We start from the raw sequence: 71,877 nt of genomic DNA, 5'->3' as shown, positions 1-71,877 counted from the left end.
GCTCTTTGGTCTTGGCCATGGCGGAGTTTGGAGTCTGACTGTTTGAGGCTGTGGACAGGTGTCTTTTATACAGATGATGAGTTCAAACAGGTGCCATTCATACAGGTAACGAGTGGGGGACAGAAAAGCTTCTTACAGAAGACGTTACAGGTCTGTGAGAGCCAGAGATTTTCCTTGTTTGAGGTGACCAAATACTTATTTTCCACCCTAATTTACGAATAAATTCTTTACAAATCCTACCATGTGAATTCATGGATTTTTTTTTCACATTCTGTCTCTCACAGTTGAAGTGTACCTCTGGTGCAAATTACTGACCTCTGTCATCATTTTAAGTGGGGGAACTTGCACAATCGGTGGCTGACTGAATACTTTTTTGCCCCACTGTAAGCAACAGACAGCTGTGAAAGTAAGATATTCAAATTCACTGAGCCAAAGACGCAGCTACAGAACTCATGACTCAAGAGTTTGCAAAATATATCCTTTCAAGAAACAAAGTTAAAAATGAGCTTATTGTTCATTATGATAGCGAGCGATATTCCACAGGGCATTGACAGATCCAAACCACTTCACACTTCACACACTTTAGAATTAATCCTGAACAGCTCACCACAACATTGTTTTCTCCACGGGATCTGCACACAGGAAAATAAATAATGATGGGACATACTGAACATTTGTGGAGAAATCCAGTACGTTTTTTATGAAGCACGTATCAAGGCTTGCTTATTTAAGAGTGAGTAATGTCTCTGATAAGAAAATTATTAGAGTCTTGCTGTTTCAGAAAGTGGTTTGAGTGCTGGTGTGATTAATGACCATATACAGTGGTCCCTCGTTTATCGCAGGAGTCACTGATAGATGAAATCCATGAAGTAGCCAACTTTATTTTTTACAATTATTATAGATGTTTTAAGGCTGTAAAACCCCTCACTACACACTTTATACACTTTTCCCAGGCAGGCATGAACATTTTCACACTTTTCTCTCTTGTTTGAACACTCTCAAAGTCTTGTAGAAAAATAAGTCCAGTGTTATAGAAGGAAACCAAAGGCACCCGCCGGTGACGATGTTTTGTCGACATTGTTGTGTTTGTTGGGGAGAAAACTTACAAACATACAGTACAGCACGTCAGAGTCACACTGCTAGCGATCGAAGCTTTATGTAAATTTGACCAGCTGAACGCATTCTGTACTGTACAGGAGACACAACACGAGATTGATTGACAATGGTCTAATTGTCTACAGCCAGTCAGGACGCAGAATACAATGCACTTAAAAAAATAAATAAAAAATGCAACAAAAAAGAAAAAATCAGCGAAACAGTGAGGGACCACTGTATGTGCTATTGGATCCCTGCAAAATTCTTCTGCTCATGTTGGAGATTCACCTTTTTCACCTCTTTTTGTGTGTGTGCCAAGCAACTGGGGTACAACAACACCTAATCTATATAATCTAAGCAGAGGTGCATCTATCCAAATCTTTACAGGCTTTCTGTGGGATACCCTTAAACCCCTGCCTACTTAGTACCACGTGAAAGGGTTTTTCTCCAGAGATGGAGAGGTTATTACCAAAAAGAGAAACCGGCTGAGCCAAGGCACAGCGGAAAAAATATTATTTTTAATTAAACTTTATTTTTATAGAACCAAATCACAAATGTGCTTTATATTGTACGATAAAACCCTACAGTAATACAAGGACAACAGAAGACCCAACAATTATATGAACCCCTATGAGCAAGTAGGGTGACACACAAGCAGGTAGGGATGGCATTCTCAATATCACTTATCAATATGATTCTCTTATTGATTCTTATTGGGTTGTAACTGGCTCCACGTTGAGATCTACAACCATCTCTAAGCAGCATATTAAAGGCATTACATTCATGCAGATGAATTGCATGCTGTGGGTCAAATGTTTGTGCATGTTGGAGGCATCGCCCGTTCTTATAGAGTTCAATACTGGGGAAACATGAACCTAGTCAAAAAAGTAATGCATTACACAGAACAGTGTTCTTAAAAGTATTGCAATGCATTATTTACACATTACATCTGTCATTTTTTACAGTGTGGTATGTTGGAGCAGCAGTTTATCGGCAGCTGAGAGGAAGAGGTTGGATAAACTCATCAGGAAGGCCAGCTCTGTTCTGGGATGCACCCTGGACCCAGTGCAGGTGGTGGGAGACAGAAGGACTCTGGCCAAAATAACATCTCTGATGGACAGAGTCTCCCACCCCATGCATGTAGATGTTGCTGAACTGCAGAGCTGCTTCAGTGACATACTGCTGCATCCTAGATGCATGAAGGAGCGTTTCCGCAGGTCCTTCCTCCCTGCAGCTGTCAGACTGTACAATCAGAACTGCTCCCAACAAACATAGATGTTTACATCAATGCTGTAACTGCAATAAGTTAGTTAATTAACCAATTCGCACTACAACCTGGTTTGCCTCTTACCTGTAATTATTTTTATTTAATTTAATAACTGTACAGTACTCTCTGTTTATAGTAACCATTGTCCTTAATGTAAATATGTAAGAAAAATTGTGTATGTTTCTGTTCTGTGTCCTGTGTACTGTTTGTTTGTATATTTGTCTTTTTGGCTGCTGTTACAACCAAATTTCCCCTTGTGGGACAATTAAAGGATTATTCTATTTTATTCTACTTTTGTGTTACTCTGTAAAATAGCTGAAACACATTGTCACATTATAACCAGTAACAGTATAAACCTTAGGAAACAGTCCCACACACCAACACAAATCCCGGTCCTAATGAGGACACACATATGAACTTTCTCTTAGTATTTAGGTATGAACACAATGTAACAATGAAAGCCATGCAGCCTTTAAAGCGATCGCCACAGTGATTCTACTTTGGAAACACGAACAGGTAGAAATGGAGGCGTCAAGCCTGATCGTTCAACCTGATTGTTTGGCCTGCAAATATGCAAGAAAACTTTTTTTTTCGTAAAACAGTAGAAAAGCCAGCTATGAGTGACAAACTACATTTGCATGATGCTGTGGTCATGTTGCATTAAGTTTCTGAAACACAAACAGAGAAGTGGTACATTTTCTTAGAACTGGTGCACTGGTGATGTAGGTGATAATTTAAATGATTACATAAGGCGGTGCTGCTGAAATGTATAAAAATGAAAGTGACAAGAACCAAGTGTTCTTTGTTCCAGTTTGACTGACTTGAACGTAACAGCGTGTCTCAGCTACACTCTGCTCATCTCGAGTCTTCGCTCCTCATTTGGTAAGAATGTTTTGTTTGTACAATAAAAATATTTAATTCTCAACAGGCTCATGTTCTACACCTCCAAGGAAGTATAACAACCCTCGCTCCTGCCACACTTTACCTACTTTTACAATCCAGACACGGGCTTAAAAACATGCTGACATTATCTGGGTTCTGTGAGCACACAAATCCTGCATAAGCTACATGCATGTACAGTTTGAGACCAGTCTTTATGTTAGATAATCTTTCATTTTCATTCACACTGACTATCAGATGTTGCCTATTCAGTCATGTATTTGATTTATTGTAATCTTTCGCCAGCTTCAGAGCCTTTCACCTGCTGCTCCACACGACCCACTTGTGCCTGAACCGCTGCAGGTTAACCAACCAACCAACCAACCAACCAACAACCACTCATTCACTCATCAGTGAAGCAAAAATAAGGTAATCTCATGCTGGATGCCTTTTAGTGCAGCAAAGGTCGTGAGGTTCTTGAGTTGAGTTTTATTCGTTTTCAGATGTGCAGTGCAGATTTGTTATTACAGACCAAGCCACAATACACGAGGAGATGTGAGGAAAGCTTCCAGCGTTTACATTTATGATGATTTCATGTCAGAGTCGACGTTTAAGTTCTTGCAAATTGTTTCATTGTGTGATGTAAAGATTTCTGGCTGGCGATCAGTTTGTGAAAAGACAAAATCAAAATTCTAATGTGTCTCACTATAAGACATTTAGATTCAACAGCAATTTAAGACTCGGCCCCTTAGTTCCAGTAAAAGATACTCTTAATGCTTCTACACACCAAAACACTTATGATACGTTCATGCTCCATAGTCTGTGGGAACAGTTTGGGGATGGCCCCTTCCTGTTCCAACGTCACTGCACACCAGTGCACAAAACAAGATCCATAAAGACATGGATGAGCGAGTTTGGCCTGCACAGAGTCCTGATCTCAACCTGAAAGAACTGCTCATAAATAGAGCAGAGACTGCAAGTTAATGTGTGAGATCAGTGGCTGACCTCATAAATTCCCCATACACTCCTAAACGCTGTGGAAAGCATTTACAGGGAGGTCGACATCATATGGATTAAAAATAGGATGTAATTCAAGTTTATATGTGTGTGTGAAAGCAGAGGAACAGAATCTTTTGGCAACATAGTGTATGTAACAGTAGAATATGAATGAAGGGGAAGGAGTGTATGAGAAGTCCCTGAGCACCCAAAGACAAAAGCAAAGTAACTAAGCAATCATTCAGCAGCTGATCCGACGCTTCTTGCTGGGCTTGAAGCCAGAATAGGAGCAGGCTCAACAGGAGAGGGCTGGGTGATAGTTGAAGCCTCTGCTTCCTGTTAGATTTGTATTGTTGGATTGTCATTTATGCTTAGAAATATATATTTATATATGCTTAGAAGTATATATTCATTTGTAGATTGAAAGAATGTCTCATCCTAGGAGGTCTGTAACAACTCTGTGTAGCATGAAGAGGGGGGTGCGTTCACTCCTCTTCAGAGAGACACTTGGCTCCAGGCAGGTCTCCCTCATGCATGAGTAACACAAAGAACTTTGCCTACTTGTGTCTTGATTTTTGCTGTGTAGTAAACTGTGGTTTATGCTACAAACCTATCACTTCCCATTCTACTTTAGGAACCACAAGTTAGCATGTAGACTCAAATTTATTACATATTTGTTGCAATAATTTGTGCTTTTTCTGGATAAAATTCTCAATCAGAATATTGTTTCTGTTTTTTCTTCACCAGGTAATAATGAGGATCCTGTTTATCTGTTTGCTGCTCATTGCCACTGAGAGTTCAACGCTTGAAGAAACCCGCTATGGCCAGTTTAGAAGACAGCACATAAACGCCAAGATGACTGCAATGGATTGTGATACGGTTATAAGAAGGAAACAGATCTACAATGTTGACAACAGCTGTAAAGATACCAACACGTTCATCCTTGATAATCCAAGTGAGATCAAAAACATTTGTGTTGAGGGAAAATTTGATGAAACACTTCAAATGACAAAAAGTCACAAGATGTTCAACGTTGTTAAGTGTGAACTAAGGAATGAGGGAGCCAGAAAACCCAGATGCCAGTATACTGGTAATCTCCTCACTAACAGATATGTTGCAGTTGCTTGTGAAAATAATTTACCTGTACACTTTGCAAGAGACATTCTGGTCTTAGACGGCTAACAACTAGTGTTAAGTATGTTCAGGAAAGCCCCTAATATTATTTTTTCTTTTCTCTTTGGTGGAAGCAAAACTTAGCTGTGAAGACTGTTAACCTGTAGCTAAACACACAATGAATTTGAATCTCTCTAAAACTGCAAAGTAATCACAGAACATCGAACGATTCCTGAAGCTCGTGTTGCTTTGAGTTTGTGGTCCAAAGCATTAACATGTCGTAACAGTAACATGCTGCCACTTGTTCAGTGATTCTGTCATCAGCCATGGCTGGCTTGTGACGCAGTGCCAAAGGTGACTGTGTTTCTGTGATACTTTTACAGTCTGGACGATGTCAATGACTAGTCTCATGATCACACACATTTCACTGAACACACATGAGCTGTTTCTCTGTCAGTCACAGCAGGAGGAAGACTGTCACTTTTTTGTCTTTTTACCTTTGACTCTGTCATTTCTTTTGGAGCTTAGTAAACAACCTGAACACGCGTTAGCCACTTTTTAATTTCTTTCTTTGTTTTTAGCAGCATTCCAGGGCTGTGTGCTGCCCAGCAATTTTGTTTTTCAAAGCATGTTTCTTGTGTTTGAGCAATAAAAAAAGTTACTAAAAAAACCATCTGGTTACACGTCATTTTTCTTTACCTGAGCTGGTACATAATAAATACAACAATAAATACTGTACCTTCTACAACACGACTTGTGTAGATGAGTTAGTAATATCTCTCCCGAGCTTGCAGAATTAACTAAATTAAACCACATCCCACTTTTAAAGACAGTAGAAGGCGACCTGGCTAGATGGATTTCTCTACCCATATCACTCATGGGAAGGGTCGCCGCTATAAAAATGATGGTCTTGCCAAAAATAAACTATTTATTTTCAATGATCCTAAATAAGCCATCACAAGATTGGTTCAGATCTCTAGACTCGTATATTTCTAAATTCCTTTGGAAAGATAAATCCCCACGTATCAGCTTAAAAACACTACAAAGGACCAAGGATAAAGGAGGATTAGATCTGCCTAACTTTAATCACTACTTTTTAGCCAACAGGCTTCAGTTCATCTCTAGATGGTTTAAACACATCTTCTTAGATGAAACCTGGATAGATGTAGAACAGGCACTATGTAATAACCTAGAGATTTCAGACCTACCATTTATCAGCTCAAACATCAAACGACATGAATGCTTTAAAAGCATCAATATCAGCTCTTCTCTTACAGCATGGTGGGAGTTTCTAAAATTGACGGCGTCTTCATTAATCCCATGCAAACGTACACCTATCTGGAACTATCCGGACATATTACAAAACAATAACATGATAAACTTTCCAGTTTGGAGTTATAAAGGAATTAAAAACTTGGAACATATATTGGAAGGAACAGACTTTATTTTATTTGACAGACTAGTTACACAATATGGGATCAACAAGAAAATACTTTTGGAATATCAACAAATTAAATCCATAGTAAAAAAAAGAAATGTAATTCCAGTGAAGCTGAATTACAAACACCACCAAGTGTGGTACAATTTTTTAATCTAACCCCCCCCCCCCCCCCCCCCCCAAAATTATTGTCTAAAATATACAGCACACTTTCTAAAGTAGATGAATCAATATCCCTTCCGATTGCAAAATGGGAAGCAGATTTATCAATCAGCTTAGACCAAATCCTTTGGTCTCAGATATGCTTAAAAACCTTTCAATGGATCAGAAATCCCAGTTTGCCATTAATACAATACAAAATATTACACAGAGTGCACTATACTGGTCATAGGATGTTCAAGATCGGCTATACGTCTTCCAACAACTGCTCACACTGCACAGCAAATACACCGGACAATTATATCCACGCTCTTTGGTTCTGTCCACCAGTTCAGAAGTTTTGGCGCAAGATATGTGACGACTTATCAAAGTGTCTGAAATGTAACATTCCAGCCTCCCCTTTAGTATGCTTGCTGGGCAACTTGGATGAGGTCACTACAGAAATAAACACAGCCCACGTTGTTTTTACGGCCCTATGCATTGCCAAGAAAATGGTCCTCATTAACTGGAAAAATAAAAATAATCTTAATTCTAACCAATATAAAAACCATCTAATAGATCACATTAGTCTTGATACAGCCTCTGCCATCACATTTGATCAATCCCTCTGGACTACTTTGATTGGCTTCATCACCTAGTGGGGGTGGGGGGTCATGGTTTAGTTCTGCCTTCGCTATTGTGGTTGATATGGGGTCGGGACGGCCTTAGGGCATCTAGGGATTCCCTAGGGACGTTTTCCCTGTGGCCATGACCTGGTAAGGGGCTCTGGTGGCTCTTAGATGGTGTTTTCCTTGTGGCTGCTTACAGCGGAGATGGGGGAGGGTCTGTGCTGGTGGACGTTGGTTACTGGCCTGGTAGCCTGGCTGCCCCTGGGTGGGTCCGGGATGGGCGTGGAGGCTTGGGGGTCTGGGGGTGCTCCGCCCCCAGGCTGGGGCTCTGGCTGGGCCTTGGGGCCTTGGGTCCTGGTTGTTGTGTCGCCGGGGTGGTGCATGGGGGCTCAGCCCCGGAGCGGGGGACCTCTGGTGCATCGGCCTGAATGGAGGGCTCTCTAACTGGTGGGGAGGCTGTTACATCTTTGCAGGAGGTCTCCTCTCTACAGGAGCAGACTCTGCAGGTGGGGGAAAGATATTGGAGAGGTGGAGAATGACTCAACCTGGGTGTCTATTGTCTTGTGTAGTCTGGGAGAAGATTGGATGACGGGGTGGGTGCATTTTTCTCTGCAGTGGGGTCGGGTGGGCTGTCCCGGACTCTGTGGGGCCGGGTGGTGCTGCTGCTGTGGGTCCCGGTCCGGATGGGCCTGGGCCCTCTTGCCCCGGTGGGTTCCAGAGTGTGGGGGTGCCTACCGGGGTCAGCGGGGGAGCTTGGGTGTAAGACTCCACCTCTCTGGGGACATCTCGGGCTCTCCGAGGTGTGGAGACCTCTCCCCCCTCGGCACGCTCCCTGCCGGTGGCTGGTGTTGGTGTGTTGGTGGTTCTGGGGGCGACTGTGGCTCAGGGATTTGGGAAGCCTCGCTTCTGTCAGTCTGCCCCAGGGCAGCTGTGGCTACAACTGTAGCTTGCCTCCACCAGTCTTATGAATGTGAGAGTGAATGAATAGTGGAATTGTAAAGCGCTTTGGGTGCCTAGAAAAACTCTATATAAATGCAATCCATTATTGTTATTCGTTTTGGTGTCTGGGGCGGGGCGCTCATGTATGTACCGACTCACTCCTGGTGGCCGATTGGCGGGGCCTGGCACCTGTGGCCCAGCTAGGCCCCTTACGGGGGGTCGGGTGCCCTCAGGCCTCTCGGCCTGATACCCGGTCTTCTCTGGCACAGCTGGCTGCTGGCAGAGCCCGCGGGCACATCACTGCAACCCCCTCTGGCCTCTGCTCCGTGGCTGCTGGGTGACCTCTCGTTTGGGGCTCTCCTCAGCTCTTCCCAGGAGGGTGGCACGTTGGCCCCCTGGTGGTCCTCCTCGGGTCCTCGTACTCTGGGGCCTCTGGATGTCTGGGGCCTGGATCTCCTCCATACCTGCTTCATGCCCTGGGGGACGGGGCTATGGCTCCCCACACTCCCTAGCAGATCGTTACATGGAGAAACCTTTTGAATACAAGCGTGCTGATCCACACAGGTGTGTACACAGGTGTGCACACAGGTGTTCACAGACACAAACTACACCTTTCTTGGCTGCTGCCTGAAAGCACATTGTGCGCTGTCGATCTTGCGTGCTGTAACATAACATCTAATATTTGGTATCTACTGTTATCTACTGTTAGCTGTTTTATTGTGATGGTGCTATATTTATTATGTTGCTCTTTCTTGTTTGTTTTCTCTTCTGTTTTTTCTTATCTCCATACAGGTGATCCAGGTGTTTTGTTTGTTTTTCTTTTTTTCTTCCCCCCTTTCTCACCGTCTCTTCTCCCCTCTATTTTTTTTCTCCCCCTCTCTTTCTTTCATTCTTTCTCCCTGTCCTATCCCCCAGTCATGTCTGTCCCATCTGTAACAACCAAAAATCAAATCAAATAAATATATAATTATAATAAAGGTCAATCAAATGGCCCAAACGCAAGACCGTGATGATCCAATTGGTAAAGTAAAGCCGCTTGGCATCTTTCTTGGCCTTCAGACAACAATTCTGATGGCTAAAGATCCAAACGGGACAGGCAAAAAAAAAAAAAAAAAGATGAATCAGTGAAGCAAACTGATCAGCTGTCTTATTGTGTCTTTTGTGTGTTTGGTTTTGTGTATTCAATGAACCGAACGCCGTCTTTACTGCACGAGGGTGTGACCATCCACATCCTTTCATCTGTCCACTGTCAGCCAATAATTTTATAAAAATCTGGCCAAGTCTTCCAAGTGTGCGTGCTTTTCCTTCTGACCAGATGCAGATTTCTGTACCATCACTTTATTGCCCTTATACTGTTCAGCACACAGTGTATGTGCGCTAAAACAGAAACTGTTTCACTGCTTCTTTGTAGTGGCAGGTTACAAAACATCATAAGATGCTGAGTGGCCATACAAGATGGAATTTGGTTAGCAACAACTCTCTGAGGCCTTTACTGTGAAACACAACGCTGTCTTATCCGGTTAACTTCAAGATTTAATGTGGGATTTTTTTGTAATCCAAGACATAATGCCAGGTCAACTCATGCTTTGAACCTAATCTGCTCCAGAGCAAATCATGTTCCAAATGTGAGATCAACAGGTAGAAAATCACCACCTACTAACCAGTAAGACCGAAAAAGAACAAAATAAATAAAATCCCCGATCCTGGAAGATCCCTCAGACCACTGTGTGCAGAGAGTAGGAGGGTGTAATGTCTTTGTCTTTCCATGATGAGCAACAATAATGAACATAGATTCTCTACAACAACTTTATTGTTTTGGAAGTATTAATATATTATCCCAAAACTTCTACATTTAACCTTTTAATCAGACCAGCAAAAATCTAGTATTGAATTTTAGCAGCAGTCATAAAAAATTATTTGCTAAAAGCATTTTTGCAGCTGAATATTTTAAATTACAGTTAACTTTACTTTTTGGCTGTTTTACCTGTAAGACATTAAAATAACATGCTAAGGTTTAATAGTCTATATGGAATACACTCTGAGGCCTGGGCAGTGTTGTGCTAATAAGAGAAGGTTTGTGTGTGCAGTGAAACAGTAATTTTTTGTATTTCACAATTTATTGATATGTTTGATCCTTTCTGACCTGCGTTAATGAAGCAGTCATTAGAGCACCATGTCCGCTACAATAGTTCTGTAGTTTGATGCTTGAGTCGTTGCAGACTTGTTGAAACTCCCTCACCCGTCAAAGCAGCGTCTTTGTTATTCGAGTCCAGCAGATGGCAGTGTTTCACTGTCATATGACGGCTGTCTGAAGCTTCAATATGATTGTTCGTTTAAATTAGATCGTTTTATACAATAGTTTGTGTTTGCTAGGTTTGCTATGCAACAGTGGGGAGGAAAAACTCCGTTTTAACAGGAATATCTAGACATGAGTGATTACTGCAGTGGGGCACTATCTGTGCTATCTATAAGAAATGTTAGCAACAATAAAACTCTGAGGATCAGGGCTCCATTTCACTCCAGTGTTCAGTGGCATTTTAAAAGAGTGAATACCGACGCTGAATGTCTTTGTAAAGCAAAAGCACTTTGTTAGCCTTTACAGAGCAAAGCTATGGATCAATGTGCAGTGAAGAAAAATCGAGGTAGCCAGTCTGTCCTTTCCTAACCAATCACAGAGCTCCTTACATTGTTGCGCTGGAGAATAACTAAATATAATATAAAGATGATATTGAAAATAATCTTTTGTAGAGTCACTACTTAGTGGGCAGAGGACAGTTATCACTTTGCTGGATGCTTTAAAGTCGCATGTTCTGTATTTGCAGATTAACAGGATATTAACAGATTAACAGCTTTCATTAGACTTCATATGATAATCAACAGTGAAGTGTTTCTCTTTCAGTGTTTATTCTTGCTCATTGAATGGTCTCTGTTCAGATAATATGCTGCACTCATCTCATGTTTCTTTAAATACGGCATCACTTGTCCAGCTGTCAAACTCTGAAAGAGTTACAGTTTCACCACTGAGCACTTTGAATGGTTATTCTTTTATTTAAAAGCACTTATTCTAGCTGCATCATCAATACGACAAAAACTGTGACTTTAGCAAAAGTTTATCTAAAAATATTTAGGGGGAAATGTTCCTACACCCCTCATGTAAACGTTACACCTCCAAAAGGGAGAAATAATCAGAATAAGGCGTAATCATTGTCTTGATAATAATGACCATGAAAATGAAACTAGGCCTACCTTTAGTTCAGCACACTCAGTGTTGCATAAAGACATGCGAACATGCCATCATCCATTCTGGAGCCTACTTTTAAAAAGAGCGAGCTGTTTATTCTGGCTGAGTAGCAAACAGAACCAACCATGAAAACCTAAACTGGGAAAACACTCGGAAACCTTGAACACTGGGAATATGGAGACACAGGGGGTAGGTGAACAGACACTCTGACAAAGGACAGAGGAAAACAGAGACAATATATATAAGACAAGAAGTAACACAGACACCCTTTTCGGTGACAAAAAAGAGAAAATATCCAGTGAAAGGCAGTTCTCTTGGAAAAACTGCCTTATTGATGTCAACGGTCAGAGAAAAATGTCTGATAGGAAGGCAACCGTAGCTCATACAACCATTTGTTGCAACCAAAGAATGCAGAAGAGCGTTTTGGTCAGCTAAGAACAGGAAATTGAAGCTACAGTTCTCAGAATTTGACATGAGAAGATTGGATAAATGTTGCCTGGTCTGATGAGTCTTGATTTCTGCTCTGACATGCAGATGGTCGGGTCAGAATTTGGCATAAATAGCATGAAAGGATGGATCCATGCTGCCTTATGTCAGCTGTGCAGACTAGTGGTGGTGGTGTCACTGTGGGGGGGAGGGGCGGTATTTTTTTGCTGAAACGTTACATAGTGAGTGTGTGTGTGTGTGTGTGTGTGTGTGTGTGTGTGTGTGTGTGTGTGTGTGAGTGAGAGAGAGAGAGAGAGAGAGAGAACAACTTGAAACAAACTGCAGCAATAAGGGCAAACTAGTGCACAGTTATGTTTACGTGAGCGTTATTTTGTATGCATTTGTACAGTTCCATAACTGTGAGAATACATTGATAGCATTTAACTCTAGTAACAGGCATTTGTACCAGTAAGCATGAAAAAGTAGGGAAAAGAACTAGTATGTAAGCACTGACTAGTACTGTAAAGTATATGTGTATATAGGTCAATCGTGGCTCAAGAGTTCGCAGTTCATCCTGTAATTGGAAGGTTGCCAGATTGAGCCCCGCCTCCGACAGTCTCGGTCGTTGTGTCCCGGGGCAAGACACTTCACCCGTTGCCTACTGGTGGTGGTCAGAGGGCCCGGTGGCGCCAGTGTCCGGCAGCCTCGCCTCTGTCAGTGCGCCCCAGGGCAGCTGTGGCTACAATGTAGCTGCCATCACCAGTGTGTGAATGTGTGAATGACTGAATGTAGTGTAAAGCTCTTTGGGGTCCTTGGGGACTAAGTAAAGCACTGTACAAGTACAGGCCATTTACTGTGCATGTGTTTATGCTCAAGTGTATGAATAAATTATTCAGTTTTAAACAGTTGCAATTTAAACAGTAGAAGAGTGGCACTATATTTATATATTTATAAAGAATTTCAAACAACAATTAATTGATGCTCAAAGCAGGTTTATTTAATTAATATCCAGATTTCCAATTAGTTCCGAATTGATTCAGCAGCAAATCACATCACCAGTCACTTCAAGGCTGTATGTATTATTGTAAGGTAGACCCTACAATAATACATACAGAGAACCCAACAATCATATGACCCCCTATGAGCAAGCACTTTGGCGACAGTGGGAAGGAAAAACTCCCTTTTTACAGGAAGAAACCTCCGGCAGAACCAGGCTCAGGTCGGGGCGGCCATCTGCTGCGACCGGTTGGGGTGAGAGACTGAAGACGTTTGTTGTAGGTCTGATTGAAGGACTGATGTGATGGTAAGTTGTCTGCTGCTCCGCTTTGAATATTGAGAGATTAGTTGATGGATTTCAAGCCAAATTGTGCCCAAGTTTAAGACCACATTCATTGCTTTTTTTTGTTGATGTTATTGTTTTGGGCTTTTTTTCCACAAGAATTTCTAGCTCCCCTAGAATTCTGGCCACCCAAACGATGATTGCTGCTGAGAGAACACAAGGTTTTGTCCCCCTGTACTATTCATGTCAGTGCAGGGGGTTCTCCTTGAGAGGCCAGGGTGGAAAAAGGGATGCTTCAGAACCTCCGAGGGTGTTATGCGCTGATTTGCATCCAAGGCCAACATTTCTTTGATTAGCCTTACAAATAATGTTTGGCCATTTTCCGGTCCTCGCCTAACTTTCAGCAGTTTTTCGAGGTCATCGAGACACTTAAGTTTTATATATCGAGTTTCCTTTGATCGATAATGTGTCTCGTATTGAAATTGTTCTTGGGTCTTAAATGTCCAGCGCTGTTTGTTGTAGTTATCCTCGATGAAATAGCAGTCAGTGTACAGGCCAGACTCTAGGAGATGATCTGGTAGCTGACCCTGGGTTTCAATTATGAATTTTAAAACATCATAATCGTCTTCCCCAGGATAGAGAGGCACCCCTGTAGCAAGCTCCACAGCTACCAGCCCCAGAGACCACATGTCGATTGCTTCGTGGTATGGAATGCCAAGCATAAGCTCAGGTGCACAATAACCAATTGTCCCCACACGGTCACCAGGAATCACTGCAGAAGCAGGACATGCGAGGCCAAAGTCTATGAGTTTGACTTTGACGGGAGACTCACTGCGGTTCACAACCATGATGTTTCCAGGTTTGAGGTCAGCATGCACTATTCCCACAGAACCCAGGTGGAACAGAGCATTTGCGAGCTGATGCAAAATTGGCCTGAGTTCTCTCATTGGGAGACCTCGGTTATTCCGGTCCCCAATGTAGTCCCACAGGCTTTGGTCGAGCAATTCGAAATTCAAGCAAATGCGCTGTCCATCGAGGAAATAGCCGTTCCATTCCACAATGTTGCACCTGTCTGGATCCAAGCGTCGTAGCTGCTCCAGGATGAAAATTTCCAGTTTTGCCTGGAGCAGAATTTCAGGGTCGCTCTTGTTGACTTTAATAGCAACGGTTTTGTTGTTTTTTGTATCGCGACATCTGGTTACCAAACCAAAGCCTCCTTCTCCAAGGAAGGCCTCTACCACGTGGTGATCTCCTAAAATGGTCCCTTCCGTTATTTGAAGATCATCTTCAGAGGCAGATGGGTTGGCTGAGGTGTTGATGTCTCCTTTTTGAGGAAATTCAACTGAGTTTTGGAAACTGCAGCTGAATTTTTGCAATCCATGACTTTTGCAGCTTGAAGGCTGCTGAGAGAGCACAAGGAGTTCTCCCCCTGTACTATTCATGTCAGTGCAGGGGGTTCTCCTTGAGAGGCCAGGGTTGAAAAAGGGATGCTTCAGAACCTCCGAGGGTGTTATGCGCTGATTTGCATCCAAGGCCAACATTTCTTTGATTAGCCTTACAAATAATGTTTGGCCATTTTCCGATCCTCGCCTAACTTTCAGCAGTTGTTCGAGGTCATCGAGACACTTAAGTTTTATCGATCGAGTTTCCTTGGATCGATAATCTGTCTCGTATTGAAATTGTTCTGGGGTCTTAAATGTCCAGCGCTGTTCCTTGTGGTTATCCTCGATGAAATAGCTGTCAGTGTACAAGCCAGACTCTAGGAGATGATCTGGTAGCTGACCCTGGGTTTCAATTATGAATTTCAAAACGTCATAATCGTCTTCCCCAGGATAGAGAGGCACCCCTGTAGCAAGCTCCACAGCTACCAGCCCCAGAGACCACATGTCGATTGCTTCATCATATGGAGTGCCAAGCATAATCTCAGGTGCACAATAACCAATTGTCCCCACACAGTCACCAGGAATCACTGCAGAGGTGTTACATGCGATGCCAAAGTCTATAAGTTTGACTTTGACTTGAGACTCACTGCGGTTCACAACCATGATGTTGACAGGTTTGAGGTCAGCATGCACTATTCCCACAGAACCCAGGTGGAATAGAGCATTTGCGAGCTGATTCAAAATTGGCCTGATTTCTCTCATTGGGAGACCTCGGTTATTCCGGTCCCCTATGTAGTCTGACAGGCTTTGGTCGAGGAGTTCAAAATTCAGGCAAATGCGCTCTCCATCGAGGAAATAGCCGTTCCATTCGACGATGTTGCACCTGTCTGGATCCAAGCGTCGTAGCTGCTCCAGGATGAAAATTTCCAGTTTTGCCTGGAGCAGAATTTCAGGGTCGCTCTTGTTGACTTTAACAGCAACAGTTTTGTTGTTTTTTGTATCGCGACATCTGGTTACAACACCAAAGCTTCCTTCTCCAAGGAAAGCCTCCACCATGTGGTGATCTCCCAAAATGGTCCCTTTAGATATTCCAAGCTCATCTGAGCCGAAGGATGGGTTGGCTGACATGGTGTAAAGTTTGCGCTGTGAATTGGTGAGAAACAAAACTGAACTTGTTTTGGTTTCTCTCGTAAATTGCTCTCAAATCTTCTCAAAAGGGTTTTAGTTGCTGCAGGTCAACGTCCGTTAAGCATAAAGTAACAGGTGAGCGCTCCTATTTATAGGTTTTCGGATCAAAGCAAAGTTATGACGTCAGAAAGGATCAAAGCAAAGTTACCACGTCACAAGCGATCGAAGCGATTCTAATATGTGCGCATGCGCACATATGAGAAGCGATCGAAGGGATTCTAATATGTGCGCATGCGCACACGTGCTTGCTTGTGTAATATTGTTCACACTAAACTTGACCCTAATCAATTTAATATCAGTCAATCAAAGAAAATGTTAGTTTTGGAAAATTTTAAAATGACATAACTGACAGTTAAAACATTTTTTGTTCATGTATTTGTATTTGTATTGTCTTCGGGGTTTTTTTTGCATACCATGTCAAGCTTTTCTGTATATAGTCATGTCGTAGATTTCGGAGCAAACAAGAAATTGAATTGGATTTTAATATTGCAGTGCTTGGATTTCGGATTTGGTGCTTAAAACTTCTTGAAACTGTAACCGTATTTCATTCACCACAAAGAACTATCTGATTGAATAGTTTTCTTATCAGATAGAGAAATAAAACGAGTCGCAAAGTCTAAAAGCAACATTTGTCTGCCTGGGCTGTACCTCTGCACGTTAGTCTGTTTCGATGTGTGACCCCCCACCCCCTCCCTGATCAGTCGGGGGTGAGTGCGCTAATGTGCCTGGAGGCCGTTTTAATGAGTGTTTGCTGGAAAACGAAAAATACAAGAAGGATTTGTACGTTTTCACAACGGGGGAGTTGCGTAAGTACTAGTAAATAATTTTCTCGAGTGTGTACGTTACACATGTTATTTGTTTAAAATTGGTATTATTATTTTGCTAGCTAGCAAACTCGCGGGATAAAGGATTGAAGTGCACTCAGTGCGATACAATACGGTGGCGCTATTCTAACAGTTAGTTATTGCAGGGTAACTTGTAGAATATGCTGTGAATTGAACCAAGATTACACAGCAGTAGCAGTAATACGAGTTACTTCCCTCAAGTGAAAGCGTTAAACGTTAGCCCGATGCTTAACTAGCCAACGTCAGGCTTTCTGATTGAAGGCTAAAAGCGACGTTGTCACCAAGTAAACAGAATATTGATGATATTTTTGTGTATCGCTGCAGCCTTTTCAAGTATTAACCTGGTGTCTTTGGGAACAGCTTAGGGGGAAATGACGGTAATATGACTGAACCATATGGGAAGAAAGAATAGGCACTTTTTTGTGCTAGCGAAGTTTCCTCGCTTTCATTCAAAATCTGTTTATCATTAAACAATTGAAACATAATGGCTTCGAGCTGACATTGAGGCCTGTGGGGCACTATCAGCCACTGAGACAGTAGACAAGTGACTATTTCACACTTTAAGGCTGCCTGTTTATTTAAGGGAGATGAACAGTACATTCTAACTGTACATAATAATATCAATGATGATGATAGATTAAATAAATGGGTTTTTGAAAGACGCTTGTGCATTTTTAAAGTCTAAAGTGTTGAATTGATCTGAGTATGTCATGTGTTCAAAGCCTCTCCCAGTCAGTGCTGTTCTCTATGCCTGTCTTACTCTACATGATGTTATTAGCACAAACACTTTAAAGGTGATAATTAGGTCTACAACAATAACACAGACTGCAATGTAGTTAAGCGTCTTACAGTTAGTTTTGAATGAATGAACTTAAAAAACAACACAAGCAAAGATCTGTCTCCTCCTGTTTTTTGTGTCACATAAGAAAGAAGCATCAATATCTGATGAGAAGACTTATTCATTTGGCCTTTCACGTGGTCTTACTCAGGTGATGCGAAGTGAAATATGCATCCTTTTTATGGTAATGTGCTGGAAAATGTTGAAAATGGACATTAAACGTGCTTACAAAGTGCTTGAATTTGACCCTGAAAGGTGTATGAAGCCAGAAAAAGTCACACTTGGAGTAAAAACCTCTCATAGCAAGTTAATCATATTCAATTGATTTGATGCTTTCAGCACAAAATTTAGCCACACAGTCAGGACAGCGTCTGCTTTACCTTCATCGGTAAACGTGTTTATGCAGTACATAGTAACAGTGTGGCTGAGTCCTCTGGTTCAAATCAGTTCCAGTACATTTGGAGATGTAAGTCTTAACCTTTCACATGCATCGGGAAGGAAAAAACATTTAATCTGCACAGTACTGCCGAAGTGCAGCGATACATTGTGAAGTGCACATTTGCATTTGTCATACAGTACCGATCAAAAGTCTTGAACCACCCCCTTATTTTTTCGTGTTTTGCCAGGTCAGTCTGTGTTAACGGTGTTATTAACTGCATTCTTCAACTAAAGAAGTGAGAACAAATGATGTGGGGTTTTGTTTTTTTGCAATAGGCTGCAAGTAAATGTGTACAGATACAATTTAAAATTGGTTCTTTGTTAAGTTTTGTGGTCCTTTCCGTGACTTAGGTGTCTGTTTATGTTTGAATGTTTCAGAGATTAGTGTGAAGGGTCTTAACAGACAAAAAGTGGTCAAATACAAGCCCTGGATTAAAAATCAGAAACACTTTAAAAAGCCTGGAGAGCTATTCCTTAATACCACTTTAAAGATTACAGGGAAGTCCGGATCCCTGGAAGCAAATGAGGGATGGCTCAAGACTTTTGCACAGTGCTGTACATGTCATGTTCCCTGTTTTATAGCTCAGCTCAAACTGACACGTTCTCACTAACTGCTTCTCATTTTCTCCACAGTAAACTTTGACCACTTCCAGATACTGCGGGCCATCGGGAAAGGAAGCTTTGGAAAGGTAATGCAGCCTCCATTTTTCACGCCACTTGTATATTGTTTGCCCTTAATTACCCACCACGGTCGTCATCTCTAAAGAATCAGTGCAAGCGAAGCGAAATGTGCTGGGATTACACTTTAGTTCTCGTGTGCTGCTGTTATTTAATAACAGTTATAAATGCAGCTGATGTAATTATTTCTATAAAGTCAGTTAGAGGAGAGCCGATTTCTATTTCATCTCACTCAATCTAGGTGGGAATTTTGACCCCACGTCTCAATTTAATTACACAGCAGCAAAATTCTGCGGCTCTATTTGTCATCCCGCTCAACGGTTGGGCTGAAGGCAGGAGGAGAACTTAGTGTGTGTGTGATACACAATTGGGGCTGCAGAGATTGGAATAGTTTACCTTCATTTTAAATATCACTGCCCTGTGCACATTGTCGGCTTTAAAATTCAAACTTAAAGAGTTTGTAAGTAAACTGGCTGAGATGAGACAGACGATGCACCGGGTCCTCGTCTGAGTGCTGGCTTTCAGTTGTGCTGTTTCTCTTGCCCAGCCATGCACACACAGACACTGTGCTACACTTACACAGTGAGACAGATGCTCACAGAGACGTCCAGATACATTTTGTCCTTGCTGGAGGTCATCTTGTGTTTTTTGGCCCACTGTGGCCTCACACCGAGCTCCTGCTGTTTTTTGAACACTTTAACAGCACCAGTCTTTAGCTTCCTGTTGAACACACTTAAGTGGGGGAGGTGTTATTATTAGTGGTAAATGATTTGTGTATTTGTTGGACGCACCTCAGAGCAACAGGAAACATGACACGACACGCTCCAGTAACCTGCAGTCTTTACAGTGAGGACACACAAACATTAACCCTCTGCTCCTTACAGAAACTCTCTAAATCCTGTAAGTTTCTTGACTGCCACTTGGAAAGTTGAAACTTCAGCTCCCTCCACAGATTTTCTACAGTACTGATGTCTGGAGACTGACTAGACCACTCCGTGATCTTATAGCACTTCTCCATTAGTACATACTCAGATCAGCTTGCTGTGACTCATTTTCCATTACAATCAAGTACCACCTAATGTGCGTGGGGTCATTACAGCAAAGCGGCCCGATGTCCATGTTGTCATTTATGAGCAACACGAATGCCACAACAAAGGAAGACGTCGCAGCGATGATGTATCTGTGGCTTTTTGTCACACTTGGAAACCACGGTGTTGTGCAGCTATTTGCCTTGTTGCAGGGTTTTAAAAAAACTGCAGTTTTGATTTTCGTGAAAGACACCGTCTCATGACTCATTGAGTGCCGCGACTGACAAGCCAATCCGTGGCCTGCAGTCTGACGATGTCACATTTCCTGACTGCTTGGAACCCCGACTAAGTCGTCCTGTAGCTCACATCATAATGTTTCCATCTCTCTGCTTGACTGCAGGGATGCTATTTTTTGCATCACACTCCTATTTCAAAAGGTCAGTTAAAGCCACATAATTTCGTTTCATCTCCCCACAGCACTTTCTCCAAAGTCTTCCCTGAATCATTTAGATGTTCACTGGCACTTGAGATGGGCCTATACATGTTTCTCCTTGAACAGGTAGCTACCCTATGTTAGCCTAGCTTTCTATCACTGATGCTCTGTGTGTATGCTGCTGCCTCTCGTCTCGTGTTACTTAAAAAATTAACCCCACAGCTTCAATAACCGTATCTAAAAATCTCTCATTGAAAGTTACGGTTGAAGGTTTGGAAACATTTTGGGGTAGCCAGTGTTAAATAGAGACAGTGCCACATTCTTTATCTAGTCATTGTAATGAAAGAAGCACATTAAAAACTATATGAGAGTTTGCTTTTAACAAGCATGTAATGACTCTACTTAAAAACTGAAAGTAGCATTTTGTGGATGTTTTCCCTGCTGCCCGATCCCATCAGTCTCTTAAAGCATCATTTTTTATGCGCCCTGGTGTGACAGAGGTTTCATGGCGCTACAGGTTACCTGAGCACATCAGGTATATTACGGTTGAAAACAAGTGCCCGGCCTTCCAGTGGGTGGTCGACCCCTCGTGCACAGCTCAGGAGTCTAAACGACCCAGCAGTTATGGACATGTGTGTTTTTGGTGTGCTGTCCCTCCTTCTCCCTGCTTGCAGGTATATCTGTGTGTGTGTGTGTGTGTGTGTGTGTGTGTGTGTGGATGCCGGCGTTTCTGAGAGCACCTGTTTACAGGCACCTTCAGGCCTGGTGGGTGTGGCCCTGCCAGGTGGTTGGCCACACCTGAAGACCATCACACAGCTGATCAAGCCTTGTCGGAGGAGCTACTTAAGAATGCGGTGGCGCTCTCTCTGACGCTGGATCATTGCGTGACTTCACGTTAGTCTCTCGGCCAGTCAGTACGGATAGTCTGCCGCATTGTATGTGTCTTACGGCTGCCTGTTTGTTATCTCCCCAGGAGAAGCGTGGAGACGAGAGGGCAGCGAGCACGGGGTGCTCAGACACTGAGGAGCGGAGACAAGGAACACTAGCAGTGGGAAGAGGACATTTCACAGGAGTCGGGAACGCACTGCGGATTTATTGTTATTTTCCATTCACTGTAAATAAACGCACTGCTTGCATTCAGAGCTCCGTGCCTGGCTCCTCCTTCCTCACATCCCCACGGTTGACGCTGGACAACCGTGACAAATAGCTGTTCTTAGATTCATTATTAGTTCAACATTGACAAATAGTAGTTGACTAATATCAGGAGCCAAAAAGAAAACAAAAAACAAACTAAATCAATATTTCAGACGCTGAAAATAAATTATTACGGTCGTTTAAATTTGCTGTCAGCAAGTTAGGTCTAATACATGTAGTCAATCTAATGAATCAATATTACATGTAAAAAGTACAGAACTGAAAATGAAACTAAAATATAACGGTAAATGAACTGGTTCTTGTATAAAACCTTTCTACTCTCTACAACTTGCCTCATTCATGCACTCACTTTTTTCTATGCTTTTTCTCTGTAAGTGCTTTCTATCTAACATTAATACGCATTCATCCTCTCGATGGATGCATCGGAGAGCAACTTGGGGTTAGCATCTTGCCCAAGGATATTTGGCATGCAGGCTGGAGCAGAGGGGCATTGAACCAGCAACTTTCTGATTAGTAGGTTTCCTGCTCTACCTGAGCTACAGACACCCCAATTTGTGGTGTTCTGGAAACAACACGTTCTCATCCCAACAGGTAACGATGCTATGTGACAAATCATCAGTATGTGTAAATGTGTTTTTTATTCTGATCATGAATCGCTTTGTAAAACAAGACCTGATAGGGTCAAGGTTAAAGTTATGGTTAGAGTTAATGTTAGGGATAGGGCTGGAATGGACGGCTGGAGCCTCTCCTCCAAGTGTGTGTTACTGCCGCGATCAGCATTCTGTTGTATGCTTTTCTCTGTAAGCGCTTCGAGCCTGTACTTTTTTGCTTTAGCTGAGTAATGAAGTTGAATCAGTACTTTAACTTTCACTGGAACAATAGTATTTTTACTTCTACTTAAGAATGTCTGATCTTTTGCCAACTCTGGCTGTCTCTCAGTCTTGGAATACCCACTTGTTGTCCAGCGGTGTCCTGGGAATATGGGAACTAGACAGACTGGGGAAACAATGGGAGGAGACACAAAGATGGAATCACTTTTACCATCTTTTATGTATTTGCTGGTCGTCTTATTTCTTCTATTTTGCAAGCACAGTGTTGCAATCATTGTCTTTGTGGTACAATGACACAGGTAGAATGCAGGTGTTTTCATGTAACACGATGCCAGAAAGATGAGTAATGTGTTTTGAAGAGAAGATAAAACATCATGTTTGAACAAAGATAAGCAGCAGACACGTCTGTGTGTGAGTTATTCAGGTTCAGTAAGAAGGTAATATGTCTGCAGAATTTGTAATTCTTATGAAGATATTGCTTGTACAATAAATAAAATCCCTTTAACTTCTTCTGGAGAGTGTCTTTATATATTTAGTCATTTTGGGGCGATCCTTTATTTAGTACTAACTCTAGTCGGGGATATATATCAGAGTTTACTTTCAGATATGAGCATTGTGTTTCCTGTGGATGAATGAATGAATTATTTATTTATGTATTTTTTGAAAGACTGGCTCATGTAAAATCTCTGAAAGTATGACACAGCTCTCCTGTTACACTTTATGGACTCCTGAGCTTCACCATGAGGGCCTGTCTTTATTCACTGAAATCCACTTTTATAATGAATTCACAGTAATCACTGACACCTTCAGAGCATTACATTCATTAAAGACGTCTTCTACACCTACTCTTCCAGACGACCGACACATACTTCAACCACTGCAGGTTAACCAGCCACTCATCAGTAAAGCAAAAACTAAATGTAAATGTCCTCATGTGGAAAAGACTGAAACACAACTCCCATATATCACTAATGTAACAGATCCATTTAGGGAGAGTGAGAACACTAGGCTGGATGTGTTTTAATGCAGGAACATTCATCATGTCTTGAGTTCAACAAATCATTTACATTGAATATGTGAGCTGGATGGTTACACGATACAATGTGATTGTCAACAATAACTGCAATGAACGCTGGTTTGAGGGCGGAGTCAAGGAGGCCATTTACGTGAAAAGGGAAAGACCCTCTCTGAATCAAGGAGGGGGCCTAAGGGTACATCTGTCACCATCTTACAATGCTGTGATTGCAGCCGTTCTCCAACTCTCTGTGAATGGTACTCAAGACCATTGATCAGTGGTTGTTGATCAATGGTCATGAGAATTTGCATAATCATGATTAAGGAACTGACCTCCCAGCCCATTGTTCCTTCAGTCGGCTGGTTTCTCTGACTGAAAACGCTACGTCCAGAAGAACAGGATCAACTTTTGGAGATTTACTTCCCTGGATGATTGAGCACGCATCAAGACCTTTAATCAGGCCAACAAATATCTTGTACTCAATTTTAGCAGCAGCCATTGTGACACTGATGATAAAACTTGTGTAAAAGTGCGAAGCTGTAAAAAAGTAATTATAAAAAAGCATTTTTGTAGCTGAATGTTACTGGATAGCTGTTTCATCTGTAACACATCAAAATAACCTGCTAAGGTTTAATAGGCTATAAGGAACACACTCACTTCCTGAGCCCTGGGCAATAAGAGACGTTTTGTGTTTTATAATTTATTGATATGTTTGATCCTTTCTGACCTGCGTTAATGAAGCAGTCATTAGAGCACCATGTCCGCTATAATAGTTCTGTAGTTTGATGCTTGAGTCGTTGCAGACTTGTTGAAACTCCCTCACCCGTCAAAGCAGCGTCTTTGTTATTGGAGTCCAGCAGATGGCAGTGTTTCACTGTCTGACGGCTGTCTGAAGCTTCAGCTGGTTTATCCGTTTGCTATGTTTGCCATGTTACAGTGGGGAGGAAAAACTCCTTTTTGACAGGAATATCTAGACATGAGTGATTACTGCAGTGGGGCACTATCTGTGCTATCTATAAGAAATGTTAGCAACAATAAAACTCTGAGGATCAGGGCTCCATTTCACTCCAGTGTTCAGTGGCATTTTAAAAGAGTGAATACCGACGCTGAATGTCTTTGTAAAGCAAAAGCACTTTGTTAGCCTTTACAGAGCAAAGCTATGGATCAATGTGCAGTGAAGAAAAATCCAGGTGGCCAGTCTGTCCTTTCCTAACCAATCACAGAGCTCCTTACATTGTTGCGCTGGAGAATAACTAAATATAATATAAAGATGATATTGAAAATAATCTTTTGTAGAGTCACTACTTAGTGGGCAGAGGACAGTTATCACTTTGCTGGATGCTTTAAAGTCGCATGTTCTGTATTTGCAGATTAACAGGATATTAACAGATTAACAGCTTTCATTAGACTTCATATGATAATCAACAGTGAAGTGTTTCTCTTTCAGTGTTTATTCTTGCTCATTGAATGATCTCTGTTCAGATAATATGTTGCACTCATCTCATGTTTCTTTAAATATGGCATCACTTGTCCAGCTGTCAAACTCTGAAAGAGTTACAGTTTCACCACTGAGCACTTTGAATGGTTATTCTTTTATTTAAAAGCACTTATTCTAGCTGCATCATCAATACGACAAAAACTGTGACTTCAACAAAAATGTATCTAAAAATATTTAGGGGGAAATGTTCCTACACCCCTCATGTAAACGTTACACCTCCAAAAGGGAGAAATAATCAGAATAAGGCGTAATCATTGTCTTGATAATAATGACCATGAAAATGAAACTAGGCCTACCTTTAGTTCAGCACACTCAGTGTTGCATAAAGACATGCGAACATGCCATCATCCATTCTGGAGCCTACTTTTAAAAAGAGCGAGCTGTTTATTCTGGCTGAGTAGCAAACAGAACCAACCATGAAAACCTAAACTGGGAAAACACTCGGAAACCTTGAACACTGGGAATATGGAGACACAGGGGGTAGGTGAACAGACACTCTGACAAAGGACAGAGGAAAACAGAGACAGTATATACACTGAGGGGTGATCCGGGAGTGGACAAACATGGGAACACAGACTAGGATTATCAAAATAAGACAAGAAGTAGCACGAGCACAGAGACTGAGATAAGGACACATGAGCTTGACACTAAGATGGAAATAAACAAACATGGGAACACACGACGGACTGAGGAGACAAGGACAACACACAAAGAGAGGGACACTGGAAACAGGTAAAGGAGACAAAACCCAGAGACAGCACTAAGACACAAAGAGAGGGAGACACAAGACGGGCTGGGGACACTAAGGGGACGCCGAGGACAGAACACAGAGACGAACTCTATGACAGACATTACGTGACAACAAGACTGACATCCACAGGAGACACAGAAAAAACAATAATCAGAAAATTCACGAATGCAGGAAAAGTAAACTAGGAAACTTCAGTCAGTATAAGAACACAACAATAATGATGAAGCAACATTCAAAAGTCCACCAACACAAAACACTGGGACAAAGACCCAGAACCATGACACACAGACACTGACAGTGTTCTTGTTAATGCTCTGCCTCCTCTGGATCTTTAGTTAGCTAAAGTGGACTGCAGTCTTTCATTTATTGATATCATTAATAGTTTACCCATATTAGACTCTTTAGTCCACCTGAATCAAACATAACAACATGTTACAAGCTGTTTTGCTGCTTCCAGTGTCTCAGATCTCATGCAAACAAGTGGCTGGCTCAGTGAATGTTAATTTAGCACATGTTATATAGAATAGAATAGAACAGAATTCAACTTTATTGTCATTGCACATGCACAGGTACAGGGCAACGAAATGCAGTTTGCATCCATCCAGAAGTGCTTTAGTGATATAGATATATTACAATATATATTAGCAATAGTATAGATATGTAAGTATATTACAGAAATGGGTCTATTATGGTATGTTATAATGTACACGGTATGAAGTATGTTGTGAATATTCTATAACTATAAGTATGTACAGGCTGTAGTGAGTACAAGCTATGTACAGGCTATGAACAGGATATAAATATGAAAAACTATACAGAATATGAAATAAATAACTTTACAGAAATCTGAGATATACAGCTATACAGAAATGTGAACTATGCAAGTTGTAAACAGTTGTAGGGTTAAAGATTATCGAATGTACAGAATGATTATTTACACAGAGCTATACAGTAGTGCAGTTAAGATAAGTGAGGGTGTAGATAGTTTCTACAGAGGCTATATAAAGTGCTAGTGGTTGTGAGTGGTGGTTCAGTCCATGTTATTATTGTGTGTTTGAGGGTACAGTTGTCCATTGTGGGTGTGTGTGTATGTTCAGTCCATATGTTAACGTGGGTCAGATGTCAGGAGGCAGAGTTCAGGAGTCTGACAGCTGTGGGGAAGAAGCTGTTCCGGTACCTGGTGGTCTTAGTCCGGAGGCTCCTGTGGCGCCTCCCAGAGGGCAGGAGGGTGAAGAGTCCATGTGATGGGTGACTGGGGTCTTTGATGATTTTCCCAGCCCTTTTCAGACACCGCTTCCTGTAGATGTCTTTTATGGCAGGAAGTGGTGCTCCGGCGATGCGCTGGGCAGTTTTCACGACCCTCTGCAACGCCTTCCGGTCCGAGGCAGAGCAGTTCCCGTACCAGACTGTTATACAGTTGGTCAGGATGCTCTCGATGGTGCAGCGATAGAAGTTCACCAGGATGTCTGAGGACAGGTGGTTCTTCCTCAGAGTCCTCAAGAAGAAGAGGCGCTGATGAGCCTTCTTGACCAGCTTGGAGCAGTTGGTCGTCCAGGTGAGATCCTCGGAGATGTGGACTCCCAGGAACTTGAAGCTGCTCACACGCTCCACAGCCGTCCCCTTAATGTGGATGGGTGGATGTGGGTCAGCATTCCTCCTGTAGTCCACGATGAGCTCCTTGGTCTTCTCGGTGTTAAGCAGCAGGTTGTTTCTGTCGCACCACTCAGCCAGACGATCCACTTCCTCCCTGTAGGCGGCCTCATCGTTGTCACTGATGAGGCCAATCACCGTGGTGTCATCTGCAAACTTAATGATGGTGTTGGAACCATCAGCAGGTCTGCAGTCGTTGGTGAAGAGGGAGTAGAGGAAAGGGCTCATCACACAGCCTTGTGGTACACCGGTGTTCATTGTGATGGTAGATGAGCAGTGGTTATCCAGCCGGACGTGTTGGGGGCGGTTGGTCAGGAAGTCCAGTAACCATTTGCAGATGAGGGAACTGATACCCAGGTCTGTCAGTTTCCTGATGAGTTGTGAGGGGTGGATTGTATTGAATGCTGAACTGAAGTCTATAAACAGCATTCTGGCGTAGGTGTTGTTGTTGTCCAGGTGTGAGAGGACAGAGTGCAGTGCGATGGAGACTGCATCCTCTGTGCTCCTGTTCTGGCGGTATGCGAATTGGTGGGGGTCCAGGGTGGGGGGGAGACAGGATTTGAAGTGTGCTAGGACCAGCTGCTCTAAGCACTTAGTGATGATGGGGGTGAGTGCTACTGGGCGGTAGTCATTGAGGCTAGATGGGTTGGAGTTTTTGGGTATCGGGACGATGGAGGTGGATTTGAAGCAGGCCGGTACCACAGCGTGGGCCAAGGACAGATTGAATATGTCTGTGAGCACTCCTGCAAGCTCCCCAGAACACGCTCTGAGAACACGCCCGGGGATGCCATCGGGACCTGCAGCCTTGTGGACATTGATCCTGCTCAGCACCGCTCCTACATCGGTGGGGGAGAGAGTCAGAGGTTGGTGGTCTGGCGTCATGTCTGCTTTGGTTGTGGTTGTGGGGTTCCCTCGCTCAAAACGAGCATAAAAGTTGTTGAGCTCGTTGAGGAAGGAGACATCAGAGGATGCGGGGGAGGGTTTGGTGGTCCTGTAGTCTGTAATGGTCTGGAGTCCTTGCCACATGCGTCGGGGGTTGGAGTTGGAGAAGTGTCCTTCTTTTTATAATGGTGTTTGGCTTTTTTGATGCCCTTCTTTAGATTAGCCCTGGCTGTGCTGTAGGCGTGTGCATATCCTGACCTAAAGGCGGTGTTGCGGGCCTTCAGGAGGAGACGAACATCCCGGTTCATCCAAGGCTTCTGGTTGGGGTACATGGTGATCCGTTTCTGGGTGGTGACCAGAAACGGCTCCAGCCAGGTTGGAATACACATGGTCTAAAGTCTTGTCTCCTCTGGTGTGGCAGGAGACATGTTGGTGGAATCTGGGGAGGACTGTCTTTAAGTTGGTGTGGTTGAAGTCGCCAGCAACAATAAAAGCAGCCTCAGGGTGTTTATTCTGGTGTTTGTTAATGGCTGCAGAAAGTTCTTTCATGGTCCGATATATCTCTGTTCAGATATTATGTTGTACTCATTTTTTTCCTTTATTCAAATAACCCATATGGAAAAGATATATATAAATCTTATAAAGTTTGTATCTGTCTTGTGTGAAACTTGTATGAAAAGCATATAAGTGTGAAAACAGATATAAGATCCCTTGAAAAATTATATAATGAAACTTGTATGTTTTGGATACTTACTAAAACAATGTATGAAAGTAATGCGAAAGTGGCCACTTTCATGAGTAATCACATATAAGTTTTTACTATTTCTTTTCTGTATGGGAAGAGCAGTTATTGTTCATTTAATCAAACGCTGCTCAATCATCCATGTAACGAAAACTTTGATTCTCTTCATCTGGATGTAACGTTTTCAGAATCAACTTTTTTGGGAGCTGCAAAGCAGTTTCAGCTCAGAGCACCGTTCATGTTAACTTTTGCACCACTTATTGAAGCTGCATCATCATTTCCATCGAAGCTGTGTGTTGACACAGCTTCTTCTGTCATTGCATCCTCTTGTTTTTTTCTTGCTCTTTGTCTTTGAGCCAGAGAGATGGAGGTCCATGGCGTCATGTAAAACTACTTTGAAATTCTGACCATTTGATAATAAATTGTGAAAATGTATAATTTGAACATATTTGTTTTCACTCAGCACTACAAGCTGTATGTTCTTGCTTTTGAGCCCCGCACTCCCTCCTTTTTCCAATTCGTTTACTTCTCATTAGCACTCAGGGATCTGCACAGCTTAGGAGTCGCTGGCTGTCCCCTCTGTGACCTTCCCCAAACTGCAGCTTAAATTCATGCTCAAGCCATCTGCCATTATCTACTAAAAATGCTATCAAACCTAAAAAAAGGATGCGGTCTCAGCTGGTGAAATTGCATTATACACCGCTTTGAGGCAACTGTAGATAATTCATTTATCATTATTCAACATTGACAAATAGTAGTTGACTAATATCAGGAGCCAAAAGGAAACAAAAAAAACAACAACCCCAAACTAAACTAATATTTCAGATGCCGGAAAAAAATGATTACAGTTGTTCAAATTTGCTGTCACCGAGTTAGGTGTGATACATGTACATCAATCTTACATGTAAAAAGTAGAAAACTGAAAGTAAATCTGAAATATAAAAATGAACTGGTTCTTATATAAAACCTTTCTACTCTCTACAACTTGCCTCATTCACCCAATCACTTCTTTTTTCTCTCTGTAAGTGCTTTCTATCTAACATTAATACGCATTCATCCTCCCGATGGATGCATCGGAGAGCAACTTGGGGTTTGCATCTTGCCCAAGGATATTTGGCATGCAGGCTGGAGCAGAGGGGGATTGAACCAGTAACTTTCTGATTAGTAGGTTTCCTACCTGAGCTACAGACACCCCAATTTATGGTGCTTTGGAAACAACACGTTCTCATCCCAACAGGTAACGATGCTATGTGACAAGTCATCAGTATGCGTTTGGAGGCATGAGAGCCGTTTGGAATGAATCTATACATGTAAATGTGTTTTTTGTTCTAATCATGAATCGCTTTGAAAAACACTACCTGATAGGGTTAAGGTTAAAGTTATGGATAGAGTTAATGTTAGGAGCCTCTGCTCCAAGTGTGTGTTACTGCTGCGAGCAGCGTTCGGTTGTTTTCAAATGGGAATCTGGAGCATCTCATAAGGATGCGGAAAGATACCTTTCACGTTACTATGAGATGCCTCAGGCCATGACAAACTTTTGGTATGTTATAAGAACTGAGGGCAGCTGTATTTGGGCCTTTATTGGCTACAGAGATTCATTAGAGGTAAGGGTAAGGAAATGTGGCTTCCAGTAATTGTCCTGAACATACACCTGAGAAAACTTCAAAATCAGAAAAAAAAGCATCAAAGTAATCTTAAAATGTGTAATGTGCTTGTTACTCTGCTACAACTGGGATCATGTACCGCATAAAAAGACTAGATAGTCTATGTGATGTGGATGCTAGAGCGAAAGCCATGGTTGATATTTGACCTTGTAGTATTTTATAGTTTCCTTCCTGGAGCCAAATAGAGAAACAAATGAAGGCCCCAATTGCAAGAAGATGCTAGCATAAAACAAGCAATATAAAGACAACATATTCTGATCAAATAGCGCTGCAGTCATTGTCTTCATACTGGTAGTGATGATGCATTTCTGATAAATGCCTGTAAAAGAAAGACTAACCATATATGGTGCTCAGTGGTGAAACTGCTTTGTAAGTTCCTTACAAACCATTTTATACTGATTAAAAAACCAGAAATGAGAACGCTATATCTGAGCAGAGATAAGCAACAGACAGCTGTGAAAGTAAGATATTCAAATTCACTGAGCCAAAGACGCAGCTACAGAACTCATGACTCAAGAGTTTGCAAAATATATCCTTTCAAGAAACAAAGTTAAAAATGAGCTTATTGTTCATTATGATAGCGAGCGATATTCCACAGGGCATTGACAGATCCAAACCACTTCACACTTCACACACTTTAGAATTAATCCTGAACAGCTCACCACAACATTGTTTTCTCCACGGGATCTGCACACAGGAAAATAAATAATGATGGGACATACTGAACATTTGTGGAGAAATCCAGTACGTTTTTTATGAAGCACGTATCAAGGCTTGCTTATTTAAGAGTGAGTAATGTCTCTGATAAGAAAATTATTAGAGTCTTGCTGTTTCAGAAAGTGGTTTGAGTGCTGGTGTGATTAATGACCATATACAGTGGTCCCTGGTTTATCGCAGGAGTCACTGATAGATGAAATCCATGAAGTAGCCAACTTTATTTTTTACAATTATTATAGATGTTTTAAGGCTGTAAAACCCCTCACTACACACTTTATACACTTTTCCCAGGCAGGCATGAACATTTTCACACTTTTCTCTCTTGTTTGAACACTCTCAAAGTCTTGTAGAAAAATAAGTCCAGTGTTATAGAAGGAAACCAAAGGCACCCGCCGGTGACGATGTTTTGTCGACATTGTTGTGTTTGTTGGGGAGAAAACTTACAAACATACAGTACAGCACGTCAGAGTCACACTGCTAGCGATCGAAGCTTTATGTAAATTTGACCAGCTGAACGCATTCTGTACTGTACAGGAGACACAACACGAGATTGATTGACAATGGTCTAATTGTCTACAGCCAGTCAGGACGCAGAATACAATGCACTTAAAAAAATAAATAAAAAATGCAACAAAAAAGAAAAAATCAGCGAAACAGTGAGGGACCACTGTATGTGCTATTGGATCCCTGCAAAATTCTTCTGCTCATGTTGGAGATTCACCTTTTTCACCTCTTTTTTTGTGTTGTGCCAAACAACTGGGGTACAACAACACCTAATCTATATAATCTAAGCAGAGGTGCATCTATCCAAATCTTTACAGGCTTTCTGTGGGATACCCTTAAACCCCTGCCTTCTTAGTACCACGTGAAAGGGTTTTCTCCAGAGATGGAGAGGTTATTACTAGAGATGGACCGATCTGATATTGCGTATCGGTATCGGTCCAATACTGACGTAAATTACTGGATCGGATATCGGAGAGAAATAAAAAATGTAATCCGATCCATTAAGGCCAAAACAGAGAGAATGAAGAGGAGCTTCTTCCCCCAGGCTATTCGGGGCCTGAACCAGGTGTAGGACTGGACTCTCCCAAACACGTCACTATAAGACTGGACTCTCACACACGTCACCACACGCACCACCACACATTTCCTATAATCCTATAATTCCTATAATTTATAATCCTTATCTTTATAATCTCTTCTGCTATTTGCACATTCTTTACTGTAAATTCCTAAGTTAATTTGTAAATTTTTGTAGTAAATTGTAAATATTGTAGAACTTTTCTTCTGTCATTTAATGGTCGGGCATTGTACAGCTACAAGCATTTCACCCCCATGTCATACTGTGTATGGTTGTGTGTGTGTGACAAATAAAATTTGAATTTGAAATTTGAATTTAATTGTCAAAATCCACCATATTTGTATTTTACTTTTCTATTAATTCAGGAAAATGTCTCACTGACTCCTTACGATAACCTTTAAATGTGCGTGCAAAATGATTTTGAGACTTAAAGGAAACAGAGATGCATATAGGATTTTAAGAAATTAATTCGTTAATTTTTTTCCACAAACCGAAAATTATATTTAGTTACAAAATTTTCAATAATTTTTTAAGGTCTGGTGAAATGGGAGGAAACATTGTGACAGTCATATGAAAAGCTGGGATGTGATGCTGTTGTTTCATCAGCTAACAGAACAAGACCAGAGAGATCAGCGTTGTGACAAAGAGCAGACGGCCAACAGCTGTAGTGCCAGCAGTTGTACTACTGGGCTGTGATGTAGTTGTCATCCCAGCACTGTTGCAGAGGTCACCCTGGCAGCAGCTGGTTCCTGCTGGAGTGATTCCTGTGATCTGTGGAGATTGTGTGCTTGAGCAAATCAGCTTGGAGGCGCAGCCCTTTACAGTCACCTTTTGTCCTTCTGCAGTCACTGAGGAAATGAAAGGAAGGAATAACAGAACATTTGTCTGAGCAGAAAAGAACAAACATGCAGACACTGAATCCTGTCGGTATATTACTTGCTGATGAGATGCAGTGGTCCTCATTTCCGTTGCAGTTTAGAGTTTGTGTGCAATCGTTTCCAACACATTGGAAGCACTTTTTCCCATTTGGAGATGAGATGCTGCCCTCTGTTGAATACAGAAATATTTGTAATATTTGTTTCCCTGCTTATTTTAACTGTGTGCCAAAAACATCAGCTTGGAAAAAAACCCAACAGAAAACAATATGTTACTAATATGTTTGTTTGAGAATTTTCAATCAGGAAATTTTCACAGATTGATTATTTTGCCCTGATCTATTCAAGCAAATACGACGATTGACCCACTTTAAAATTTCTCAACATATTTGATAAAAAGATTTTTTATTTTTTAAGTTTCAAGAACAGGAAATTAGATTTCAAAATACCAAGAAGCATGATAGAAATTACCAGGGGCAGCTTGAGAGTTGCAAAGATCAGAGGTGCAACACTTGCTGGTAATTAGAGTTCGGGCGCCTCCAAAGTTGATTGAGGCCTGAACACACTCCTCAGCCGCAGCACAACTTTTACCTTTAATATCAACCAGTTTTGAACCACCTGCAACAAAAAGACGAACCATTGAAAACTGAACCAGTTTAAAAGAAGAATAAAATAAGAACTATACAAAATCAAACCTGCGTATGAAGCTATTCTGACTGATGCACACTGAGTGTTGGAAGGACATTCTTTTGTTGTCTGAGCGCAGCTTCCAGAGAGGTCCGGTATGCATTCGTAACATTTCAAAGCACAGGCTGATAAAACAAAGATAAAGACAAGTAAACTTTCTCTTGCTTCCAATGCATGGACATATTCTAAAACATTCACTAAAACAGTTTGAAAAATAGATGGCTAACAGTACAATAAATAGTGCAATCATTTGTAGAATTGACAAACCTTTACTAAGATGTAATGACACTTGTTGTAAAAGCATTAAAAAAGAAAACATTTCATTGAATATTACAGAACTTGCTGGTTTAAAAATGTTAAAGAACAGATAACTGAACAAAAACTTGCCTTTAGGGAGCAGCACAATCCCAAGGATCAGCACAAAGATCTGCATTGTGTGATGGTCAGATAGAAGTGAATTTCTGTTTAGTTTCTGTTCAGTTTATAAGTAATTCTTATTGGGGGGAAGTGGTCTTCTTGCTGTGACCACTCCTTAACTCCTCCTTTGACAATGAAAGAACCTGACTATCAAAAACAAGCCTTTGAAACAGCATATATGTATATATGAATAGACTTCATAGAACCTATATCTAGATAATTAAATTGGTATTAGTTAGAATTCTCCAAAGTTAAAATAGAATAACATAGAATACCTGAATCTCAACATATGTATGAGGAAGAATAATATCTATTAAAACTAGTTTAAAAACCTGTTTAGTTCCAGTTTGTTTATTTGTTTGAAGTTTTAGTGATAATAAAATGCCTTATTGATTTTTGTATCAGTGTATTGATGACAGGTGGCTATATATATGCTTCTATTCATAGCTGAAGTTTTAGTGTTATTAAATTGCTGATTTTTGTATCATATATTTGATGGAATATTCTTTAAAGTCGTTTCATTCTATTGCTAAAATATGTTTAGGCTGCATTTAGGCTGCAAATCATTTTCTTTTAGAACGGACGTGAATTGTTTTTTTTTTCTTTGATAACCAGTGACTGTTTCAGTTGTCAGCAGAGTATGTTTTAACCATGCAACCACTCTAGTGGCACTGAATGAAAAAAAAACTGACTGTGATGCATGCTACATGCATTCTACAATACAACATATATCTTTAAAAAACCAGGCCCACCAGTTCTCTCTTTCATTTTTACCATACTTTTTACAAAGGTAATAACAAGACAGAAATCTGTATTTTCACCTTATAAAACATGTTAAGTATCAGTGCATCAAAACTGAAACACAGTCAAGAATGACTTGAATTTAAAAACTATTCTCGCATTTTTATTAGACATGTGCTGAGAGAAGACACTTTCTTTTCCCGCTCACCACCTCTGCACAGGCTGTAACTTTATCTGTAACTATCAGAATTCCTGAGGACAGTCCCAGGACACTATAGAACAAGCAGGACTCAAAGTCTGAATAATTATATTTATTTTATGTCCCAGTGATGTTTTTTTTTTTTCAACATCCCATTCAGCTGCACTTCTTTTGTCTTTGTGTGATCTGATCAGTGAAATAAAACTGTACATAAGAGCAGTTAAACACGTGTCAGCAGAGCAGACGACTGTATTCAGAGAGGGCCGAGGACTTTTTCACACCATCCCAGATACGAGCTGCATAGTGAAACCTGTGAAAACAAAGAAAGTTAAGACAGGAAACAGAGGGATAAACTTAAACGAAATCCCAATAATGTCTCAAGATTTCACAAAATTACAGTGACATAGTACAAAGAAGAAAAAAATCAAAAATTTTATGCATTTCTGCACCAACCTTAATTATTAACACTTTTACTTTCTTTATATGGCATGGAAATATGTTTCTTTTCACTGTAGTATTTCATTTTCAATTGATATTGTTTTAAGCATGTTCAGAAAAAAATTAACCTGATATCCCACAGCAAGAAATATTTTTCACTACTCTGAAAGTTTTGTGCTTGTAGGTACATGCAGCAAGTTGCACCTCAGAAAACTATTTCACAACAAACCACCAGCGCTCATTTTCTGTTGTTTACAAAAAACAAAACAAAAAGACAGCAGGTTGTAGTCACTGAAAGTAAAGGGAAGCAGAGAGACCCCTCATCTCTAATAGATATTTTGCATTTCTTCCACAGGGATTAAAAACTGTTTCTATGAGAGTTCAAAAACAATGACATTTATGATGGCTTTGTTGAGCAAACCAGTTTAAAACATAAAACTGATTCTCACCCTGGGTGCAGGATGTATTTACTTGGTTGTCTCACTTTTTTTTACCATGGATTAGTCACCTACACTTTTTGAATAGTGGAATATGAATAAAATAATTATTCATTTATAAATAAATAGTACTGATATGATGTTTACCAGTTTTTCTCAGTGAGAATAGTGTGTGACAGCTGACAGCGGGGCATGGCCAGTATTTGGCTGCGGAGTTTTGAAACCATGGTGGAAAAGGCCGGGTGTCCTCTATAGCCGGGGAGCAGAGAGAACAGTGGGTACGTTCCTGACCCTAAACAACGTACAAAGATTCATTTATTTTTCACACAACACACGAGATGTCACTTGAGTTTTACCTTATGAGAAGAATAAATGTTTGTAACCTGCTTTGGTCAAATTATCCTCCCCGTCATTTTCCTGCACAGGAAGCAAAAACATATTGACCTCGGTTGTCAGATAGTCCTGCCCCAGGCCTGGGAAGACATTGCAGTCAAGCATGGATAATGTTCCTGAGAATAAAACACATGTTATAGTTGTGGCCAGCCTGTTAATCCACTTCAGAAGTGATGCTTTGTTTACAGGACTACAAAACCAAACACATTCACTAAAAACCTCAGACCTCTACATTGGAGAGACCAAACAGCCACTTCACAAGCGCATGGCACAACACAGAAGAGCCACCTCCACAGGACAAGACTCAGCTGTCCATCTGCATCTAAAGGACAAAGGTCACTCTTTCGAGGATGCCAATGTGCACATTTTGGACAGAGAGGACAGATGGTTTAAAAGAGGAGTGAACGAAGCCATCTATGTCCACTGTGAGCGACCATCTTTGAACAGAGGCGGGGCTTTACGACACCAACTCTCTGCCATCTATAATCCAGTTTTGAGATCCCTTCCCAGACGCCTTAACGCCCACTCACATCCTGGGCCATCTGACCTCAGGAATTCGCATGATAAGGTGGGGCCAGGTTTCACAATGAAGACACCCGAAACTGGCTGATTGGGACCCAGGCCCAGTTTCACACCTTGGCTCAGGCGATTAGAGGATCATCAGGGGGTCCTTTTGTCCCTCTGTGGGGGGTTACTCCCACTAGGTTTATATCTGGGACTCTCCACCATTTGACCTTAGAACTGAAGAAGCTTCTCGGATGAGAGGTGAAACGTCTTCAAGCAACTTAAAGAAGTCCAGACGCTTTTTTTTGCAAGCTCCTTTGACTACGATGACCTGGATGACTGAGAACCTTCACAGACCTAACATCTATGTTGTTTATGTTGACATGGCATATGAAAATTTCTTATCTATAATATTAACTATTTACAATTTGGAATTATTTTGATTGGGATATCAAAATAACTTACAAATACAAAATACAATGATCAGTGACATAAAACAAATTGATTATTATGAGGTGAGTAGATGAGCCAAGCAGGTAGTAATAAGACTAATAGTACTAATGTAAGATATCACAGCATAACAGTAACCGTAGTTAGTGTGTGAAACACTTGTACAGATGGCATTAGGTAAAGTACATGATTACAAAAATGCACACGATTGTTTAAAAATAATAAATTGCATAAATATAAGAAACCTTCCTCTCAGTGAGTGAGTTGTCTCATCGTGATTCGCGTATATGTATATACGTACATGCGATCGCATTTCTTAAATTTCTGTATTCTTTTTAACAGATGAGCTGGATGACACTGCACAGGTTTGGAATACACACTCCATCAGGCCATCAACAAACATCAATATCCCCAGTGGTCGACCTAATGTAATGTATACATTACCTGAGCTCTACGGGACAAGAGACTTCCTTTGCCCCACTGAAGAAGAACATGTTGAAATGTGTAAAACTGAGTGTGTTTTTCAACTGACCAAACCATGTGACCCCGATGTATATGAACTGTGCAATATCATCATGACTGAGTCCCATCTGACTCCACCAACAGACCCATATCAGGCTGTGAACTTGTACATGCATTTAAGAGAGAACATCATGGCATTAGTGTAAATTGCATACACTGCAGCAGAGAACATTTCTCAAAATTGACCTGTGCTATATGTGAGAAAGCTAACTTCTGGATGTTAAACAGACTGTAAACTGTAAGCTTTCTAGTACACAGTCATTTATGAGAATATCTTATATAGAAATATTTATTGTTGTGTTCCAGGAGGGTCAGTGAAGTAAAGTATAAAGAGGAGTCTCTGCCTGTTAATGATATTCTGAGTGTTCTTTAGCACAAAAACATTGTAATGTTCTGTCAAATGTTATCAAGTTCCATGTCTATGTGTATTACTTCGAATTACTTTAACTGTGTATTTGGCTTGATACATGGATCAAAACATAAGACACATCTTAATTTAATGTGTTAGGAGTTTTAATGTACAGTGTTTACTCAGATAATGGTGGTTTATGTTGAGTATTTTGTAATAATTGAGTTGAGTTTTTATTTACACCATCTCTATTTGTTAATGATGGGAATGTTTAGTTGTTGATGTTGGCTAGAATACTGTTTAAAATCGAAGAGATATGCTATTATGCCTTGTTGCTTTATATATATCATAACGCCAACTGTCACATTGGCAGGCTACATGAAATGGTATTAAGGGGCATCATAATCTGAGAGGGGACACCTTGGCATTTTTCTGAACTCAAGTTTCTCTGACTAAAAATATAATTATTTTATGTCATTTTTGCTTCTTTTTTTTTAACTATTTATTCTGATTCCAGAAGAGCTTTAGTTTTTTTAATGTTGGTTAAACAAAACTGAAAAAATAAAGAACTAAATTGAGACCTTTTGAACTCTTAGAATTTCTAATAGATATAAACATTCTTTTTTGGTCACTGAATTTATCTGAAGCTTATTTTATCAGCTGAATAACAAATTCTTTGCACCCACCTGTTCTGTTACATTCGAATGCTATTTTTGCAAAACTCACCACTTCTGAAAGGATGATATGTGTTGTTGAACTACCGGACAAATAAACTGAAATCTAATCAATTTCTAATTTTTTTTTGGACTATGTAGTACAGACAACTAAAAAATTGCAAATGACAAAAGCATATCGACAACATCTGCCTGCCTGTGTTCCCAGGCACTTTAATTTCAGAGAAGGGTAGTCAGAAGTGCATAATCTGTCAAAAATGTAGCAATATTTTATAATTAACAATATATACTATTTAATCTAATTAGAAATCCTGGCCTACAATCTTGTTTATCCTAGAAACTGTTAAATCTGATTATCATTGCTTGTTAATTTGTAATTATATAAGACGGTATAAAGAATTGTGAATCATCTGTATGTCACATTATGGCAAAGTCCTTTCAAAAAAAATAACTTGTGATGGCAATATGATTTTTAACAAAACAACTAGTAAACATTTTGGAAGCTAATCAAGGGAAAATAGGACTTATTGTTACAAGATGTTTATAGGCCACATCAGCTTTAAGAATTTGTAAACAGGATCTTATCATTAACTTTCAATAACTTCTTTCGCAACCATAGTGACATTCTTTACTAATATTAATGGACTTTTCACCCTAAAATCAAATTTACACATTTTTCTGTTCGCTAGCTGTAGTATTCCTTAATCCACATTGTTTTAGTGTGAGTTGCCCAATTTTAGAGATATTGACTGTACAAGCCTACCCTTCTCTTGTTTCACATGGTACTTAATGCTTAGTAGCAATGTCTTTATGTAGACCTTATGTAGCTTCATGTTGTTTTTCAACAAGGAAGAGATCTCTACAGCTAATATCTCCCAAAACTAGGCAACTCACAACAAAACATTCTAGATGGATAAACAGCAAGCCAATGTGTGTCACTGTGGGGTATGCAGGTGTGTTGACAGAACGTACCCAAAAGCAGACAAGGAGAGAGAGAGGATAATGAACTTAAAACAAAAGAGAGCCTTTATTCTGGCTGATGGCAGGAGTAAAAGAAAACAATGACAATGTGTACAGCAAATTTTGATGTGATATGTCTCTCTAACGCTAAACACAAACCTTGTTTTCAACAGAAGTTAAAGATGCGGTCATTTTCAAAGAATTTTAAACAATAAAGAGTCCTTGTGAAATCTGACCTAACATACAACTAAACCATCAGAAAATTAAATTTGTGACTGCTTGTTATACGGCTGAATATATCAAATGCTTCAATGACAAAAACAAGACAGAATTTATGAACTCAAGGATAATCATACAAATAACAATTACAGCTGTAACCATTAGTACACTCATCAAGTTCAAATGATGTCCATTTCAAAGTAATTGCTGGAAAGGACATTGTCGAACTCTGCTGCTGCTGCAGGATTGCTCTCCCCCCGCTTCAGGACACCTACACCAGGAGATGCCGGACTAGAGCAGCGCAGATACTGAAGGACCCGTCCCATCCTGGCAACAAACTGTTCCAACTTCTGCAATCTGGTAGAAGGTTCCGCATCTTCCGGGCAAGGACAGAGAGACTCAAGAGGAGCTTCTATCCCCAAGCCATCCGTGCCCTAAACACACACACCCGCCCGCTCACATCATCTATAATTGACTGAGACAGGACTCTTCCAGACACTAAACCAAGGCACAATGTACATTTCAATTCCTTTAATTTTAAATATGTTCATATTGTCTATCCTGTAAAATAGTCAGATGTCTATTCATATTAATGTACAGAATTCACCTGCTTGCTGCTACTACTGCACATTCACCCAATGTATATACTACATATATATATATATATATATATATATATATATATATATATATATATATATATATATATATATATAATGTTCTTCCTCTACACCCCCCCCCCAATTTTTTTGCACATGTCGAGGAGCGTGTCAGGCTACATTTCACTGTGTGTTATACTTGTATAACTATGCATGTGACAAATAAAGAACCTTGAACCTTGAACTCTGTGCGAAATTCAGGATAAGAACTGTAAGTGCATGGCACTTCAAGGGTAGCTCCACAGGTGTGAGCAACAGGCCTTCTGTTGAGCCCAGTTTCAGCATTAAAGCACACCAAAATTTTGTCAACACATATCACAGAAGATCCTGTGCAGAAGTGCAGGATTTTTTCAGCTTTGGTTTCATCAGCGTTTTTAACATAACGCTGAAGATGGTTAAATGTTATTTGTTCTCCGTGAGGCAGCATCAATTTTGTTGTTTGAAATAGCTGCACTAGTCTTTTGCCTGTGGCCTTCTTTGTCTCATACAGAGACAACACACTTTCCTTGTCTGCCAGTTTTAGCTGCAGATGTGCCATGGGTGTGGAGAAGCAATCCATTATATACTTTGGCTCTTGGAGAATGGCCTTATGAGCCATTGTTTCAATGGCAGGCTGCATGTTGTTCTTAGGTGGTAGGAAGTGGGAACCCATCCTTGTAAAGAGGTCAAGCAGGTCCTCTTCATCATTTTCATCCATTGTGCCTTGGAGCGCCTTCTCAACAGCTGATCTCTCAACAGGAGGGAGATAGTTGAGAAACAATGCAATCAGAATGTCTACATCAACTGAGTCCATTCCGTGGATGCAGGCTAAAATGAAAGCCCTTGACAGCCTCACTGGAAAGACACCATGGTCTAGTAAGCCTTTCACCCATATCTGCCCAACAGCTTGCCATTCAGCCTCACTAAAGTCTGGCCTCAGCCTTGGAACTCGTTCATTTTCACCTTCACACTGTTCCAAAAATTGCTCCCAAAATGCAGTGTAAACCTCCCTTGACACCCCAGCATCATCAACAGCATTTTCATTTACAAAGTTCATCTTTAAAGTCTCATTCAGAATGCGACTGTCCATAAATACAGCCAAAAGATCATCAACAACTTTTATCCTGTGAATTGATACATGTAGGGGGCTCTGTGGGTCTCCTGAATTTGATGGGGAAAGTTGGTTGCTTGAATCTAAAGGCAAACCTTGTGCGATGAAATTCAGTCCATGGTCCTGAGTAAAAGACAAAACATGCACATTCCATAAGAAATGCAAATGAATTGTACAGATTACACAATATCAATGTTCTGAAAAAGTTTGAAATTTATTTGTCTAATTTTAGTGGGCTGTATATTCCCAAACCATGGTTGCACTGACGATTTATCTATAACATTAATATTGTGGCCTGATGGATGTCCTTGTATGCCTCACAGAAAATTATACAAGTGTTCTTTACATGTATGAGAAGACTCACTTCTGTGCAAAATAGGTAGAGAACACAATAGTGACACCAAAACAATGTCTCACTGCTGTGTTATGTAAATAATTTGATTTCAAGACTAAATTTCCTGTTTAATCTTATCTTAATGTAAAACACTGGAATTGTCTCTCAACTGACAATATCCTTTTAATTCAAATGGACCCACAAACTGCCATATCCTCAGAAAATAGCATGAAATTTTGGCATCTCTACAGTATGTAAAGGTAGGTGTTTATGGTTGCCTGAATTGATCCATCTTACCTGTGCAATCTGGGGTGCTTCCTCCTGTATTGACTGCATATGGGGTGTGGGCAAGCCATTAGCTGAAGACAATGGTAGCAGGAAACCATCCATAGGTAATCCATTTGTGTCAGCATTCTGAGAAGGATGTATTGCATTAATTGACAACAGACACCTTAACCCTTCAAGATTAGAAGACTCTTCTTCAATCTTCTACCTTGGCTTATTCTAAATCATGAATGTTCTTAAAAAGTCTGCAAAATATGTCAATAGGTCTTAAGAAATAGAACAAAAATACACCTCTTTATTTTCAGCCTACATGTCTCACTTACAAGAGTAAAAAGACATATTACAGTGGAATTCCACAGGTTTTTATCAGATCTTGATGTACTTCTTACTACTTAAAATGTTGTATTATTGCTGCAAAAAAAAATCAAGTTTTAAACAAACAAGAGATGAATTCTGATTAATAGAAATCGAGCAATTGTTTCACAGTACTGTAAGTTATTTCTTTTAAAAGAATATTACAGAAAATAACACACATACTTAAATTTTGTCCAAGCAGGAATGCATGATCAGCTTTTTTTAAAATCAGAACTATGCAAGTTACTGAATTTGATTATTAATAAATTTCCATATTTTGTCACACTTAAACCATATCAACCACAACTGTCCATGGTCTTACCCAAGATAAGATAAGATAAGATAAGATAGAACTTTATTAATCCCTCGGGTGGGTTCCTCTGGGAAATTCGATTTCCAAAAAAGCACAGCACCGACAGAAGTTACAGAGTTATACACACACACATATATATAAATACAGAGACAATATAAATAAAATATACGAAGGGGATAAATAGAATAAATAGGAATAAAAATAAAAATACAAGTGAATTGCACATTTCAAGTATTGAGTCTATTGCACCGTTGACTATTTACAAAAGTATTGCACAAAAGGTATTGCACAGTGAGGTGAAGAGGCACTACAGCTTAGTTGTTCCCTCCTTTGTCCTCCTGTTTCCCCTCCCTCTCCCCTCCAGAGAGGAGTTAAACAGTTTGATGGCGTGTGGGACAAAGGAGTTTTTAAGTCTGTTAGTTCTTGTCTTTGGGAGAAGCAACCTGTCACTGAACAGACTCTTCTGGTTGTTAATGGCCGTGTGCAGAGGATGCCTGGCATTGTCCATAATGTCCATCAGTTTCTTTAATGTCCTTTTCTCTGCCACTGTCACCAGAGTGTCCAGCTTCATGCCGACCACAGAGCTAGCCCTCCTGATCAGTTTCTCCAGCCTGGATGAGTCCTTCTTTGCTGTGCTGCTCCCCCAGCACACCACAGCATAGAAAAGTACTCCAGCAACCACTGACTGGTAAAACATCCTCAGGAGCTTCCTGCAGATGTTAAAAGACCTCAGCCTCCTGAGGAAGTACAGTCGGCTTTGGGCTTTTTTATACAGGTACTCTGTGTTGCATGACCAGTCCAGTTTATTGTCCACCCACAGCCCGAGGTACTTGTACTTGTTGACCACCTCCACCTCCTCCCCCTCTATCTGAACCGGCAGTGGACCTGCTCTAGACCTCCCGAAGTCCACAACCAGTTCCTTAGTCTTTGAGGTGTTGAGTTGCAGGTCTGAGATCTGAGATCCTCACTGTTGACATAATTCAGGGTTATCACGACTGTGTCATCACCATCTGCTCTGACAAGATCCTCTTCAGGATTCCATACAACCGTATCCGCTTCGTCTATGTGTGGAAAACAAAATTCCAAATCTTCTGGAAGTTTGTCCCGGGACTCTAGTTTGAAGGATTTGTTAGGAACTATACTGGTCAGATCAATAATTTCAGAGCAGTGGTCAGGGAAATCATGATCACTTGAGTCAGTCTGCTGCCGCTGTCCCACGACAGTGTTTTTAATGTCTGTTGGGGTTGAATGCATATGATGGGATTTTCCTGGACTTTGTGTTGTCACTGCCTCACAGAGTGATTTCAGTTTTTTTGGATTGTGTTCCATCTGGAAATTGTGAATCTGTGAACCAGAAAACAAACACAAGACACAAACGAAAATAATTCAATTATTTTTTCAGCAGCCAGTCATTTTGTACATGTCAATGAATACAAAGCTGTAAGTCTTTCACAGATGTATTAAATGTACCTTACCACACAAGTCAACAACAAATTCCTGGAATAATTTCATCCTACAGAAGTGCAAATATTCGTAGATGTACATAAAGCACTTGAATAAGACAACTCTTTATTGCAGTTGCACAGTCATACCTAGTACAATAGTACAACAAAATTAGAAAATGTCGCATGTTACCACCGAGCACTACTAAACACGACAAAATACAGTAACTTTAAAGTGATCATTATTTGTAATAATAACTTTCTTATTTTAACAAACCTGTTTGCCAGTGTCACTGTCAGATGAATCCCCATGTTCAAGTAGATCTGGGACAAAATCATCTGTCTCACTGTCAAATCCAAGTAATGTCACCGGTGAATCTTCTTCAGTTATGCTGACAGAAAAATCCTCTTCAGATGAGGACTGAACTGTTAACAGTGTTTCATCTTTCTTGCATGTCTTGTTCCTCCACCATTTCTGGTTCTCACTTGACGGTATTCATTACTGCTTAAATGAAGCCATCCGATTTCAATTTTTCTGCAGGTCTTCTCTCCTGCAGTATTTTATTTCTCTGTCTTGCCATCCCTTCACTTTGCTTGTGGAACACACCTGATGAACCACACAGCATTCCTTTGGTTTTTGATCTTACTTTCCGTGTCGCAATTTTATCTCTTAGGTTCTGCAGAAGAGTCTCTTTATCTGTGCTGTACTTAGTTTGTTGACAGAAGGACTGGACAGCTACTCTGTCACCATATGTCCTTATGTATTTTGCCATTTGTCCATCAGTCATGACGAACAGCACTGCCTTATCCACCTGCAGACATAAAACAGAGAAATGCTATTAATATACTTTTACTCTAGGAAGCCACACTGGCACACATGGAATACTAACTGTATTAGAATAGAGTTCTTAATCACTGTTCATGATCATTATCAAAAGTTACTCTGTCAACTTCTGTCTTATTACTTTACTGTTGCTGTGTTAGTATTAGTATAGTAATAGTAGTAGATATTTATATACTACGTTACTAAAAAATATTTTGCTAGTAAGGTATAAGTAAGGTAAGTTCCACCAAGTATTTGGTGCCATGGTGTCCATGTTACCATGGTAATGGCACAGCCAGATAACAACATCCAAATTCATGGGCTGCAACCTCTTTTTTTTTTAACTTTATTTATCACATTGTCCAAATTCATGGGCTGCATCCTCCTGAGGACGCTTTTGTAGACCGATTATGTCACAGCGATGCGATCCAAATTCATAGACTCCTTTTTTTTTTAATTTGCACAGAAATGTACAACAATTATGGCAATCTCTACAAAGATTCTATTTTAAATTCGTAAACTCCTCCGAATGCAGCGGACAAATGCGTCCTCCTTTTCACCGATTTTTTTTTTTTTTAAATTATTGAACTTTATTAAGAAACAGTATACAGAACATGTATACAACCAGAACAAAATTAACATATGCCAGGGGGTGTAATACAAAGAATTACAAACATTCACTTTTCACCGAATTTGAAGGATGGGTCGGGTGTGTGCTTCGTGGCCCACCATATCCCAGAATTCAAAGTGCGGCCCAGCCAAACTCCAGTTTCCGGTAATGGCAGCCATTAATAAGTTTTAAAATGACCGTTATTAATCTTTCTGGGTCACAAAATAAACTTTTAACATATTTCAGGGGAGAACGTGGGTGTATAAACTTGAAATATCTGCTCGGTTTATCAAGATATCGCATATTTACAAAAGTGCTTCGACGTTTTCCTTGATGTCTGTTACCCACCAGCTCGATAGGTAGCCAAGAGCTCAAGGGTCACTAAAGCCGCCGAGAACGGCACAACTCCCGGCATATTATTTTCAGATCACCACGGACTTTTGCTACTCAGGCTAAACGTAATATATAAAACACTTAGACAACCTAAAAATGTTAATGTTTGGCTTTTTTCAGTGTTTCATTTGTTCGTGAGTAAATCGGTTTGGCTGAGATTAAAGTTATTAGATTAAATTCGATAAAATAAAACTTTATTAATCCCCCAGGTGGGTTCCACCTTGGTTTTACACCGCTTAATCAACGTCAAACAGAAAACTGATTAAACAGAAGTGTGAGATGGTCGAGAATTTACTCCAGTGTCGTCTTATATTTTAGATAGAAAGGAGCAGACGGACGAGCTTATTACACTCCACCGAGACAGCGGTGACGCTAATCAGAAGGCTAGACCGTCCAATTTCCCCAGCCATTTACTTCCGGCCTACCCGACCTTCTGAGGACCCAGCCCACGTAGACCACGAAGCCCGAGTCCTCGGGAGGATGCAGCCCATGAATTTGGACACGATTTGAAATTTCAAAACATATGTGCACTTAACGAGTTATGTTTAATGAACCTGAACATATTTACAAGAATTAACATTAAAGGCCTGCATATATGACCTCGGTTTTTCAACAAGTTACTCGCCTTTTGAACCGCGGTGTTTAATGCTTTGTTGTTTATACGTACTTTGTCTTGTTGCATGTGCATGATGTCGTCGTGTGGGACCTCTCTTGACCGCAAGAAATGTTCTAAATCCTCCTCCATGTCCACACCGTATGGAGCCCCGTACCGTAGCACCGCACCCTTCAACTGAAACGCTATCAAAAAGGAGCAGGATCTTTTGCGTGATCCCGAGTTTGTTTTGCGAGATCCCGAGTTTGTTTTGTACGGAGCCCCGCAGGGGACATGGGAGAAAAAAAAATTAGGGAGAAAAAAAAAATTAGGGAGAAAAAAAAAATTAAGACGGACTTTTGCGAGATCTCGCAAAAGTATTGCGAGAGCTCGCAAAAGTATCGCAAAAGTTTTAGCCGCATTCTTCGGAGGCCGCCAGCTCGAAGCCGACCGGGAGGTCGAGGCACGATGTGCCGGGAAAGCGGTGTTCTTCCCGGCTGTAGTAGGTCTCGACCGCCCGTTAGCTTCAAGCTAGTGGCCGCCAGCTCGAAGCCGACCGGGAGGTCGAGGCACGATGTGCCGGGAAAGCGGTGTTCCTCCGGGCTGTAGTAGGTCTCGACCTCCCGTTAGCTTCGAGCTAGTGGGTGTCAGATCTCCAAAAACGTTGGAGCACTTTTGCAAGTATGTGATGTCTTGTAAACCGAGCAGGTATCTGACGTTTACACAACTACATTCACGCCTCAAAATATCTTAAAAGTGTATTTTGTGACCCAGAAAGAGTAATATTACAACTAAGTAGCTGCCGCCATTGTTGGACTTTTGCGAGATCTCGCAAAACAAACTCGGGATCTCGCAATACTTTTGCGAGCTCTCGCAATACTTTTGCGAGATCTCGCAAAAGTCCGTCTTAATTTTTTTTTTTCTCCCTAATTTTTTTTTTCTCCCTAATTTTTTTTCTCCCATGTCCCCTGCGGGGCGCCGTAGTTTTGCGAGATCTCGCAAAAGTCCGTCTTAATTTTTTTTTCTCCCATGTCCCCTGCGGGGCTCCGTAGTTTTTGTCTGCTTCCATTTGCCTTTGCACTAGGATGATGTCGGTGTAAATGTGCAGTCATATTCATTGGATTCCCACTAGTGCTGTCAGCGTTAATCTCCTTAAAATGACATTAACGCCATAATGCGGCAAATCTGTTAACGAGTTACTGTGGATCGGTAGATTAGTTCAGCCATATTTTCTTTATGTCTTATTAATTTGATAACCCATAATATTGACTATCGCGTACACACAGTGTTGGGGAGTAACGGAATACATGTACCGCCGTTACGTATTTAAAATATAAAATATGAGTAACTGTATTCCGTTACAGTTACCGTTTAAAAAGGTGGTATTCAGAATACAGTTACTTTGTTGAAATAAATGGATTACACTGCGGTACTTTCCTGTTTCATTTTGTCGCGGGTCAGGACTGTTTGGGTTTTGTTTGACAGCTACGTTCTGTTGTTCCAGGCGGCAGCGTTACGGTTGCCATGGTTACAGGGCGACGCTCTCTCTCTCTCTCTGCGACTGTGTGTTTCCTGGGTGAGAGAGCGCCTTTTCGTTGTTGTTGTTGTTGTTGTGCTAAGCTAATAGGCAGAATGCTACAAGCATAGCTCTAAAGAATGTAGCATCATGGGCAGTGTAGTCCGTGCTGCAGGGAGAATGGACTGCCATACACGTTATGGGTCTGTGAGCGAGGAGGGAGAAAAAGGGGAGTGGAAAGGTACGAGTTGTCATCGAGGAAAAACGGGAGCTGGAAGCATGTAAATATAATAACAACCACTTCAGCCAAGAAGAGTGCCTGACGAGCCCAGTTGTAAGTAAACTATTAAGACTCGACTGTACACCGTGTTCGTGTTTTCCTCCGAAAACAATTGGAGCAGTCTTTCAACGCCTCTCTCTGTCTCTCGCAAGAAAAGTTGACCCACACAACAAAGTAAAGCTATTTTTCGGCTACGAGCCGACAGAGACCCCGCCGTATTAGTCAGAGGTCCCTTTACTACAGTTCGGAGACGCGGACCTTCAGTAATAGTAATAAATCACACAGCAATAGTACATTCACGTTGTTGTAAAAAGCATGATAATATATTAAGTAATCCAAAGTATTCAGAATACGTTACTGTCATTGAGTAATGTAACGGAATACGTTACAGAATACATTTTGGGGCATGTATTCTGTATTCTGTAATGGAATACATTTTAAAAGTAACCTTCCCAACACTGCGTACACATACATTTTAAGAATGTATTCATATGTGTGTTTATGCCAGAACATCAAACAAATCTTATATGAGTTTGTATTAGATTATTATATAATTATTATATAATCTAATATAATAAATTAGATTATAATATAATATATTATAATATAAATACTCTAAATAGATTATATTAGAGTAAATACAATCTGCAAAAAAAAAAATGCAAATCACCCAAACCTAGCTGGACCAATAATGCCCATGATCAGTGTATTTACACTTTTGACTCTACATCATCATCTGGTTGTGTGTTAGTCACACAAACTTGAAAGGCAGTTAGTAGGTGACAGTTCAAGAATAATGAGTACACTTTGCACTGTAAGCACTCCTTCACTAACTCTGTGCTATTCTGTTTACACATAATTCAGGAACAGGCATCAGGAACAGGCTACGGGCTCGCGCACACCGCGCACCCATGCCCAGTATCCTGCTAGCCAATGTTCAATCCATCGAGAACAAGCTTGATGACCTCAGAGCCAGAATCAAGTTCCAGAGAGACATTCGGGACTGCAACCTCCTCTGCTTCACCGAGACTTGGCTGAACCCAGCGATACCAGACCACGCCGTGCAGCCGACGGGGTTCTTTTCGGTTTACCGCATGGACAGGACAATGGAGTCGGGGAAGAAAAGAGGTGGTGGAGTGTGTTTGATGGTGAACAACAGATGGTGCGACAGCACAAACATCTCCCCACTCACACGCTCTTGCTCGCCCAATCTGGAGCTTTTGATCGTTAAGTGTCGCCCTTTCTATCTCCCTCGGGAATTCACTGCGGTCATTGCCTGCACTGTTTACATTCCGCCTCACGCGGACTCGGACACTGCCTTATGTGAGCTACATGAGGCTCTCACACATCAACAAACACTTCACTGAGATGCCGCACTCATTGTTATGGGAGATTTTAACAGAGTGAATCTCAAACGGACATTTCACAACCTTCACCAGCACATCAACTGCCCCACCCGGGGCACGAGGACATTAGACCACTGCTACACCCCGTTCAAGAACTGTTACAAGGCTCAACCCCTGCCAGCATTTGGAAAATCGGACCATTCCGCCATCTTCCTCATACCTGCTTACAAACAAAGGCTAAAGCAGCAACCACCAATCAGGAGGGAGGTCGCTCGCTGGACGGACCAATCGGTGGCCGCGCTGCAGGACGCACTGGATGACGCAGACTGGGACATGTTTCGGCGCAGCTCTGATGACATCAACATGTTTACGGAAGCGGTTGTGGGATTTATCGGGAAACTAGCGGACGACACAGCAGAAAGAACTATCATCCGAACGTTTCCCAACCAGAAGCCGTGGGTGGATAAAAACATCCGCGACGCTCTGAGATCACGCACCGCTGCCTACAATGAAGGGCTTGTCTCCGGTAATATGGACCTATACAAGGCTGCGTCCTACAACGTGCGCAGCGCGGTCCGAAAGGCAAAGCGGAGCTACGGGGAAAAACTAGAGTCACAGCTACGACAGTGCGACTCTAGGAGCCTGTGGAAAGGACTGCGGACTATAACGGACTATAAACGACCAGCTTCTTCAATGATGAATGCCGATGCTTCACTGGCTGATGAGCTGAACACGTTTTATGCTCGCTTCGACGCCGCAGCAATTAAAACAACAAACGGCTGCGCGCGCTCGGAGTGCACCAGTGAAGAAAATGCATTCGTCATCACAGAGCATGCCGTGAGGAACACCTTCAGGAGGGTGAACACCAGGAAGGCAGCAGGACCAGATGCAATCCCTGGCCGGGTCCTTAGAGCCTGCGCTGATCAACTAGCACCGGTGTTCACGGAGATCTTCAACCTCTCCCTGGCCCAAGCTGTGGTTCCCACGTGCTTCAAACGGTCCATTATTGTCCCTGTTCCAAAGAAACAACAGCCCGCTTGCCACAATGACTACCGTCCAGTAGCACTGACTTCAATTGTGATGAAGTGTTTTGAAAGACTGATGAGAGATCACATCACTTCTTCACTTCCTCCCACCATTGACTCACTTCAGTTTGCTTACCGGACTAATCGTTCCACAGACGATGCCATATCTCACCTGCTCCACACATCCCTGAGTCACCTGGACACTGGCAGAGGGAATTATGTTAGGATGCTGTTTGTGGACTACAGTTCAGCATTCAACACAATAATTCCCTCTAAGCTTTTCACCAAGTTGACGGATCTAGGACTCAGCTCATCACTGTGTCAGTGGATCCTCAACTTCCTCACAGACAGACCCCAATCAGTGAGGGTGGGAAAACAAGTCTCCCCCTCCATCTCACTCAGCACTGGAGTGCCTCAGGGCTGTGTTTTAAGCCCCCTGCTGTACTCACTGTACACTTATGACTGTGTAGCCACATCCGACACCACCTCCATTGTCAAGTTTGCTGACGACACTGCTGTTGTGGGCCTGATCTCCGACAACATCGAGACGGCCTACCTGGAGGAGATTAGGAACCTGGAGACCTGGTGCCAGGAGAATAACCTCCTCCTAAACATCAGCAAGACTAAGGAGCTGATCGTGGACTTCACTACAAAGCAGGCGAGGAATTACAAACCCCTCATCATCAGTGGCACGCCAGTGGAGAGAGTGGACAGTTTCCGATACCTGGGTGTCCACATCACTCAGGACCTGTCATGGTCCTGTCACATCAACACCCTGGTTAAGAAAGCCCGTCAGCGTCTCTTCTTCCTCAGAAGACTTAGAGACTTTCATCTGCCACTGAAGGTGCTCAAGAACTTCTACTCCTGCACCATCGAGAGCGTCCTGACGTCAAACATCTGCACCTGGTTTGGGAACAGCACCAAGCAGGATAGACGAGATCTGCAAAGGGTGGTGCGCTCGGCAGAACGCATCATTCAATCAGAGCTCCCTGACCTGCTGTCCATCTACACCAAGCGGTGCAAGTCCAAAGCTAGGAAGATTATGATGGGCCTCTCCCATCCCAACAATGGCCTCTTCTCACTGTTGAGGTCTGGGAAGCGCTTCCGCTCCCTTAAATATCAAAAAAGCACCTCACAGAACTTGCGACATGGCGTAACTCAGACCATAACCGTAGCACGTGGCAGCAGTACGTGTCACGTGATAGAGCGGCTGTGTGCATTTGTAGCCTCACTACCAAACCAGCATTTCATCTCCGAGGAAGTCATCCCAGAGAGAAGTAAAGCAAGTGTGTAAGTTCATCTAGGGTTGCCAACTCCCTGAAAAATAAATAAGGGACACCTCGTGGCCAGGGCCGGGCAACCCAGTTGTCTTCACCCTTCCCAGTGTGGTAGCTCTTTTTTTTGTGTGTGAAATTATTTTTTAACCATTTGACTTGAATTTGATTTAAGCAGATGCATATTCTTTGTGATATGACCATATGGGAAACAAATGATCATTTAGCCATTTATTTTTAACTCAAAATGACAACATTAACACAGTAAAACAGGTCTCTTTCTTAAACAGAAGCCTGTCATGCTTAGCTTTTGAGAATATAAGTAAGTCTTTCTTTAAAAGAACTCTGTCCTGCTTAACTTAAAATTATATAAATTAATAGAAAATAATAGAACGAAAAATATTCTTGTAACAGTGCACATATAGTGCATTTAGTACAATTGGCTTCAGTTGAGGTATTATTTCAGCTTTTCTAATGCTAATCAGCTGCTCCTGTTTGTAAACCCGCTTGTTCCCATGATTACGCATCTTAACTCATCATCATTATTCATCTATGTATTACTTTTATGTATTAGTCATCTATTTGTTGTAATCATCTATCCTTGCAGTTGTTTATTACACAAAATAAATTATATTATCACACTTCTGGCCACATAGCGCTGATATTCACTGCACATGCCCATATTAACCTTAACCAGAGGGTTTAAAAACAAACACACCAGTGTTTACATACCATATCTGCTTCTGCCGTGGCCTGGTGGACAAAAAATTGGTTAAGGGTTCCCCGAGCTTTCACGCCCCTCATGTTCTTCATGTGCCCACCACTAGGAGCATGCCTATGGAAAAAGTGTGCCGGCACACAGTGCAGTGCGCTTTATAGGTGTTATCGTGCACTTTCCCAGCCAGGTGTTTCCCTTTTCCCATTCCTTCCTGTACTTTTGCAGCCTTTTTTTTTCTTTCTCTGAGGGGAACAAACATTGCTGCTCTAATGCTGGGCTTACACTGTGCCATTTTTGGCCCATTTTGAGCCGAATTTTGAGTCGTGCGACCGAATTGGTGATCGGCCCGATTTTGGCCTTCATCGTGCATCGTTTAGTATACGTGGGGTAACGAGAAGCGATTAACACCTCGAGCAGCACCCGGTCATCAATCGCTCGTGAGGGTGTCGCCGCAGCCGCTCACACTGCTCACGCGCAAACACGTAAACGTCGGTGAAAAAGACGGAGCAGCACGGCTGTGCAGCGTGTGATCTGGACACAAGCGATGGAGGCACAACTTGTAGAACTTTGGAAAGCTCATCCGAGCCTTTTCGATGTGGCATCACAAAATTATCACGACCACAACAACTGTGAAAATAGTTGGATTAACATTGCTGCTCAATCACAGCTGCCTGATCAATGATTTTCATTAGCAATTTAGCAAAGTTGATGGTAGTGGTGTGTCTGTGTGAGTGAAAGACAGAGAGGGAGAGTGAGCGACAGAATTTCTGTTATAACCTTCCTTTTATGGAGGCACAGTGTGAGCACTCAGGTCGCATCAGAGCATCGGGTCGTATAGTGTGAGACCTGCATCGTGACCTACCAACTTCTAACCCCTGCGAGTCAATCGTGCAGTTTGAGCAGGAGCTGAATAACGTGACTGAAAAAATTGCACAGTGTTTGCCCAGCTTTAGGTGTACTGTCGTCCGAGACTTGCACCGCAGTGTCGGCGTTTGTTTCCCTGTTGGCCATGCTTCTTGTTGTGGTCATCCGTTGTCTTCCGGTATTTTCTCCGCAAGCGACCTTTCCTCGACCAATGAGATGAGCGGTAATCTGAATTCTCATACTCGACACGGGACACGGGACGATTCGGTTTTTTAAGGGACGGTTGGCAACCCTAAGTTCATCTCTTAATGTTTGTAAAGCATTCCCACGTTAAGCTTTACAACCGATATATGGAGCGACTGCCTCTCTCTCTCCCTTCCTCTCCTGCTGCTCAATCATGAAACTGATCAATGATCAGCTGATCGGCTTTTCTCTCGTTTATTTATCGCCCACTTTGCGCCAGAAAGAGGAAACCAGCGGATGTCGCGTTAAACAGCAGCAGCATGTTTAAGCTTGATCAGCTGTTGTTAGATTTATTTAATATTAATTTCTAGTATCAGCTGATGTTTGCTGGAGCCACAGCTGTAAAAGCTGCTGGTCATGATATGGTTTGTTTATCTGGTGAGAGGGAAACATGAAGATGAAACCAGGAGATGTCCTTACTGCAGTGGTTCCCAAACTTTTTTTGCTGGGCCCCCCTTTGTTTTACAAGAAAAATGTTCGCGCTCCCCCTCCCCCCTCGTGTGCGCACGTGCACACGCACGCAAGAACACATCCTCCAACCACACACACCCATATTTTGCACCATTGCGGTTAATTTCACACCTCAAACATTTAGTAAACAATTAAGCAAATACAAGTAATCTTCAATAAAGTACAGGTAGTAAGAAAATAAACTACTAACTCTTTTACGCTATGTCCAGCAGTGTTGCCAACTTAGCGACTTTGTTGCTATATTTAGCGAGTTTTCAGACCCCTAGGGCGACTTTTTTTCTAAAAAGCGACTAGCGACAAATCTGGCAACTTTTTCTGGTGTTATTGGCGACTTATTTATGATGACTTTTTGGCGTGAAAGCACGTATTGCTCTTACTCTCAGCAAGCAGCGGATGCTGCCGTGGGCACCTCGCTCGTGCCAAAGCGCTCACAGGCGGAGGATAGTCCTCCCCAGCTGCTATCGGTTCACACCCATGCATCCAAACTGCAAATGAATCGCGCACGAGCAAAGCCGCCGCTCCCGCACTGACTGTAACGCAGTCAATTCTTGTTTTACAGTGATGCTGTTTCGTGGATCACAAGGTTTAAAACTACTTACACACACACACACACACACACGTTTTAAAACTACTTACACACACACACACACACACACAAAGTAACTCCACCAGAGTGCCTATTTCGGGTCACTTTTGCCGGTCCAAGCCCGGGTAAAGGAGCAGGGTTGGAATTGTGACATTAAAAAACAATAATTGCTAAAAGAAATTTAATTTGTAGTTCTAAATAAATTCTAAATGCATTTAAGACGTGCTTTACTCACTTTATGTCTTGTTCCATGTTGTTATTTCTCTCTTCAACAACGTAGGTTACAATTACATTAGCATGACCAATTATGCAAATTAGGCGATGCCGTCATTTAGCGACTTCTAGTGACTTTTAGGACAACCAATAGCGATTTTCCTTACTGAGGAGTTGGCAACAGCACCCCCATACTCCGCGACCCGCCAGGGAAAGAGGGCCCAGGCCCATCCAGACCGGCGCCCAGTGCAGCAGCGCCTCCCGGCCCCACAGAGCCCGGGACAGTCCACCCAACCCCACCACAGAGAAAACTGCACCCACCCCACCATCCACTCATCTTCCAGACTACATAGACGCCCAGGCTGAGATCTTCCTCCACCTCTCCTGTATCTCCCCTTCCTGCAGAGAGAGTTCCTGAAGAGAGGAAAGCTCCTGCAAGATGTGACAATCTCCCCCACCAGTTGAAGAGCCCCCCAGGTGGCTCGACGCACCGGCGGTACCCTGCGCCAGGGCTGGGCCCCCATGCACCCACCCGCCCACAACCCCGGCAACACACCAACCAGGACCCAAGCCCCCGAGGCCCGGCCAGGGCCCCAGCCCAGAGACGGAGCGCCCCCAGAACCTCACGCCCATCCCGGACCCACCCAGGGCCAGCCAGGCTACTAGGTCAGTAACCCACGTCCGTCAGCACAGACCCTCCCCTAGCCCCGCTGCACGCAGCCACAAGGAAACAGTCACCTGAGAGCCAACAGAGCCCCTAACCGGACATGACCGCTACCCCGGGTTGAGCCCCCCAAGGAAGATGCCTCCGGGGAAACCCCCGATGCCCTAAGCCTGTCCCTACCCCCACACCAATCACAACAGTGAAGGCGGGACCAAACTATGACCCCCCCACCCCCACTAGGTGATGGAGCTGATCAAAGGAGCCCAGAGCAACTGATCTGATGTGGTGGCAGAGGCTGTATCAAGACTAATGTAATCTAATAGATAATTTCTGTATTGGTTAGAATTAAGATTATTTTTATTTTTCCAGTTCATGAGGACTGTTTTCTTGGCTATGCATAGGGCAGTGAAAACCATATGGGCTATATTCTTTTCTGAAGTGACATTATCTAAGCTGCCCAACAAACACACTAAGGGGGAAGTCGGAATGTTACATTTCAGACACTTTGATAAGTCTTCACATATCTCGCGCCAAAACTTCTGAACTGGTGGACAGAACCAAAGAGCGTGGATATAATTGTCCGGTGAATTGGTTTGGCAGTGTGAGCAGTTGTTGGTAGACGTAAAGCCCATCTTGAACATCCGATGACTGTATAGTGCACTCTATGTAATATTTTGTATTGAATTAATTGAAGACTGGGATTTCTAATTAGATGAAAGGTTTTTAAGCAAATCTGAGACCAGAAGTTTTGGTCTAAGTTAACTGATAAATCCGCTTCCCATTTTGCAATAGGAAGTGATATTGATTCATCTGTTTTAGAAAGCATTCTGTATATTTTGGATAGTAATTTGGGGGTTTTAAGAGTAAGAAATTGAACCACACTTGGTGGTGTTTGTAGTTCAACTTGACCCGGTTTAAATTTCTTTTTTACTATGAATTTAATTTGTTGATATTCTAAAAATCTTTTCTTGTTGATCCCATATTGTGTAACTAGTCCGTCAAATGAAATAAATTCTGTTCCTTCTAGTATATGTTCTAAATATTTGATTCCTTTACCACTCCAATCTGAAAAGTTTATCATATTATTGTTTTGTAATATGTCAGGGTTGTTCTAGTTAGGTGTACGTTTGCATGGGATTAATGAAGACGCCGTCAATTTTAGAAACTCCCACCATGCTGTCAGAGAAGAGCTGATGTTGATGCTTTTAAAGCATTCATGTCGTTGGATGTTTGAGCTGATAAATGGTAGGTCTGAGATCTCTAGATTATTGCAGAGTGCTTGTTCTACATCTAGCCAAGGTTCATCTAAGAGGGTGTGTTTTAGCCATCCTGAGATAAATTGAAGCCTGTTGGCTAAGAAGTAGTGCTGAAAGTTAGGCAGTTCTAGTCCTCCTTTATCCTTGGTCTCTTGTAGTGTTTTTAAGCTTATACGTGGGGGTTTATTTTTCCAAAGGAATTTGGACATACATGAATCTAGAGATCTGAACCAATCTTGTGGCGGTTTAGTTGGGATCATTGAGAATAAATAATTTATTTTTGGTAAGACCATCATTTTTATAGCGGCAACCCTTCCCATGAGTGATATGGGTAGACATTTCCACCTAGCCAGATCATCTTCTACCTTCTTTAAAAGTGGGATATGGTTTAATTTAGTTAGATCTGCAAGCTTGGGAGAAACATTAATACCTAAATATTTTATATTTCCCGATTGCAGTGGTGTAGAAGAGGAATTATGGAGTTCAATGACCCCAGAGAAATTGGTTTGTGAATTTTGGAGAAAGAGTAACACATCATCCGCATAAAGGCTGATTTTATGTTCCACGTTCTTGCATTTTATGCCCTTTAATTACTGAATTCTGTCTAATTGCTGCTGCTAGTGGTTCAATAAAAATTGCAAACAGTGAAGGGGAGAGTGGGCATCCCTGCCTGGTGCCCCTCAAGAGACAGAAGCTGGAGGATGTCTGGTCATTTGTTCTGACACAAGCTGTTGGGGAATTATATAATATTTTTAACCAGTTTATGAAAGAGGATCCAAAACCAAATTTGTGTAAAGTTGCAAATAGAAATTTCCAGTTAACTCTGTCAAATGCTTTTTCTGCATCTAAAGAGAATATTGTAGTTTCTAGGTTTTTACTGTATGAGTAGTCTATCAAATTAAGTAATCTACGTGTATTTGTTGATGAGTGCCTACCTTTTATGAAACCAGTTTGGTCAGGATGAATTAACAGGGGGGTTATTTTCTCCAGTCTCTTTGAGAGAGCTTTGCAGATTATTTTAAGGTCTACATTTATAAGGGATATTGGACGATAGCTTGAGGGATATACAGGGTCTTTGCCTGGTTTTAGCAGGAGATTAATGTTTGCAGAATTCATATTTGATGGAAGTCTGCCCTTTTCTTTGATTTCCAACAACGTTCTGTAGAAAACTGGTGCTAGAATCGACCAGAATTCTTTGTAGAATTCTGCAGGAAAGCCGTCTGGACCTGGAGCCTTAAAATTCAATTTCAAATTAGACTAATTCAAATTCAGTTTTCAAAAGCATTTATTCAAGTTACAATTCAGATTCAATCTGAGCAATTCAAATTCAAATTGAACTTATTCAAATTCAGTTTCTGATGGCACAGATTTCTGCCCATAGAAAACTTTTTTAAAATTATTGATGGCTCTGTCTAGCACAGACCCACCGCTGTAACGAGACAATTATACTACAACAGCAGAAAGCATTGAACACCAACCAGAGCTCTTTGTTTGATCTCGTGCACGAGGGAGAGAACTGTGACGAGCGCTGTTCCTGACGCTCGAACCCCAGCCACTCTCGTCTGCTCCCCCGTAACACTGCTCTTTATTGCGGTTATATGACTATGCATAAGAATCATTAACATATGACGTCTTACATAGGTGTATACATGTAAACAAAGAGTACCTTGTTTGTGTGTCGTGTAGTTATGTGTGCGTGTGTGTGTGTGTGTGGTCAAGATGTGATCCTGTGAAGACTCCTTAAAGCTGGTGCCAGGCGTCCAGCGGTCCTTCTAAACAAAGGGCTCTTATACTTAAACAGATACAGAGTAGGTGTCCTCCTATACCACAAATCAGTAAGAGAAGGCACGACCTCTCTCATGACCTTAAGATGTGTGTGTATGCCAGAGTGCTCTGGGAGGCACACAGAGTCTTTGCAGACTGCTAAGGATCAGACATACTATCAATATGCAATCGATTATAAGATTCTAAGCATATATGAGTGCATATTTCTAAGCATAAATGACAATCAACAATATAAACCTAACAATTATTATTCAAAAAAATGATTTAATATGAAGGCAATAGGCAAAGTGTTACAGGTATAGCCCTAAAGAATGTAGCCTCAGCTTTTCAACGCCTCTCTCTGTCTCTCGCTAGCAAACTTGACCCAGACAACAAAGCAAAGCTAGTTTTCAGCTACGAGCCCGACACAGAAACCGACGTATTAGTCAGAGGTCCCTTTACTACTGTTTGGAGCCGCGGACCTGTTTTATATATACGCGCGGAATAGTTTTCTATACGAGATCGCTGCAAAAAGTGCAGCTTTACCTAATGTCCACCTACTGTTACTCAATTTTTATTAAGATTTAAAAATCTAGTTGGTATTGGTATGGAGAGTAACCTTCAGTAATAGTAATAAGTCACACAGCAATAGTACATTCATGTAGTTGTAAAAAGCATGATAATATATTAAGTAATCCAAAGTATTCAGAATACGTTACTCTCATTGAGTAACGTATTTGGAATATGTTACAAAATACATTTTGGGGCATGTATTCTGTAATCTGTAGTGGAATACATTTTAAAAGTAACCTTCCCAACACTGTCTATTAGGTTCTCTTTGTGTCTTCATCATCTGTGTACCTCGCTGCCTCTCTGTGTTTGTCATGTCTAATTTTTCTTTTTACATATTCCCCTCCTTGTGTTTCATTCCATGTCCCCTCTGTCTGTCGTGTGCATTCATGTATGTTCCCCAGTCCGTCTTGCCTCTTTCTCTTCCCTCTCTTCCACCTTCATGTCTCTTGCTCTCTCTGTCTGTCCCTCTGTCTCTTGTTCCTTCTCTCTCGCTCTCTGCCTCCATGTCTCGTGTCCCTTAACTGTTTCCATCTTTGTGTCTCCTCCCATTGTTTCCCCAGTCTGTCTAGTTCCCATATTCCCAGGACACCGCTGGACAACAAGTGAGTATTCCAAGACTGAGAGACAGCCAGAGTTGGCAAAAGATCAGACATTCTGTACTTAAGTAGAAGAACAAATACTACTGTTAAAAAATACTCCAGTGAAAGTTAAAGTACTGATTCAACTTCATTACTCAGTTAAAGCAAAAAAGTACAGGCTCGAAGCGCTTACAGAGAAAAGCATAGAGAAAAGTACTTGGGTGAATGAGGCAAGTTGTAGAGAGTAGAAAAGTTTTATATGAGAACCAGTTCATTTACCATTACATGTTCATTTTATTTTCAGTTCTGTACTTTTTATATTTAATATTGATTCATTAGATTGACTACATGTATCAGACCTAACTCACTGACTGTAATTGTTTATTTGTACATTATTGAACATTTAAAGGTGTGAAGTCTTGCACTTTAATAGAACAGAACAGTCTGGTTTCTAAAGCTACAATGGGAAATGATTGCGTCGAGGCTGCTTCCTGTCTGCACAAAGGTACATTTTTATTTTAATCAGCACACACGCAAGTAATGGAACTAAAGCTGATCGAGCTCTTTCTGCACAATGACAACCATATTAGGACACATAGAAGAAATGGTTGTATATATCTTAGCACAAATGACAATCTTAAATTATTAATTCTGACAGAGACCACATCCTCATTTTAGGTTTGACAGCATTTCTTGTAGATAATGGCAGATGGCTGGAGCATGAATTTAGGCTGCAATTTTGGGAAGGCCTCAGAGGGGACTGTCAGCGACTCCTGAGCTCACAGTCCGTTACAGTTTTTAAACTGTAACTGTAACGGAATACAGTTACTCATATTTTGTATTTTAAATACGTAACTCTGGTATATGTATTCTGTTACTCCCCAACACTGATAGCAGACAAGAAACTAAACAGGGATCACTTTTACCATCTTTTATGCTGGTCGTCTTATTTCTTCTATTTTGCAAGCACAGTGTTGCAATCATTGTCTTTGTGGTACAATGACACAGGCATAATACAGACTTTTTCATGTAAGATAAAGCATGTTTGTTCTTCAGTGGTCAAACTGATGCCCTAAAGATGCCTAATGTGATTTGAAGAGAAGATAAAACATCATGTTTGAACAAAGATAAGCAGTAGACACGTCTGCGTGAGAGTTATTCAGGTTCAGTAAGAAGGTAATATGTCTGCAGAATTTGTAATTCCTGTGCAGATATTGGTTGTACAATAAATAAAATCTTTTTAACTTCTTCTTCTGGAAAGTGCCTTTATATATTTAGTCATTTTGGGGCGATCCTGTCACGGTCCTGGGTTGGTGACCCAGTGTTTTCAGTTTTGTATCATTATTGAATTTTTGTCATCACTTATCTTTTCTAGTCTTTTTTATTTCTGTTCTGTGTTCTATGGTTGCTGTATCCCTAAATTATGTCGGCGTCTGTTTTGTTTCCTGTTTTACTTTGAAAGTCGTTGTCTTATGTCAGTGTATTGAGTTTTGCTTCCCTTGCTCTCGTCATGTCAGATTACTCCCAGCTGTGCTCCCCTTCTGTGTCTCATGCCCTCGTTATCCCAGTGTGTATTTAAGCCCTGTGTTTTCCCTGCTCTGTGTTGGGTTGTTGATGTTCATGTCCTCCTGGTGCTGTGTTTGGCAGTTGTTCATGCTCTTAGTCCTGTTCCTAAACATACATACAAACAAACAACCTAAACATAGAGAACCCATGGGTTCTCTATGTTTAGGTTCCAGTGTCCAGTCTAGTTTCATGTTCATGATTTTGGTTGTGTTTCAGTAATGTTTATTTCTCTGATGAGTCATCCCAGTAAATAAACTGCACTTTAAGTTAACCTCTTGGTTACGAGTCCTGTGTGTGGGTCCTCCATCCTGCCTGCTCCACAGCACACTACGACTGCTCCGTGACAGATCCTTCATTTAGTAGTAACCTTAGTTGAGGATATATGTGGGACTCATGTAATGGGATGGCACAGATGGAAGTATTGTAATAGATATTGCCCCCCCCCCCCCCTCTCCATAATTTCATGCATTCTTATCATTGTTATGTTATGCGTTCAGTTCTTTATTACTATTTCTGACACATACTGTGATAACTGGCAATCCAGCTAGGATATTCTGATCAATGATGATTCCCACGGGTGGCGCTCACGCAGGCACTGAATCGGGCAGCTTTGGGGTCCTGTGTGTTCTACTGCACAGATAGCCTGCAGAGTGCAGCTACGCTGAACTGAAGTGCTTGTGTTTTGTATTTGCAGGTGAGCACAAGTTATGTGTTGATAAACAGAATGATGTTGACGTATGAGAAATGTATTAGAGTAAGGTACTGTCATTAATGGAACACAACGCTAATGTCGGAGTTTGTGATTTACATGATGTACCTGAACTGGTGTTAAACGGGATGTCACATCGCAAATGATTAATAAGGGGATCGAGAGGGTAGTCTCCATGCGCAACAATACTAGTTGGAGGAGCATACGAGTGTGCAGAATATTGTAATATGAACATTGGTAGGAAAATACTGAGTAAATGAGTACTTTGTTAACACGTGTTCAGTAGTTATGTGTAAAAGGGGTCCTGTGTGTTCTACTGCACAGATAGCCTGCAGAGTGCAGCTACGCTGAACTGAAGTGCTTGTGTTTTGTATTTGCAGTTGCAAATGAGCAAGTAAAGAGAACGATTCTGAACTCATGCACGCCTGGAAGTGTCATTTGTCCAAGTGTGCAACAAATATTGGAGGCACCGCTGGGATTATTAATGCCGTGTCCAGCGTGATGAAAATAAGGAAGGGGCGTGGCTACAGCAACCACGATGGACCTCGAGGAGCTGGCAGAGACTGTGTCCCAGACACTCTGGAACCTACAACTCGACCAACTCAAAGGGGTATGTGCTGAAGCTAAAATCCCTAGTGGAAATGTCACAACAAGACGAGTGTTAATAAAATTAATTACAGAATCTATGGACAAGGTTATTAATGATGAAGAGCAGGATGTTGCACTCTGCTATCTAAAGAAAATGTTAGAAAGTGTCGACCCAGCGATAGGGAGCTCCAGAAACACAGAAAGTGGATCAAATACAACGAGCTCGCCACAGGGAACTCAGGAAACAAGGGAAGAAGTTGATTTAGCAGAGAGATACGCACAGCTCCAGAGAAACAGCGAAGCACTGCAGGAAGAAATTAGGAGGCTGAGTGAAAGGGTGGAGAGGACACCACCAAGTCAGCCAACCACCCCACAAAATGTGTTTCCTGTTGCAGCCAACCGCCTTTCGGAAGTGACGATAAGGAGGGAATTCAAGATCTGTGGTCAAATTGGGGAGAAGGGCCAAAAGGACAGACTCTCATACACCAACCTGATGCATCAGATTGACAGAGGTCTGAACAAAGGACACAGTGAAGCGGAGGTTATAGAGGCTGTGGTGAAGTCTGTCAGCCCAGGTTTGAGTCTTAGAGACATGCTTGAGATAAAACGTGACCTCACCCTCCCCCAATTGAAGGCCATATTAAAGGGGCATTTTAAAGAAGATAGCACCACAGATTTGTATCACAGGCTAGTGAACGTCACACAAGACAGCCGTGAGTCTCCCCAAAACTTCCTCTTCAGAGCAATTGAGTTAAAAGAGAGGCTGCTGCTCGCATCGGAAGACACGGGGTCCGATGAACAATACAGCCCTGAGCTCATCCAGAAGAAATTCTTGAGGTCGGTTAGTACTGGGCTACTGAGTGACCCTATCAAGTTTCAGCTCAAGCCCTATCTGGATGACCCTCGGGTGACAGATAAGATAAGATAAGATAAGATAAGATAACCTTTATTAGTCCCACACGTGGGAAATTTGTTTTGTCACAGCAGGAAGTGGACAGTGCAAAAGTTATGAGGCAAAAATTAGAATACAATAAGAATAAATACAGTACACAACTGTACAGAATAGAATAAAATAAAATACTATATACAGTAGAATAAAATAAAATAAATATACAATAAGATAAAAATAGAATACAAATACAAATACTATATACAACTGAGTAAAAATACAACGATGACAGAAAGGATTATTGCACTTAGTATTATTGCACATGTATGGATGTGTGTGCTTGATCAGTTAAAGTCTTTATTATGGAGTCTGACAGCAGTGGGGAGGAAAGACCTGCGAAATCTCTCCGTCCCACACCGTGGGTGCCGCAGTCTCCCATAAAAGATAGCAGAAGCCACAACAGAGTCATAGAATTTCTTCAGGAGTGGGCCCTCCACTCCAAATGACCTGAGTCTCCGCAGCAGGTACAGCCTGCTCTGCCCTTTCCTGTAGAGGGCGTCTGAGTTATGAGTCCAGTCCAGTCTATTGTTCAGATGAACACCAAGGTACCTGTAGCTGTCCACAGCCTCAATGTCCATACCTTGGATGTTCAGTGGTTGCAGTGGAGAATGCTTGTGCCTGCGGAAGTCTACCACCAGTTCCTTGGTTTTACTGGCGTTGATCTGGAGGTAGTTCAGCTGGCACCAGTCCACAAAGTCTTGGGTCAGACCTCTGTACTCCTTGTCGTCCCCATCAGTGATGAGGCCGACTATTGCAGAGTCATCAGAGAACTTCTGCAGGAAGCACTGGGTGGAATTGTGGGAGAAGTCTGCAGTGTAGATGGTGAAGAGGAACGGAGCCAGAACCGTTCCCTGTGGGGCCCCCGTACTGCAGACGACCCTGTCCGACACACAGCCCTGAGTCCTCACATACTGTGGTCGGTCGGTGAGGTAGTCCAGGATCCAGGTAGTGAGGTGATGGTCCACTCCAGAGTTCACCAGCTTGTCCTTTAGAACCGAGGGAAGAATAGTGTTGAAGGCACTGGAGAAATCAAAGAACATGATTCTCACAGTGCTTCCAGCGGTCTCCAGGTGAGCGAGGGAACGATGTAGGAGGTGAATGACGGCATCATCCGCTCCAATGCCGGGCTGGTAGGCAAACTGAAGTGGGTCCAGTGATGAGCTTATTAGGCGCCGAAGCTGAGCCAGGACCAACCGCTCCAGGGTCTTCATCAGGTGGGATGTCAGAGCCACCGGCCTGTAGCTGTTGAGGTCCTTGGGGCGTGAAGTCTTTGGCACTGGTACAACACAGGAGGTTTTCCAGAGCTGTGGGACTCTTCCCAACCTCAGGCTCAGGTTGAAGAGGTGCTCCATCACCCCACACAGTTGGTCCGCGCAGGACCTGACGACCCTCGAGCTGATGCCATCTGGACCCGCTGCCTTCTTGCCATTAATCCTCCTCAGTTCCCTCCTAACCTGGGTGGTTGAGAGAGACAGGCTGGAGCCTTGTGTTGAGTGTGTATTGGATGCTGTTGTTGGGGGTGGGGGGGAGTGAGCAGGGTGAATAGAGGTGGTGTGAAGTGTCTGAGGTGGAACAGCAGCAGTGGGGGTGGGTGAGTCTGCAGCCGATGTTGCAGACTGCCTCATGGCTGAGTCAAATCTGTTGAAGAAATGATTCAGTTCATTTGCCCATCTCACATCCCTCCCAGGCAGAGAGTTCTGCTGTTTGTGGCCCGAGATGGTTCTGAGGCCTCTCCAGACTTCACCAACGTTGTTTTGTTGAAGCTGGTTCTCCATCTTCTGCCTGTAGCTCTCCTTCCCATTCCTTATCAGTCCTTATCAGATGAAACCCTCATTGATAAGATGAATGAAGCAGCTAGTGTTGAATCAGAAAGGCAATTGAAGCAAAAGAAAACTACAGGCAGCAAATCTGTAAAAGTAAATGAACTCCAGACGGAAAGGCCAACCAGTCAATTGGGTCTGGGTGTAGGCGAAACTAGGACTCAAGAGCAATCAGCTGAAGTGGTGAAACCCAAGAACCGCAGAACACCTGTTGTAGCTGCTTCCCGAGAGTCAGAGCTGCATGAAGCGGTCAGGCTGCTGAGAGAGGAGATGGCTGAATTAAGGAGGAGCATCACCACCCCTCATGGCCCCACTCGCCCACTAAGAACCAGTGGGAGGAGGGGATGTAAGGCATGCCAGGAGCAGGGAACCAATGATGGGTGTGAACACTGCTTCAACTGTGGCCAGCCTCCAGAGGCTGTAGAGGGCGAAGGGGGCAACAGAAAGATCGGAGGGCACTCAAGTGGGAATCCAGACCATTGCCCCTCCCAAATCATTAATTCCCATCCATGCTGAAGCAGACGACAAGTTGCATGAACTGCTTTGGAATCGAATAAGACAGCTGGAGGCAGAATTAGAGCAGAGTGGCAAGGCTAAAGAGACTGTGGGTGCCACGTATGCCAGTCATCTCTCACTACGCTGTCAGGCTAAGCTGAGAGCCCTGATCGGGAAGAAGTGTATGGTGGATTGTTTCTTTGAAGGTGTAGAAACACAAGCATTGTGGGATACAGGTTCACAGGTGACTATCATTAATGAGAACTGGAGGAAGTCCTGCTTTCCACATATCCAACTGAGAAGCACAAGTGAACTCCTAGGTGAGGATGAGGCTCTGGTGGGCAAAGCAGCGAACCAAACACCCATACCCTTCGCAGGTTGGGTTGAGCTAAAATTTAGACTGGGGTCAACTAGAGATCCACAGCCAGAGTTAGTTGTCCCTGTGCTTGTTTCAAAAGAACCAGGAGTAGCAGAGCCACCTATCATTGGCTATAATGTGATTGAACATTTTGTAAAGGATGGAATGGAGCAGCATCCAGACGTTACACCTGCGGTGGTAAAGGAAGCCTTCTCAATTGATTGTAAGAAAGCGGAAGTGCTAATTAACATCGTGCAGCGCTGCTACAAAAATGACGAGGAGGGTGTGGTGAAAGTCGGGAGACAAAAGATAGTGATTCCAGCTGGACAAAGCAGGGAGGTTAAGTGCAGTGTGAGGACAGGTCCCCTCCCCCTGACACAGGAGGTTCTTTTCAAACCAGAGGACATTTCAAAACTACCAGAGGGGGTTAACCTGAATGAAACTGTCATTGGCCTGCAGAGGGGAACCCGGTCCAGGGTGGTTATTCCAGTCACGAATGGTGGCAGCCAGGACATCACCCTCCTCCCTCATGTAGTGTTGGGACAACTATAGCAAGTGAAGGCTATTTACCCAGTAGACGTAAGACCAGTAAGTGCTGAAAACATGGGCAAGTTGACGTGTGCTAGTGAAAACACAGGGAGCACCGTCAGCGCCCCAGAACAGCACAAAGGGGAGTATGAAGAGGTGGGCAGTTGCAGCCAAGATTTATGGGACCCACCTGTGTCAGTTGATCACCTGACCCCAGATCAGCAGGAGCAGGTGAGAAAAGTCCTGTGTGAAGAGTGTGCTGCATTTTCAAAAGATGAGAGCGATGTGGGATGCATCCCCTCCCTGAAGTTAAAGATCAGATTAAATGACACAACCCCAGTAAGATGCACATACATCTCAGTCCCCAAGCCACTGCACAAGGAGGTGAAGGAGTATTTGGAGGACCTGTTGAATAGAGGATGGATTCAGAAATCCCGATCCCCCTACTCATCACCCATCGTCTGCGTGCGCAAGAAGGATGGAAGTCTGCGTCTCTGCGTGGATTACCGTGAGTTAAACCGGAAATCCATTCCTGACGGTCACCCCATCCCTCGTGTTCAAAACATGTTAAACAGCCTGACTGGGAGTGCATGGTTCTCAGTGTTGGACCAGGGCAAGGCGTACCACCAGGGTTTCCTGGAGGAGAGTAGCAGACCCCTCACAGCCTTTATCACATCTTGGGGCTTATATGAGTGGGTAAGGATTCCCTTTGGTTTGTCCTCGGCTCCAGCAGAGTTCGAGCGCAGTATGGAAGAGTGCCTTGCAGGCTTGAGGGATGAAATATCTCAGCCATATCTGGATGACAATTTGGTCCACAGCAGATCATTTGAGGACCACCTGTGTGATCTGAGGGAGGTCCTGCGCCGCTATCAAGAGCACGGGGTGAAGCTAACCCCCAAAAAGTGTGAAGTGTTCAAGGACAAGGTGAAATTCTTGGGAAAGATTGTATCCAAAGATGGCTACTGCATGGACCCTGCTGAATTGGCACCAGTGCAAGCACTAAAAAACCGCAAACCTCAGACTGTGGGAGACCTAAGGAAAATGCTAGGTTTCCTGTCATACTACCGCCCCTACATTCCAAACTTCTCACGCACTGCCAAGCCACTATACCAGCTGCTATCGACCAGAAAGATTCAAGTGATTACTGACAGAAGATCAACGGTAATAAGGCACAAAGGACAGTGGAAAAAATCAGACCAACTCCACTCAAGCCAGCCAATCACATGGACGGAACAACACCAGGCAGTGCTATGCCAACTTATAGAACACCTGCTGAGTCCAACACTCCTAGCATACCCTGACTTCGAAAGGCCATTTGTGCTGCACTGCGATGCCTCTCAAGAAGGGCTTGGTGCAGTCCTGTACCAGAGACAGCAGGGCCAACTGGTTGTCATTGGGTATGGGTCGAGAACTCTAACAGCTCCAGAAACCAACTACCACCTCCACTCTGGAAAGCTAGAGTTTCTAGCAATGAAGTGGGCAATCTGTGAGAGGTTTCGGGAGTATCTGTACTACGCACCTTCTTTCACAGTGTATACAGATAACAATCCGTTGACCTACGTCCTGACTACAGCGAAGCTAAATGCTACAACACACCGGTGGGTTGCTGAGCTAGCCGATTTTAACTTCTCAATCAAGTATCGGCCGGGAAGGGCTAATGGCGATGCTGATGGTTTATCACGGATGCCACTAGACATGGAGGACTACATGCGCACATGCTCGCAGGAAATGAAACCAGAGATAATCACACCTGCGACACAGGCACTTCAGCTGAAATTCCATGAACATGAGCCATGGATGTGTCCGGTTACCATAACCACAGCATGTGCTGATGTAGAGCATGAACGAGTAATGGCCCCAGTGACACAGATCTCCAAAGAGACACTAAAGAAAGCACAGGAGGATGATCCAGTCATTGGCAGGGTGCGAGAATGTGTTATGACAGGACAATGGCCTCCTTGGAGAGGAAGAGACAGGGGTGAAGACACTTCAGTTCTAAGCCGGGAAAAGAGTAAGCTGTATCTCGACAAAGACGACATCCTGTACAGGAAATCAGCTGCTCGAGCTCAGCTAGTGTTACCCACAAAATTCCATCCAGGAGCTCAATGAGGAAATGGGACATCTCGGAGTGGAGCGGACACTCGCCTTGGTCCGTGATTGATTCTATTAGCCACATATGCAAAGACATGTGGAACATTATGTGACTAAGGTGTGCAGTTGCTTGAAACGGAAATGTCCAGGCAAACCAACCAGAGCACCGCTGGTCAACATTGTCACCACATACCCTTTTGAGATGGTCTCAATAGACTTCCTGCATCTGGAGAGTTGTAAAGGAGGATATGAGTACATTCTAGTCGTGATGGATCATTTCACCCGGTTTGCACAGGCATATGCATGCACCAACAAGTCAGCAAGAACAGCAGCAGAAAAGATCTTTGGAGATTTTGTGCTCAAATATGGATTCCCTGCCCAGTTACTCCATGATCAGGGAAGGGGGTTCGAGAACCAGCTGTTTGCCACCCTGGAAAGGTACTGTGGAATCCAGGGGTCACGCACAACACCTTACCATGCAGCGGGGAACGGTCAGGCGGAGAGATTTAATCGGACACTCCTTTCCATGTTGAGGAGCCTGGCAGAGGAAGCCAAGGCAGACTGGAAAAACTCCTTGAGCAAAGTTGTGCATGCGTATAACTGCACACGCAGTGAAGCAACAGGATATGCCCCATATTATCTTCTCTATGGCAGAAACCCCCGCCTACCAGTGGACATCATGTTTGGCCTGGTTCCAGGTGACAGAGTACTTCTCACGGTGATTATGTCCGTAAGTGGAGAAGTAGGATGCAAGAGGCATACAGATTGGCATCAGAAACAGCTCAGAAAGAGAGGAACAGAGCGAAAAGGCAGTACGATTGAAAGGCTCATGGAGTGGAACTGCAACCGGGATGTTGAGTGCTAGTACAGAACTTCAGAGACCGGGGTGGGCCCGGAAAGCTACGGTCTTACTGGGAGGAGCGAGTACATGTTGTGTTAGAAAGAAAGCACAAAGATAGCCCTGTCTATGCCGTACAGCCAGAGAGAGGACCAGGGAAAGTGAGAGTTCTGTACAGGAACCTCCTACTGCCCTGTGACTTTCTCCCCGTTCAGGAGGAGAAGCTGGAGAAAAACAAGAATGGGAAGGAGGATGCCAAACAACAAAGAAAAGGAAAGACCCAAGAAAAGCAGCAGGAGAGTGACCACGACAGCGGTTCAGAGGATGAGGGTGACTGGGGAATTATCACCACACAAGCTGCGGAATCACCCACCCAGATCAGGAGTCAGCTGCGGGCAGAGGCAGAGGAGTTCCAGCCAGAAGAAGCTAACGGAGAACTGTCAAGTGGTGGTGTCAGCAGCGAGTGCCTAGACGAGGGTGGAAAAGGTGGACTGGAGTCAAGTGCAGAGGAGGAGGCAGGGCGAAGTGAGCTGTCTGGGGAGGAGAACAGAAGAAATCAAGAACAGGTGTCGTCATCTGATGAGGAAGACAAGGGAGAGGCCAACTCACAGCCAGTTCCCATAAGAAAGTATCCTTTTCGATGCAGAAATCCACCCAAGACACTCACATATGACACCTTAGGTCAGCCATCAGTCATAAACAGACACAAATGATGTCCACAGCTAAGAAAAAAAAAAAACTAAGTTCATTGTCACATGTTGAGTTTACTGTGGTGACAGTTTAAACAGAAAGGGAAGTGTTCACAGTAGCAAATGTTAAAAAGAGCAAATTTGACAGAGCAACAACTGCATGTATTAGTTTAATAGTACACATGAGTTAAACAGGGAGTACCAGAACCAGACTAGCTACACAAAGAGAGATACTGGCTTGTATGTGAGATATACAGCAGTAAATGTGTGTCTGTGTAAAAGGTTACATGGTAGAGTGATAGGTCTACACCTTCAGTCTGATACAGAGCACGGCTGAGAGGCGGAGAGACTTTACAGACATTGCCTGGCCAGTAGTGTCTGTTGCTGGTATATGACATGAAGGGGGAGATGTATGTCATGCCAAAGACTGTTACCGGACAGAAAGTATCTTTAGAGGCTGACTCCCAGTGAAGCTACTGCTGTAACCTTCTGTTGAAGACGTGTATTCTGGGAAATCTCTAATGTCAGGATGACATTCATTTTTGGAGGGGAGAGTGTGGGACTCATGTAATGGAAGTATTGTAATAGATATTGCCCCTCCCCCCCCTCTCCATAATTTCATGCATTCTTATCATTGTTATGTTATGCGTTCAGTTCTTTATTACTATTTCTGACACATACTGTGATAACTGGCAATCCAGCTAGGATATTCTGATCAATGATGATTCCCACGGGTGGCGCTCACGCAGGCACTGAATCGGGCAGCTTTGGGGTCCTGTGTGTTCTACTGCACAGATAGCCTGCAGAGTGCAGCTACGCTGAACTGAAGTGCTTGTGTTTTGTATTTGCAGTTGCAAATG

The 71,877-nt window shown here is 42.3% G+C and overlaps 3 protein-coding genes and 1 long non-coding RNA gene across 5 annotated transcripts; all 4 read right to left on the bottom strand.

The window, feature by feature from the left end:
* Positions 1-13,613: 13,613 nt before the first annotated feature.
* Positions 13,614-15,950, bottom strand: LOC146607095 (uncharacterized). The gene is made up of 2 exons (XM_085349158.1): positions 14,825-15,950; positions 13,614-14,689 (listed from the first exon to the last, which is right to left on the bottom strand). The coding sequence occupies exons 1-2, from the start codon at positions 15,948-15,950 to the stop codon at positions 13,614-13,616; spliced, it is 2,202 nt and encodes a 733-aa protein (XP_085205284.1).
* Positions 15,951-32,861: 16,911 nt separating this feature from the next.
* Positions 32,862-34,360, bottom strand: LOC146607094 (uncharacterized). Its single transcript, XM_085349157.1, has 5 exons — positions 34,205-34,360; positions 33,826-33,942; positions 33,602-33,748; positions 33,192-33,302; positions 32,862-33,103 (listed from the first exon to the last, which is right to left on the bottom strand). Exons 1-5 carry the CDS (start codon positions 34,248-34,250, stop codon positions 32,862-32,864), a joined length of 663 nt encoding a protein of 220 aa, XP_085205283.1. The 5' UTR covers positions 34,251-34,360.
* A 941-nt stretch (positions 34,361-35,301) lies between these two features.
* Positions 35,302-36,554, bottom strand: LOC146607093 (uncharacterized). The gene is made up of 3 exons (XR_014905274.1): positions 36,433-36,554; positions 36,197-36,341; positions 35,302-35,484 (listed from the first exon to the last, which is right to left on the bottom strand). It is a non-coding gene; the product is annotated as an uncharacterized LOC146607093 (long non-coding RNA).
* A 3,745-nt stretch (positions 36,555-40,299) lies between these two features.
* Positions 40,300-47,168, bottom strand: LOC146607092 (uncharacterized). 2 transcript variants are annotated; one of them, XM_085349086.1, is made up of 5 exons: positions 47,091-47,168; positions 44,110-44,499; positions 42,501-42,620; positions 40,958-41,992; positions 40,300-40,347 (listed from the first exon to the last, which is right to left on the bottom strand). In XM_085349086.1, the coding sequence occupies exons 1-5, from the start codon at positions 47,166-47,168 to the stop codon at positions 40,300-40,302; spliced, it is 1,671 nt and encodes a 556-aa protein (XP_085205212.1). The 2 variants fall into 2 exon arrangements, with proteins under 2 accessions (XP_085205212.1, XP_085205213.1); XM_085349087.1 differs by lacking the exons at positions 42,501-42,620; positions 47,091-47,168 and adding an exon at positions 44,875-44,991 and having other exon boundaries at positions 40,958-41,996; positions 44,111-44,499.
* Positions 47,169-71,877: the final 24,709 nt, after the last annotated feature.

The sequence above is a fragment of the Diplotaxodon limnothrissa genome, unplaced genomic scaffold (assembly GCF_057381915.1).
Source record: "Diplotaxodon limnothrissa isolate DT_005_m unplaced genomic scaffold, D_limnothrissa_male_GT1.1 unmapped_scaffold_1, whole genome shotgun sequence".
Classification (NCBI taxonomy): domain Eukaryota; kingdom Metazoa; phylum Chordata; class Actinopteri; order Cichliformes; family Cichlidae; genus Diplotaxodon; species Diplotaxodon limnothrissa.
Note: the sequence above shows the minus strand (reverse complement) of the source record. Positions and strands in the feature narration are given on the sequence as shown.

What these genes read in the sequence shown, in the direction of transcription:
- LOC146607094 (XM_085349157.1), bottom strand. Translation starts at nt 34,250, where the DNA reads ATGCAGATCTTTGTGCTGATCCTTGGGATTGTGCTGCTCCCTAAAG. An exon ending in GATTGTGCTGCTCCCTAAAG is followed by an intron (nt 33,943 to 34,204) that starts GCAAGTTTTTGT and finishes TTGTTTTATCAG; the next exon opens with CCTGTGCTTTGAAATGTTAC. An exon ending in CAGAATAGCTTCATACGCAG is followed by an intron (nt 33,749 to 33,825) that starts GTTTGATTTTGT and finishes TTTTTGTTGCAG; the next exon opens with GTGGTTCAAAACTGGTTGAT.
- LOC146607092 (XM_085349086.1), bottom strand. Translation starts at nt 47,168, where the DNA reads ATGGAGGAGGATTTAGAACATTTCTTGCGGTCAAGAGAGGTCCCACAC. An exon ending in TCAACAGTGAGGATCTCAGA is followed by an intron (nt 42,621 to 44,109) that starts TCTCAGACCTGC and finishes ATACATCCTTCT; the next exon opens with CAGAATGCTGACACAAATGG. An exon ending in AATTTCGCACAGAGTTCAAG is followed by an intron (nt 40,348 to 40,957) that starts GTTCAAGGTTCT and finishes GCAGCAGCAGAG; the next exon opens with TTCGACAATGTCCTTTCCAG.
- LOC146607095 (XM_085349158.1), bottom strand. Translation starts at nt 15,950, where the DNA reads ATGTCAGCCAACCCATCCTTCGGCTCAGATGAGCTTGGAATATCTAAA. An exon ending in GCAGCCTTCAAGCTGCAAAA is followed by an intron (nt 14,690 to 14,824) that starts GTCATGGATTGC and finishes CCATTTTAGGAG; the next exon opens with ATCACCACGTGGTAGAGGCC.